Raw genomic sequence first — 70,805 nt, forward strand, 5'->3', positions numbered from 1 at the left:
CAGTAACCATTTAAAGGGAATCTGTCATCAGTGTCACCCACACTAACCTACTGATACAGGATGGTAGGGCAGGTAACACCAATGATAAGATACTAACCTATCCCCGATCTGAGGCTCCGGTGGCGGTGACATAAGCATGCTCCTAGAGCTCTTCCAGTGCACAAACCTGCTGCCCAAATGAGGCCACTGATCAGGGATAGGCAAGTATCATTAGTGTTACCCTCATCTGACACTGATGTCAGGTTCCCTTTGAGCCCAAAATTCATTGTACTATACACTGTATTATAAAGCCAGAAAAAAAAAAAAAAAAAAAAGGGGGGGGGGGGGGGGGGGGGGAATGCATATAAGATCAGCAAGTTAAATTTAATCCAAAGGACGTATAAGTTGAAAGGAAAAAAAACCTACCCATGACTCTTGGAAGGCATGTGCTGAAGAAATTAAGAGAAAATAATCAGTCTTATGAAGGCCAAAATGGTGACTGCGGCAGCAAGTGATTAAAGGGGTATTCCGGGCAAAAACATTTTATCCCCTATCCAAAAGGATAGGGGATAAGATGTCTGATCGCAGGATGCCCGCCACTGGGACCCCCCTGCGATCTCCCTGCAGCAGCCCGCATTCTATGCGGGAGCTGCATCTTTAGTTTCGGAAACTTCCGGGAATGGGGACATGACATCACACCACACCCCCTCCATTCATGTCTATGGGAGGGGGCGTAATGGAGGTTTCCGAAACTGGAGACGCAGCTCCTGCATAGAATCCGGGTGCTGCAGGGAGATTGTGGGGGGTCCCAGCGGCGTGCCCGCCCCGATCACGCATCTTATCCCCTATCCTTTGGATAGGGGATAAAAGGTTTTTGTCCAGAATACCCCTTTAATATGAAGAAAGAAAAACAAAAATAAACTTGCCACCCATTACTAAAGTAAGAATTTATTAACAACATTTACATAAATTTCCAAATGTTGTGTGCATAGAAATGCTTCACTTCTTTACATCAAGACTTTACTGTAAGCCTTGTTTATTTAAAAAAAATCCTAAGTAATTCTTTGACCATTAACATACAATAATCATAGTATAAATAGATCTCTACTCATTCACATGGAACATCAGTATTTTTGTTAATATTACAAGGAAAAGGTGCACTTGTATGCACCAAATGTTCCACAAAGAAACACCAAAAGCCTCCCAAAAACGTAGGCTTTTATATGAGTGGCTGCTGTCAATATCTTCTTAAGTTAGTTAACTTCTCCTCTAATAGACAATGTAAGATGTTCACTTTGGCTATTGCTCAATGTCTGCGATCAGTCTCTTAACCCAACCTTTATACTTTCAGACCTCATGATTAATGTTTGGAAATTTTCTAAGCAATTTGTTGACTTGCTGTGGTGGCATCCAGCCTGCAGGTTTTTCTTCTTTGGCACCTAATTTCCGAGCTTTCTGCAAGTAAAAAAAAAAAATTATAACATAGTTACTATATACATCCATTTATAAAAAGAAATGGAAAAGTAGGGAGACAATGCTCCCTACATTTATGCAAATGCCTAAGCAGGATCATTCACAAACTCAGTTCCGCTAGGCTGAGATGGCGTGTGCAACTCTCTAAACCACCCACTATCCCCTGCCTCCCCCATATCAAACAGAGAACCTGAGAAAAGGATGATTTTAGTTCGATTCAGTAATTTGTTGAAGAATTGTTTGACAACTTTCTGACAGATGTGCAGTTTATGTGATTTTGGTGTGGGGGGGGGGAACACACACACACACACACACTGCAACACTTAACTGAAATGTATGCTCATCAGTGTAATAGGATGGCAAACTGAGTCCCCTCCATCTTACCACTGAGATGCTGCAGCTGCTGCAATTCTCTCTGAGCCCAGCCATTCAGCAGGCGCATGGCTTTGTAATACTGATCTTCTACTGATCTCACATGCACAGCAGTCACAAAATCATCTTGACAAAAATATAAGTTATTGAGCAGAAACAGACCGTACATATTACGTACATATTCCTCATAGGGTGGTAAAGAACATAAGGATCTTTGACCTGTCGCCTGTGGATGAGCTGTATGTAAAGAATCAAAGCAAGGTCACTGTTCATCTCCCACACTCCAAAACAACAATACCTGTTCTCTGGCAATACACTCATAGAAAACCTTTACTGGCTCCGCACATGCTGTGTCACTGAAGGCATTCTCTTTCCAGCAGGCCATTAATATGGACATTTCACTTATGCAGGTTGCCTCTGAAAGAAAAGGAAAATAAATAAATAAAGTGTAAGAATAGACAGCAAATTTTAATTTTACAAGGTTTTATTAAATGAACGTGAAAAAAATTGTTCAGAATTTCAAATTTCCTAATATATCCAATATCAGTGAGAGCATTGTTGTTCTGATACCATGTATATAAACGAAAAAAACGGCACTGTGTATAGACTCCAGGTCCAACAGGGTGCTCTGTCACTCAACGCTTGACTCCGTATCACAAACCTCCAAAAAGGGAAGCAGCACTCCATGCGAACATGAAAAAGGTGATTCTATATTCACCCATCACGTTACAGAAAAAAAGCCAGGTTACTGTTTCAAAGTTTCTTGAGAAAAGTTTCATGGAGAAACCGAAACATATTCTTTATTTACCCATCAGGTTACAGAAAAAGCTATGTTTCGGTTTCTCCATGAACCGGTTTCTCCATGTCCAAAAAACAGGGAAGCAGCACTCAATGCAGACATGAAAAGAGTGATTCTTTATTTACCAATCAGGTTACAGAAAAAGCTCACTCTTTTCATGTCTGCATTGAGTGCTGCTTCCCTGTTTTTTGGACAGTTGCTCTGATACAATGCTTCATAATCTCCTCTGTAGAATATCCAGGCTGTTTGCAAGCAACCACTAGAGGGAGCTAACTGCATATACCGTATTTTTCGTCGTATAAGAAGCACTTTTTCTTCCCCAAAACTGGGGGGGAAAAGTCGGTGCGTCTTATACGGTGAATACACCCCTATCGCGGCGGTCCCTGCGGCCATCAACGGCCGGGACCCACGGCTAATACAGGACATCACCGATCGCGGTGATGCCCTGTATTAACCCTTCAGACGCGGCGATGAAAGCTGACCGCCGCGTCTGAAGGGAAAGTGACACTAACCCGGCTGTTTAGTCGGGCTGTTCGGGACCGCCGCGATTTCACCGCAGCGGTCCCGAACAGCTCGACTGAATAGCCGGGTTAGTGCTTACAGGACACCGGGAGGGACCTTACCTGCCTCCTCGGTGTCTTCTCCGTTCAGGGATCCCCTGTATGGCCGGCGCTCTCCTTCCTCGTCATCACGTCGTCGCGTACATGCGTCGGCGTGCGTAACGACGTGATGGCGGCGACGGAGAGCGAAGATACCCGGCCGGCAGCAGAGACGTTCCGGAGCGACGGGGGACACGGCGACAGCGATGGAGCGAAATCCAGGGCAGCATTGACGGGTCCGGAGCGGCGGGGACACGTGAGTATTACCTCCTCCTGCAGTGGTCTTCAATCTGCAGACCTCCAGATGTTGCAAAATTACAACTCCCAGCATGCCGCTGTCCGGGCATGCTGGGAGTTGTAGTTTTGCAACATCTGGAGGTCCGCAGATTGAAGACCACTATTGGGTTCAAAATCTTAATTTTTTTTAGATTTTGCACCTATAAATTGGGTGCGTCTTATACGCCGGTGCGTCCTATAGGGCGAAAAATACGGTAGTTACACACTGAACTCAACAGCATGTAGTAGGTGCCTTTTGCTGGTGGCTGCAGACAACCAAAATGCTGTTATAACAAGCGGGAGGTCCCCATCTGCTGAAAGATAATCAGATGTATCGGCCTCTGCAGCACTAGAGGGAACACTACGTTCTAGTAAGTGCTCAATGGTTAATGCCAAATACGGTCAGTCTAACAAATAAGCAAGACTAGCTATTAAGCTACCAATTAGTATTTTCTCTTCCTACAGAGGAAAGTGCTCACTGGTTAATATAGGTGCCCATAACCGTTGCAGGTATGTCGGCCTAACCAGCAAGACCTATCTCCAGTTGGAACATAAAGAGGGAGATTTATCAAAACCTGTGCCGAGGAAAAGTTGTCCAGTTGCCCATAGCAACCAGATTGACCATTTCATTTTTAACAAGAGAGATCTGATTGGTTGCTATGGGCAACTTTTCCTCTGGACAGGTTTTGATAAATCTCCCCCAAAGTGTTTACTGGTTAGAGTGGACTGTACAGAAAAGAGTGGACCTCCAGATGTCACAAAACTACAATTCCCAGCATGCCGTTGTGTGTCCAGGCATGCTAGGAGTTGTAGTTTTGCGACATCTGGAGGTCCACTCTTTTCTGTACAGTCCACTCTAACCAGTAAACACTTTGGGGGAGATTTATTTATTTAGAGTCCACTGGTATAAAGATCAGGGAGATAGTGAAGCTGCTGCATGTTTCTCTTCTGTACAAGCAGAAGCTTAGTAGTAGATTTTATTTTTTAACTGGGTCCTCCCAGGTCCTATGCTCAGCTCCTTAGCCCACATGTAGTTTATCATTAGTTTATCATCACCAAAATTATTATATTTAACATTGGCATCTTATCTCGGAATCAGAATGATAACTAAAAGCATTCCAGAGTCCTTAAGGTGAAAAAGGGCTCAGTCCTTAAGGGGTTAATAGGGAAGGGGCTACAACATGTAATCTTCTGATTGCATAGCCTGATCAGTGTAACCAGCGCTTTGCTGCTCCCGGTTTTAGGTCTGGTCAGAAAACCGTATACGGGGCAAAAATGAGACAACCAGAGCCAGCATTTGGACTCCGGACGGCTCATTGAAATGAATGGGGTTCAGTCCGGATCCGGCTGGGATGCGGGAGCGGCCTGTTTTCGCCCCTCCCAACCGGATCCAGCACCCGTACACTGTAAACGTAGTGAAAACCCACCCTAATAACAGAGGTTTTTACAGGATGATCCCTGTATTGTGAACGGGGCCTCACACTACACCAGCCCTGCTTCCTATGCCAACTGTCCATGTAACAGCTGTGAGCAGCCTTGGCATGAAGGGATGTCCATAGCAGAGATCATGGCAGGAATATGGGCATTGTCACCCAGACTTCTCAGCCTCCTGGTGTGAAGAGTTATGCAGTGAGGTATAGCTGCTATTCTATGGACTCCAGGAAAGCCACAGGTCACCCAGAGAGTGATAGGAAAGTGCAGACTAGGGGAGGCCCATACCCCCTGGGAGCTGTGACAGACGCCTCCATGGCTCCTTCACCTACCTCCAACCTTATACCTCCGGTTAGCCACCGTGTCAGCAAGTGCCAGCGGCTGCCGGGGCTTCAGCACAGGCTTCCCGTACCGCCGGCTCACCAGCTTGGCCACCCTCTCATTCAGTAAGTTACCCTGGGACGCCATGACAGTCAAGGGCACCGCAAAGGACTGTGGGAGGGGAAGTGGTAAAGACGCCGCACTGTGTCTCCGCCCACTCACGTGACGTCCGCCGCGTCATGTGATGTGCGGGTGTGACGAGGTTTGGCTTGTGTCAGTGCTTCCCTGCACGGTGATTACCGCTTGTCTAGTGCTGTAATAACCTGGTAATTTAACCCTCTGCACGCTGCGATCGATTGTAATCACAACATGCAGAGAATGATTTGTCAGGGGCCGGATCTGCACCCCCCCCATAGCAAACTCACACCGCAGCCTCTGAGCCTGGCATGGCAGATCTGTTAAAGGGGTACTCCGGTGGATAACTTTTTTTCAAAAAAAATCAACTGGTTCCAGAAAGTTAAACAGATTTGTAAATTAATTCTAATTTAAAAAAATCTTAATCCTTCCAGTACTTATTAGCAGCTGAATACTACTAAAATATTTTCTTTTTGGAACACAGAGCTGTCTGCTGACACCTGTCCATTTTAAGAACTGTCCAGAGCAGCATATGTTTGCTATGGGGATTTTCTCCAACTCTGGACAGTTCTTAAAATGGACAGAGATGTCAGCAGAGAGCACTGTATGTCAGCAGAGAGCTCTGTGTTCCAAAACGAAAACAATTTCCTCTGTAGTATTCAGCAGCTAATAAGTACTGGAAGGATTAAGATTTTTTAATAGTAATTTACAAATCTGTTTAACTTTCTTGCACCAGTTGATTTAAAATTAAAAAGTTTTCCTCCGGAGTACCCCTTTAATACAGCCTGCCTGTAGGGTTGCCACCCTGCCGGTATTTTTATATAAAAAATACCGGGAATGTTATGGCCGGTATTTATCAAACCAATCCTCCAATTCCCAGAATGTTGCACTATAACCTTTGTCAGTGTTTCCCAACCAGAGCATCTCCAGCTGTTGCAAAACTACAACTCCCAGCATGCCCGGACAGCCGTTGGCTGTCCGGGCATGCTGGGAGTTGTAGTTTTGAAACAGCTGGAGGCACCCCTGGTTGGGAAACAGTGACCTGTACCATATACTACTATATAGTCCAACATGCTGGGAGTTGTAGTTTTCATTTTGGGCAGCTGCTGAGCTACAGGCTGTATCAGGGCATGCTGGGAGTTGTAGTTAGTAACAAGCTGCAACTCCAGAATTTAATTTATAAAAAGTGATCAAAAAGTCACGTCCAAACCAAAATGGAGCCGTTACAAACTACAGATCGGGATGTAAAAGATTAGCCCCCATACAGGCCCGTATAAGGAGAAATAAAAAAGTGATAGGGGTCAAAATAGGACACAATTTTCCCAGCATATGTGTATCCTGTGATGTCACGCATATATAAATTATGCTAATTAGCATGGCCGGTATTTTTTGGCAAGAAAGGTGGTAACCCTAGCCACAGGCAAGCTCTGCTAGTAGATCACCGATTTACATTGGTAGACTAAAAAGTGTAAAAGAAAATGTAAGAAAAACAACAACCCAATAATAAATTTCTAAAACCTAGCCCCCCCCTTTCCCATTTTCCAAATAAGGGTGCGTTCCCACAGGGCGTATACGCAGCGCAAAATTTACGGCAGCAGTGGGAAATACACTGCGTATTCCTCACTCACTATACACACAGGGCTTTCCGGCGGCAGCCCTATGTGTGTAGTGAGATTTGGAGGCGGGGCAGCGTGCCGGCGTGTCTGTGACGCGCGGCTCCGCCTCCAATACTCACTGCACACATATGGCTGCCGCCGGAAAGCCCTGTGTGTATAGTGAGCAAGGAATATGCAGCGTATTTCCCGCTGCTGCCATAAATTTTGGGCAGCGTCAAATACGCTGCGTATACGCCCTGTGGGAACACACCCTAAGAGTATAAACTCAAATACACCTGGTATTGCCCTGTGTGAAATAACGGTTCATTCTGTACAGTAAATGTGAAAAATGCCAAATACAAGAATCACTCATTTTTTGACGCATCACATCCCAGAATAAAATGGGATAAAAAGTCATCAAAAAGTCCCATGAACTCCAGTATGTACCAATAAAAAATGTATCCATCAAGGCATCGGCCGACATTTATCATTGTCTTTAGACTGTTTTTTTGTGTCTAGAAAAGGCGCAAAAAAAAACGCAAGCAAGGTTTTTTTTTTTTTTACACTTTTTCTTTGTGTGCTGGTAATGTGTAGGAGTATTTGATAAGTTTTCTGCAGGTCACATTTTCGGAAATTTCTCTCTTCACATACACCAAAAAGCTGAGCTAAGTCTGGGCTGGTGTCGTTTTAGAGACTTTTCAGTGGCTTTGCGCTTTTTTTTGTGTCTTTTCACTAAAAGGCGCAGTTCATAAACCCCCTCCATATCATGTGTATTGCCAAAATCAGTGGATTGTAACTCAAAATCAGCAGAAACATGTAAACCAAAAGACAAAAAAAGGCGCAAATAAACCCTGCTTGTGCCTTTTTTGCACCTTTTGTAGACACAAAGAACAGTCTAAAGACAATGATGAATGTCGGCCAAAAAACTGTCTCAAGACAATGATAAATGTCGGTCATTCATTTTAGGTACAAATTACAATCTTTTTCCTGCATAAAATTTCTTGAGCACGAAATCTTTTCTCCCACAGTCAAACGCACAGCGCTTAGGGGCGTACGCCTTAATCATGCACTCCAATCATCAACTGGAGATGGCTAAAGGAGTTATCCAGGAAAGTTATCCAGAAAGTTAAACAGATTTTTAAATTACTTCTATAAAAAAATCTTAATCCTTTCAGTACTTATGAGCTGCTGAAGTTGAGTTGTTCTTTTCTGTCTAAGTGCTCTTTGATGACACCTGTCTCGGGAACGGTCTAGAGTAGAAGCAAATCCCCATAGCAAACCTCTTTTACTCTGTGCAGTTCCCGAGACGAGATGCCAGCAGCGAGCACTGTTGCCAGACAGAAAAGAACAACTCAACTTCAGCAGCTGATAATTATTGGAAGGATTAAGATTTTGTTAATAGAAGTAATTTACAAATCTGTTTAACTTTCTGGAGCCAGTTGATCTAAACTAAAAAAAAAAAAAGTTTTTTCCTGAATACCCCTTTAAATACCTTCTTGCTCAGGCATAGGTAACCTTCGCGACTGCAGATGTTTTGGACTACATCTCCCATGATGCTCTGACAGCTAAAATGCTGACAAAGCATCATGGGAGATGTAGTCCAAAACATCTGCAGTGCCAAAGGTTGCCTATTCTAGTGAATGCATTCATTTCAAACATATTGGTCATGTAATCACTAGTACTCGAAAGGAAAAAACAAAAATACAACAATAAAAAGTGCACATCATGGATCACAAAACAAGCCACCATGTAGCTATGTATACCATAATTTGAAAAGTTTTTTAGTTTTTTTTTAAAGTTAGTACAGTATGTTTGTTTGCATAATTTTATAAAATAATAAAACTTTTATTAGGGAAGGGCCTTATTCACATTATTAACTTTAATTTTTTTAAATTTTTATTTAGTCCCCATAGGGAACTTTTTCATGCAATCTTTAGATTGCCAACAATCAGAGGCGTACCTAGCTCCCCTTGTGCCCCTGGCAAGATGCTTTATCTGTGCCCCCAAACCCCGCCCCCAGCCCCGCCCATGCCCCCTGCCCCATATTTATAAAAAAAAAAAAAAGGCTCTGTTTTTAACATTTAGGTACAAGCTTTATAGCACATGGCCCCCGACTTCCATTCCAACCAAATTCTCTCTCCAAAAGCCCAATGGAACTCCTTCTCTTCTGAGCCCTGTAGTTCGCCCGCAGAGCACTTTACATCCACATATGGGGTATTTCCTTACTCAGAAGAAATGGGGTTACAGATTTTGGGGGGCTTTTTCTCCTATAACCCCTTGTGAAAAAGAAAAGTATGGGGAAACACTAGCAAACAAATAATTTTTTTTTACACACCAACATGCTGGTGTAGACCCCAACTTTTCCTTTTCATAAGTGGTAAAAGGAGAAAAAGACCCCCAAAATTTGCTAGGCAATTTTTCCTGAGTACGGAAATACCCCATATGTGAGACTAAACTGTTGCCCTAAAATATGACAGGGCTCCGAAGTAAGAGAGAGCCACTTGAGGCCTAAATTACGGATTTGCATAAGGGTGGACCCAAATGCAAGCATGGTGTTTGCCTCTGCCACCAAAAATACCCTATGGCAGTGTTTCCCAAACAGGGTGCCTCCAGCTGTTGCAAAACTCCCAGCATGCCTGGACAGTCAGTGGCTGTCCGGCAATACTGGGAGTTGTTGTTTTGCAAGAGCTGGGGTCTCCATTTTGGAAACAATGCCGTAAGAGATGATTTAAAGGGGTATTCCAGGCCAAAACTTTTTTTTATATATCAACTGGCTCCGGAAAGTTAAACAGATTTGTAAATTACTTCTATTAAAAAATCTTAATCCTTCCAATAGTTATTAGCTTCTGAAGTTGAGTTGCTGTTTTCTATCTAACTGCTTTCTGATGACTCACGTCCCAGGAGCTGTGCAGCTCCTATGGGGATATTTTCCCATCATGCACAGCTCCCGGGACGTGACATCATCATTGAGCAGTTAGACAGAAAACTTCAGAAGCTAATAACTATTGGAAGGATTAAGATTTTTTAATAGAAGTAATTTACAAATCTGTTTAACTTTCCGGAGCCAGTTGATATATATATAAAAAAAAAGTTTTTGCCTGGAATACCCCTTAAAATTTTTATGGTGGGGGGGAGGGGGTAACTGTAAGGGTGTGTATATGTAGTGTCTTACTCTTTAATTTGTGTAAGTGTAGTGTTTTTAGGGTACAGTCACATGGATGGGGGTTCATAGCAAGTTTCCCACTGGGAGTTTGGAAAATTTGCCACAGCTCAAACTTGAAGTGGGAAACTCTCTGTAAACCCTGTACATTCACATTGGGGGGGGGGGGGGGGGGGAGACCAAACCTTCAGCTGTTGAAAAACTACAACTCCCAGCATTCACTGACAGACCGTGCATGCTTGGAGTTGTAGTTATGCAACAGCTGAAGGCAAACTATTTGGGTAACACAAAGTTAGGTAACAGATTATCGCTGTGTTTCCTCACCAGTGTACCTCCAGCTGCAAAACTACAACTCCCAGCATGCATGGTCTGTCAAGGAATGCTGGGATTTGTAATCTTGCAACAGCTAAAGCTGTTAAAGGGGGTTTGCGACTTCTTTTTTGCTTACATACCACATTCGTACCTGATAAATTACCGACCATGGGGGGGGGGGGGGGCACTGTCAGTATATAATCCATACATAGGGGGGAAAATATCATAATGTGACCATCCTCTCCCATATACATTAGATACTGACAGTACCCCCTGTATGGATTAGATACTGATGATTGCAGCATGTGGGGGTGTCATCAGTATCTTATCCATACAGGGGGGCACTGTCAGTATCTAATCCATACATGTTGGGGGCAAGATATAATGTGACTGTCCCCCCCATTATAAAATAGATATTTACAGTACCCCCCTGAATGGATTAGATACTGATGATTGCAGCATGTGGATGGATAATCAGTATATAATTCATACAGTGGGGCACTGTCAGTATTTAATCCATATGGGGGTGGGCACATTATGATATTGATTAGGGATCGACCGATTATCGGTTTGGCCGATAATCACGATTTTGGGCATTATCGGTATCGGCAATTACCTTGCCGATAAGCCGATAATACCCCGCCCCACGCACTGCCCCCACCGCACCGTGACCGCCCCCCCCGACCCGCCGCACCGCACCATGTCACACCCCCCCACCACACCTCCCCGGCCCCATTGCCTCCCCCATCCCCGGTTTTATAATTACCTGTTCCCAGGGCCCACGCTACTTCTGGCTCCTGCTGCGTCCTGCGTTACGCTGTGCGCAATGACGAGTGACGTGCGCGACGTGACGTCACCGCGCAAAGTGACAGCTCAGGAGGACGGCACCAGAGCCAGATGTAGAGTGGACCCCGGGCCCCAGGAACAGGTAATTATAAAACCGGGGATGGGGGAGGCAATGGGGCCGGGGCGGTGCGGTGGGGGGGTGCGACACGGCACGGTGAGGCGGCAGGGGGCGCGGAGCGGCGGTGGGGGGAGCGGTGCGGCGGTGGGGGGGAGCGGTGGCGGTGATAGGACTCAGGACCCCCGGACAGGCAGGGGGAGAGAAGCGGGTGGTGGTGGCGGTCTATGGCACCGCAAAAGCCACTGCAGTTCATTGATTTAAAGAGCCCGCTTGATCTGCAGCGGTGTTGCGGGGGGATATATAGCCGATATCGGTACCGGAATATCGGTATAAATTATCGGCTATTGGCCCTAAAAAAAACATATCGGTCGATCCCTAATATAGATACTGACAGTGCTCCCTGTGTGGATTAGCTATTCATGATACCCCCTCATGCTTAAGCCAGCTATAATTACTGTGGAAAATGTAAATCATTTTTCAAGATATTTTTTACTTTTGTGGTGTCCCGGTACAGGACCTGGTCCTGTCCCTGTCTAAAGTCCCTTCAGCCAGAGTCCCTTCATTCCCATAGGGCTCTCCTGCAGGGCTTACCCCTCATTGTATATTGTTTACTATATAAAGGTAATATAAATGTATAGGATATATATGTATAGGACCTTTCCCGGGTCACGTGATGCACAGTTGTGATGTATAATGCTTAAGGACCTTCCAGGGTCATGTGATGTACCCAGAGTTCACTGGGTTCAGGACTTACAGGTTTGCTGACCAATGAGCTTAGCCCAGCCCCTTATTATATAAAGGGCTGTAGTCTGCTAAAAATGAAAGAAGCAATCTGATTGGTTGCTATGGGCAACTGCACCACTTTTCCTTTGCACGGGTTTTGCTAAATATGTTTTTGTTTATGTCAGCTCTCCTAATTTTTTTTCACACATCATTTTTCTGTTTCACAGTACATTTTGTGGTAAAATGAAAAGAGTCGTTATCAAGTACAAATGGCCCTACAAAAAGCAAGCCCTTGTGGCTCTGTAGATGGGAAAAATAAAGAGCTAGGCTCTTAGTCACCGACAACGCCAAAAAACCCTAAGGAATGGACTGTGGTGTCTTTACAGTCAGCTACAGGAACTGAAATGAGAGGAGAGATATAGGAATAACAAAGAGAGCGATATTATCATGGCTTCTAATGTACTCTGTCAGTGTAATAGGAAGGGCAGCTATTTCTATGTAGACAGGATCACCCTGACGTATCTGGCATAGAATCGGAGGAGTATAGGTGGGATCATACATGATACCAACCGCATAGGAATGTGCACATTTAGAGCAGTTTGGGTTGATCCATCATAGTCTCAGACCATAATTATCTCAGAATGTGCTGCCTGTGACCATTTACTTAGTATATTTATAAGACTGTCAGGAGGGAACAGGTTAAAATGTATCTAACAATGGACATTTGGCTTTGACTGTAAATATCATTTGCTAATGGAAAAGCTTCCAGACAGAGTCTCAATGATATACTGACATCATCCTTATCTCCGGGCATGAGTCAAGTGCTTGGAAGGAATTTTAATAAAACACTCAGACTATGGAGCACACAGCTCAGAATGGACATAGTAGAAAGTCTGACGGCAAGGAAACCGTTGTGGTGGGCATAATTCAGGGCCGGCCCAAGACATTGTGCTGCCTGGGTCCAGGAGTGAAATGCTGCCCCCCCCCCCCAAATAAAAAGTACTATGCCTTGGCAGATCAGGAAGACATTATCAAAAAAACACAATTCTGGGGTTTTGTATTTATTTATTTTTTTACTTTTACGCCATTTACCATACAGGATAAATAATGTTATATACTTTAATAGTTTGGACAATTATGCATGCGGCAATACTTAATATGTTTATCTTTATTATGTGTGGTGTCCCAGTACCGTATCCTATCCGGTACCTGTGTATATGGGTACCCTTAGCCAGTCCCTAGGACGTCGGGGTCCCCATTGTCTAGTTCACCCCTGGTCACCTCTCATCCAGATAGTTATTGCACTCATAGCTTACTTAGGAAGCATGTAAATATTGTATTCATGCCTATATAGATAGTTAATTACCTGTCCATGGCGTAGCAGGACCTGCTGGTCACGTGGTTAGGAGAACTCTATGGTATTTCTGCTTGAGGACCTTTGGAGGTCCTTGGGACGTAGTCAATCCCTTCACGCTGTGTAACAGTGAATGACAGATGTTCGGACCAATCAGATTCGCCCCGCCCCCTGCCCATATAAGGGAGCGGCGGCCATTGTTCTCTCTCTTGTTCCCGGGCTGTCAAATGAGCAGGATCTACGCAGCTGTCTATCGCACTGAGTTAGGCTTGAGCCTTGCGGCAATGGCTGATATATTCAGGATCGAGAGTGTATCAATCCCCAGACACTCTCAGGATCACCAGACCTTATCTATCCCCTAAATCTGGATGGATCTGCAATAATTACCCTAAATTCAGAGACTTTAATTTATTTCAAGGTCCGCAACAATTGTCAGTCATTGAGGTATATGGAGACTGTTTGATTGAGACTGTTGCTACTCTGTGGATGTACTGCAAGTTGTTAAGTAAAGTTTATGCAAGTTCAGATTCAACTACCTTGTGGACCTTCAGTCTTTATTCTTATACACCTATCGTTACTGGGAAGGGCGGCGATAGGCCGGAGAATCATCTCAGCATACTAGCCCTCAGCCTGGCATCATGAACTATAGGGTTTATAGTTATAGGGTTAATCAGCAGTCCTCATATATCCTGCTCCTCATCGGTCATCCAGGATTGTCTCCCACCTGACTGCCCCCAGATGAGCGGGGGGGGGGGGGGGGCTTGTGAAACGCGTTGGGACTATGCACTTGAGTGATTTGCCAGTCTGAATTGATAAGTATATGGGTTCAATACCCCCTCTTTTTTCTCTTTAACACATGACAGATATATAACATTGTAAGGTGATTGTGTGCCAGTTGACCCACAAAGAGTATCTATTACATGTGAATATCTAATAGTGATTTTTTTCTATAAATCAAGTGAACACATTTTGATCTAGCATCACTACCTAGTAGTATTTGAAATAACATCTTGTATGTAGGACATATATATGTCGATTTGCAGCTATATGCCATCTATGTTCTCTGTTTGAAAAAACGCATGTTGGATAGCCCATACTACTACTATCTGGGCTACCCGTCACTGGAACAACTCTGGTCACAATAACCTATCACAACAACTTATCTAGATAAGTGACCTTATATCCATGGTCCATTGTCTAGGTGTCTCTCACTGTAATACTATCTTAGGCTGTCCATCCCCATCCTATAGCTAGTTAGGGTTCCCCAGTGAGATAGAGAGCCCCTTTCCTTACTTGTCCTAGGCTAGTATTTATTAAGGACAACTTAGGCCTAGGTTCCGGAGCGGGGCCGCCCTTATAGGGGCGTAAACTCCGCCTAGCGGCAGGAGTAGTCTAAGGCTATTATAGGGTGAGCCGCAGGTAGTGGCCTCACACACCAATTGGCCTTATATCTATCCTGTAGGTCCCTACCCTCCTCCTCCCCTACCTTAACCCCACCTTTAGGTAGGAAACATATACTTTTTTCCGACTGGTATACACCTTGTGCTTTTGTATATACCATCTGTAAGACTGCATTGAGACCATTTATCAGGGTTGTTTTGCAGCAACTACTTAATTAATATATATAATAATTTTTCTTTTTGAGTTTGGTCAGTGGATCACAATAGGATCCTTTTTAAGTAAACTATGTATTAAAAGTTATATTTTAGTGTTTTTTCGGTGAATTTAACATTAACCCCTCAATTACGGAAACAATACTCCCACTACCAATACCCCCCAAGGGCTACCACATATGTTTACATATTTTTTATATGGCAAATGGGAAAAGGGGGATTATTTGAACTTTTAATATGAAAGGGGTTAATGTGCATTTTTTTTTTTACTTTATGAAACTTTTTTTTTTTTTTACACTTTATTGGTCCCTTAGGGGACTTTTAGGAGGAATCATTAGATTCCTCATACAGATCAATAGAGTTCCATAGAACTTCATTAATCTTTGTGATCTGTGATCATTTGGTAGAGCCTGGTGCATCCAGGCTCTATCAAATGAAGAGCCACAGACAGAAGAGGAAGAGAGGTAAGCCCTCCAGCTACCTCTACAGTGGATCATGCTGCAAGATTTACATCAGCGATCTAAAGGGTTAATAGCCGGCTGCGGTGATCCCTGTATGCCAGCTAATAGCGGTGGCCCCCAGCTACAGGAATCAACTGGGGGCCGCAGAGTTGGGCTCGAGTCAGGAGCCTGCTCCATAAACCCTGAGCGGCACCATGATGGACTAGGTCCATCATTAGTCACGAAGGGGTCAAAAATCTTCGTGGGACGGCAATTTGCACCTTGCCGGGGATCCATTGTAGGGCCTACCCTGGTGTAATTTACTAGGATAGAACTGTAAAAATACATTCTGACCAGAAAATATCTTTCATTAGAACCTCTTAATTAACTGTTATAACTATTGTTCTTGTGTTCTGTCAGCTGTATTTACTGAAGACACAATTGGATAGCTGTTATGATATAAAAGCAAACTGTACCTCTCCTGAAGTTAATGGTGGTTGCCAAATTTAGAAAAGGTTCATACTACATAAGTGCCCACGTTAGTCATATCTGTGGGCATCCTGCCAAAAACAGGATGCTGACGTATAAACAGGAGAAGCATTGCTTTCTATGGTTGAACTGAGTCATCTATGCGCCATTTTGAATCTGTTCTACCAAAGAAAGCAGTGGGGTCAGCTGCTTCTGTTTACATTATATGTCGGCATCCTGTTTTTAGCATACGAATAACAAGGGCTCTAGCATAGTATGAACAAAATCCTCTTTTTATTTCCTAGCCAAGTGCCAAATAGGCAGAGCTGAGCTTCTCAAGTGCCACATGCCAATGCTCACTCACCTCCCAGCTCATCCTTGACTGATGTACAAAGAGGTACTGGGAGGCAGGGCCAGATTAAGGCTGCCTGGAAGATGGAGCACTTCATTATGTTGCCCCTCCCCTGACAGTTCCCCCACATTAGGTGCAGTACAGTTCCCCCACATTAGGTGCAGTGCAGTTCCCCCACATTAGGTGCAGTGCAGTTCCCCCACATTAGGTGCAGCATAGCTCCCCCACATTAGGTTCAGAATAGTTCCCCAACATTAGGTGCAGTATAGTTCCCCCCACATTAGGTGCAGTATAGTTCCCCCACATTAGGTGCAGTATAGTTTCCCCGCATTAGGTGCAGTATAGTTCCCCCACATTAGGTGCAGTACAGTTTCCCCACATTAGGTGCTCTACAGTTCCCCCCACATTAGGTGCAGTATAGTTCCCCACATTAGGTGCAGTATAGCTCCCCACATTAAGTGTAGTATAGCTCCCCACATTAGGTGCAGTATAGTTCCCCCACATTAGGTGCAGTACAGTTCCCCCACATTAGGTGCAGTATAGTTTCCCCACATTAGGTGCTCTACAGTTCCCCCCACATTAGGTGCAGTATAGTTCCCCACATTAGGTGCAGTATAGCTCCCCACATTAAGTGCAGTATAGCTCCCCACATTAGGTGCAGTATAGTTCCCCACATTAGGTGCAGTATAGTTCCCCGTGCAGTACAGTTCCCCCACATTAGGTGCAGTATAGTTTCCCCACATTAGGTGCTCTACAGTTCCCCCCACATTAGGTGCAGTATAGTTCCCCACATTAGGTGCAGTATAGCTCCCCACATTAGGTGCGGTATAGTTCCCCACATTAGGTGCAGTATAGCTCCCCCACATTAGGTGCAGTACAGTTCCCCCACATTAGGTGCAGTATAGTTTCCCCACATTAGGTGCTCTACAGTTCCCCCCACATTAGGTGCAGTATAGTTCCCCACATTAAGTGCAGTATAGCTCCCCACATTAGGTGCAGTATAGTTCCCCACATTAGGTGCAGTACAGTTCACCAGAGGCGGCTCTAGACTTTGTGAGGCCTTAGGCGAAACTTGAGCATGAGGCCCCCCACGAACACAAGATAAGCACGCAATAATAAAATGAATTATATACAAAACTATTTGTACAGTATCCTTAGCACTGTGATGTCACTGTGCATATTACCCTTGTACTATGACATTACTGTGTATTATTCATGTACTGTGACATCCCTATGTGTATTATCCCTGTACTGTGACATCCCTGTGTGTATTATCCCTGTACTGTGACATCCCTGTGTGTATTATCCCTGTACTGTGACATCACTGTGCATATTACCCTTGTACTATGACATCACTGTGTGTATTATCCCTGTACTGTGACATCCCTGTGTGTATTATCCCTGTACTGTGACATCACTCTGTATTATTATTGTACTGTGACATCACTGTGTGTATTATCCCTGTACTGTGACATCACTGTGTGTATTATCTCTGTAAAGTGACATGACTGTATATTAACCAGTACTGTGACATCACTGTGTATATTATCCCTGTACTGTGACATGACTGTATATTATCCTCTACTGTGACATCACTGTGTGTATTATCCCTGTACTGTGACATCACTGTGTGTATTTTCCCTGTACTGTGACATCACTGTGTGTATTATCCCTGTACTGGGACATCACTGTGTGTATTATCCCTGTACTGGGACATCACTGTGTGTATTATCCCTGTACTGTGACATCACTGTGTGTATTATCCCTGTACTGTGACATCACTGTGTGTATTATCCCTGTATTGTGACATCACTGTGTATTATCCCTGTACAGTGACATCACTGTGTGTATTATCCTTGTACTGTGACATCCCTGTGTGTATTATCCCTGTACTGTGACATCACTGTGTATTATCCCTGTACTGTGACATCACTGTGTGTATTATCCCTGTACTGTGACATCCCTGTGTGTATTATCCCTGTACTGTGACATCACTGTGTATTATCCCTGTACTGTGACATCACTGTGTATTATCCCTGTACTGTGACATCACTGTGTATTATCCCTGTACTGTGACATCACTGTGTGTATTATCCCTGTACTGTGACATCCCTGTGTGTATTATCCCTGTACTGTGACATCACTGTGCAAATCAACCCTGTACTCACTCAAAGAACAGTGTTATTATGCACAGTGATGTCACAGTACAGGGTTGATATGCATATGAACAGTGATGTCACACCAGAGGGTTAATGTGCACACAGTGCCATCACGGTACAGTGATAATACACACAGTGATGTCACAGTACAGAGAAAATAGAGATAGTGATCTCACAGTACAGGGTTAATATACAGAGTGACCTCAAAGTACAGGGATAATACACACAGTGATTTCATAGTAGTGTTAATGTGCACAGTGACATCGTACAGGGATAATATACAGTGATGTCACAGAACAGGGATAATATACAGTGATGTCACAGAACAGAGATAATATACAGTCATGTCACAGTACAGGGATAACACACAGTGATGTCACAGAACAGGGATAATATACAGTGATGTCACAGAACAGAGATAATACACAGTGATGTCACAGTACAGGGGATAATACACAGTGATGTCACAGTACAGATATAATACACAGTGATGTCACAGAACAGGGATAATACACACAGTGATGTCACAGTACAGGGATAATACATACAGTGATGTCACAGTACAGAGATAATATACACAGTGATGTCACAGTACAGGGATAATACACACAGTGATGTCACAGTACAGGGATAATACACACAGTGATGTCACAGTACAGGGATAATACACAGGGATGTCACAGTACAGGGATAATACACACAGGGATGTCACAGTACAGGGATAATACACAGGGATGTCACAGTACAGGGATAATACACACAGTGATGTCACAGTACAGGGATAATACACACAGTGATGTCACAGTACAGGGATAATACACAGTGAAGTCACAGTACAGGGATAATAATACACACAATGATGTCACAGTACAGGGATAACGTGCAAAGTCATGTCACAGTACAGGGTGTACTAGTACTGTGATGCCACTGTGCATATGGGGGATAATAGGGCATAGCATTCACAAGCTTTTGTATTTTAGTTAAATCCAAATCCGAGGTGGCTTAAACATGAGGCCCTTGCTGATGAACTGTTATGGCGTTGCATGGGTGGGCAGCACCCAGTCCACCCCCACCCCCAAGGTGAATGTAAGACAGTGTAAAACAGTGATACGCACAGTGTATGTTTTGCCACTCTCAAGGATTTACTAGCAAATTAACACCTCCATATCAGGATGACATATTACTACATCAGTAAAAAAATAACAATAACCACTGTACACAGATTAGGATCACCAATATCACCACTATTACAAATATTTGAGCCACAATATGACCACTCCAATTACCACTATATAGTGACAGGATAATACTAAATACAGACCAATATCCCACATGTAGATCCCATATCAGTGTTTCCCAAGCAGGGTGCCTACAGCTGTTGCAAAACTACAACTCCCAGCATGCCCTGGCAGCAAGTTGTAGTTTTGCAACAGCTTGATGCACCCTGGTCGGAAAACACTGGTCCATATAATGGTGACCCCCCAGGTCTACACAGGCTCTGCAGGTTTCTGGCAAGGTGCCTGGAATATTACTAGACAAAATAGCCCTCTATGCAGTGATGGAGGCCCCAATGCAAGTGTAAACCCAGCCTGGCAATTACAGTACCATGGATGCCTAAAAAGACAAATACATACACACATCCATCCATCCATATGTATATAGATACACACACCTATACACAAGTGTACATACCCTAACTATAAATGTACACACCCTAACTATAAATGCACACACCCCAACTATAAATGCACACACCCCAACTATAAATGCACATACCCTAACTATAAATGCACATACCCCAACTATAAATGCACATACCCTAACTATAAATGCACATACCCTAACTATAAATGTACACACCCTAACTATAAATGCACACACCCTAACTATAAATGCACATACACTAACTATAAATGTACATGCACTAACTATAAATGCACATACCCCAACTATAAATGCACATACCCCAACTATAAATGCACATACCATAACTATAAATGCACATACCCCAACTATAAATGCACATACCCTAACTATAAATGCACATACCCTAACTATAAATGTACACACCCTAACTATAAATGCACACACCCTAACTATAAATGCACATACACTAACTATAAATGTACATGCACTAACTATAAATGCACATACCCCAACTATAAATGCACATACCCTAACAATAAATGCACATACCCTAACTATAAATGCACATACCCTAACTATAAATGTAAATACCCTAACTATAAATGCACATACCCTAACTATAAATGCACATACACTAACTATAAATGTACATGCACTAACAATAAATGCACATACCCTAACTATAAATGTACATACCCTAACTATAAATGTACATACCCTAACTATAAATGCACATACCCCAACTATAAATGCACACACCCTAACTATAAATGTACATGCACTAACTATAAATGCACATACCCTAACTATAAATGTACATACCCTAACTATAAATGCACATACACTAACTATAAATGCACACACCCTAACTATAAATGCACATACCCTAACTATAAATGCACACACCCTAACTATAAATGCACATACGCTAACTATAAATGCACATACACTAACTATAAATGCACATACCATAACTATAAATGCACATACCCCAACTATAAATGCACATACCCTAACTATAAATGCACATACCCTAACTATAAATGCACATACGCTAACTATAAATGCACATACCCTAACTATAAATGTACATACCCTAACTATAAATGTACATACCCTAACTATAAATGCACACACCCCAACTATAAATGCACATACCATAACTATAAATGCACATACCCCAACTATAAATGTACATACCCTAACTATAAATGCACATACCCCAACTATAAATGCACATACCCTAACTATAAATGCACATACCCTAACTATAAATGTACACACCCTAACTATAAATGCACACACCCTAACTATAAATGCACATACACTAACTATAAATGTACATGCACTAACTATAAATGCACATACACTAACTATAAATGTACATGCATTAACTATAAATGCACATACCCCAACTATAAATGCACATACCCTAACTATAAATGTACATACCCTAACTATAAATGTACATACCCTAACTATAAATGCACATACACTAACTATAAATGTACACACCCTAACTATAAATGCACATACACTAACTATAAATGTACATGCACTAACAATAAATGCACATACCCTAACTATAAATGTACATACCCTAACTATAAATGTACATACCCTAACTATAAATGCACATACACTAACTATAAATGTACACACCCTAACTATAAATGCACATACCCTAACTATAAATGCACATACACTAACTATAAATGTACATGCACTAACAATAAATGCACATACCCTAACTATAAATGTACATACCCTAACTATAAATGTACATACCCTAACTATAAATGCACATACCCTAACTATAATTGCACATACCCTAACTATAAATGCACATACACTAACTATAAATGTACATGCACTAACAATAAATGCACATACCCTAACTATAAATGTACATACCCTAACTATAAATGTACATACCCTAACTATAAATGCACATACACTAACTATAAATGTACATGCACTAACAATAAATGCACATACCCTAACTATAAATGTACATACCCTAACTATAAATGTACATACCCTAACTATAAATGCACATACCCTAACTATAATTGCACATACCCTAACTATAAATGCACATACACTAACTATAAATGTACATGCACTAACAATAAATGCACATACCCTAACTATAAATGTACATACCCTAACTATAAATGTACATACCCTAACTATAAATGCACATACACTAACTATAAATGTACATGCACTAACAATAAATGCACATACCCTAACTATAAATGTACATACCCTAACTATAAATGTACATACCCTAACTATAAATGCACATACCCCAACTATAAATGCACACACCCTAACTATAAATGTACATACCCTAACTATAAATGCACATACACTAACTATAAATGTACATGCACTAACAATAAATGCACATACCCTAACTATAAATGTACATACCCTAACTATAAATGTACATACCCTAACTATAAATGCACATACCCCAACTATAAATGCACACACCCTAACTATAAATGTACATACCCTAACTATAAATGTACATACCCTAACTATAAATGCACATATCCTAACTATAAATGCACATACCCCAACTATAAATGCACATACCCTAACTATAAATGCACATACCCTAACTATAAATGCACATACCCTAACTATAAATGCACATACCCCAACTATAAATGCACATACCCTAACTATAAATGTACATACCCTAACTATAAATGTACATACCCTAACTATAAATGCACATATCCTAACTATAAATGCACATACCCCAACTATAAATGCACATACCCTAACTATAAATGCACATACCCTAACTATAAATGCACATACCCTAACTATAAATGCACATACCCCAACTATAAATGCACATACCCTAACTATAAATGCACATACCCTAACTATAAATGCACATACACTTTCTGAGATGCTGACAGGATCCTCATATGGCTTCCAGTGCTGGGGGTCAGGAGTCAAGACCTCTGACCTCAGGATGAAGTCATGTGGAGGAGGGGGCACAGACAGTTCTCCTCCTACTTTGCTCTCATGTTTCATGCTAGCAGGCTGCTGTGCTCTGAGGATCCTTCCCCTGCTTTAGGACCTGACAGCAGGATGGCGCTTGTAGAGCATGTGCAGCATAACAAGGTGTCACGATGCCGGCTGGCAGGTAGTGGATCCTCTGTGCCAGAGAGGGATTGGCGTGGACCGTGCTAGTGGACCGGTTCTAAGCCACTACTGGTTTTCACCAGAGCCCGCCGCAAAGCGGGATGGTCTTGCTGCGGCGGTAGTGACCAGGTCGTATCCACTAGCAACGGCTCACCTCTCTGGCTGCTGAAGATAGGCGCGGTACAAGGGAGTAGGCAAAAGCAAGGTCGGACGTAGCAGAAGGTCGGGGCAGGCAGCAAGGGTCGTAGTCAGGGGCAACGGCAGAAGGTCTGGAAACACAGGCAAGGAATACACAAGGAACGCTTTCACTGGCACTAAGGCAACAAGATCCGGCAAGGGAGTGCAGGGGAAGTGAGGTGATATAGGGAAGTGCACAGGAACACACTAATTGGAACCACTGCGCCAATCAGCGGCGCAGTGGCCCTTTAAATCGCAGAGACCCGGCGCGCGCGCGCCCTAGGGAGCGGGGCCGCGCGCGCCGGGACAGAACAGACGGAGAGCGAGTCAGGTAGGGGAGCCGGGGTGCGCATCGCGAGCGGGCGCTACCCGCATCGCGAATCGCATCCCGGCTGGCAGCGGAATCGCAGCGCCCCGGGTCAGAGGACGTGACCGGAGCGCTGCCGCGGGGAGAGTGAAGCGAGCGCTCCGGGGAGGAGCGGGGACCCGGAGCGCTCGGCGTAACAGTACCCCCCCCCTTGGGTCTCCCCCTCTTCTTAGAGCCTGAGAACCTGAGGAGCAGACTTTTGTCTAGGATGTTGTCCTCAGGTTCCCAGGATCTCTCTTCAGGACCACAACCCTCCCAGTCCACTAAAAAAAATTTTTTCCCTCTGACCTTTTTGGCAGCTAAAATTTCTTTGACCGAGAAGATGTCCGAGGAGCCGGAAACAGGAGTGGGAGGAACAGATTTGGGAGAAAAACGGTTGAGGATGAGTGGTTTGAGAAGAGAGACGTGAAAGGCATTAGGGATACGAAGAGAGGGAGGAAGAAGAAGTTTATAAGAGACAGGATTAATTTGACACAAAATTTTGAAAGGACCAAGATAGCGTGGTCCCAACTTGTAGCTAGGGACACGGAAGCGGACATATTTAGCGGAGAGCCATACCTTGTCTCCAGGGGAAAAAACGGGGGGGGCTCTTCTTTTCTTATCCGCGAACTTCTTCATGCGTGATGAAGCCTGTAAGAGAGATTTTTGGGTCTCTCTCCATATGATGGAAAGGTCACGAGAAATTTCATCCACAGCGGGCAGACCAGAGGGCAAGGGAGTAGGGAGGGGGGGAAGAGGGTGACGGCCGTACACCACGAAAAATGGGGATTTGGAGGAAGACTCAGAGACCCTGAAGTTATACGAGAATTCGGCCCAAATGTTCTTATCGGCAGGACGAAAGTGAATCTCAAAATTAAATCGGGCAAAGAACAGAGACCACCGGGCCTGGCGAGGATTCAGCCGTTGGGCAGACTGGAGGTAGGAGAGGTTCTTGTGGTCGGTGTAGATAATAACAGGAGAACTTGATCCCTCCAGCAGATGCCTCCATTCCTCAAGTGCTAATTTAATGGCTAGAAGCTCTCGATCCCCGATGGAGTAGTTCCTCTCCGCTGGAGAGAAGGTCCTAGAGAAAAAACCACAAGTGACAGCATGCCCGGAAGAATTTTTTTGTAGAAGAACAGCTCCAGCTCCCACTGAGGAGGCATCAACCTCCAATAGGAAGGGTTTGGAAGGGTCAGGTCTGGAGAGGACGGGAGCCGAAGAAAAGGCAGACTTGAGTCGTTTAAAGGCGTCTTCTGCTTGAGGAGGCCAGGACTTGGGATCAGCATTTTTTTTGGTTAAAGCCACGATAGGAGCCACAATGGTAGAAAAATGTGGAATAAATTGCCTGTAATAATTGGCGAACCCCAAAAAGCGTTGGATAGCACGGAGTCCGGAGGGGCGTGGCCAATCTAAGACGGCAGAGAGTTTGTCTGGATCCATCTGTAGTCCCTGGCCAGAGACCAAATATCCTAGAAAAGGAAGAGATTGGCATTCAAACAGACATTTCTCAATTTTGGCATAGAGTTGGTTGTCACGAAGTCTCTGAAGAACCATACGGACATGCTGGCGGTGTTCTTCTAGATTGGCAGAAAAAATTAGGATATCGTCCAGATATACAACAACACAGGAGTATAACAGATCACGAAAAATTTCATTGACAAAGTCTTGGAAGACGGCAGGGGCGTTGCACAGTCCAAAGGGCATGACCAGATACTCAAAGTGTCCATCTCTGGTGTTAAATGCCGTTTTCCACTCGTCCCCCTCTCTGATGCGGATGAGGTTATAGGCGCCTCTTAAGTCCAATTTAGTGAAGATGTGGGCACCTTGGAGGCGATCAAAGAGTTCAGAGATGAGGGGTAAGGGGTAGCGGTTCTTAACCGTGATTTTATTAAGACCGCGGTAGTCAATGCAAGGACGTAGGGAGCCATCTTTTTTGGACACAAAGAAAAATCCGGCTCCGGCAGGGGAGGAGGATTTACGGATAAAGCCCTTTTTTAGATTCTCCTGGACGTATTCGGACATGGCAAGAGTCTCTGGGGCAGAGAGAGGATAAATTCTGCCCCGGGGTGGAGTAGTGCCCGGGAGGAGGTCGATAGGGCAATCATAAGGCCTGTGAGGAGGTAGAGTCTCAGCTTGTTTTTTGCAGAAAACATCCGCGAAGTCCATATAGGCCTTAGGGAGACCGGTTACTGGAGGAACCACAGAGTTACGGCAAGGGTTACTGGGAACTGGTTTTAGACAGTTCTTGGAACAAGAGGACCCCCAACTCTTGATCTCCCCAGTGGACCAATCCAGGGTAGGGGAATGAAGTTGAAGCCAGGGAAGTCCAAGGAGAATTTCCGAGGTGCAATTGGGGAGGACCAAAAGTTCAATCCTCTCATGATGAGATCCGATGCTCATAAGAAGGGGCTCCGTGCGGAAACGTATGGTACAGTCCAATCTTTCATTATTTACACAATTGATGTAGAGGGGTCTGGCGAGACTGGTCACCGGGATGTTGAACCTGTTGACGAGAGAGGCCAAAATAAAATTTCCTGCAGATCCAGAGTCCAAGAAGGCCACTGTAGAGAAGGAGAAGGCAGAGGCAGACATCCGCACAGGCACAGTAAGACGTGGAGAAGCAGAGTAGACATCAAGGACTGTCTCACCTTTGTGCGGAGTCAGCGTACGTCTTTCCAGACGGGGAGGACGGATAGGACAATCTCTCAGGAAGTGTTCGGTACTAGCACAGTACAGGCAGAGGTTCTCCATACGGCGTCGTGTCCTCTCTTGAGGTGTCAGGCGAGACCGGTCGACCTGCATAGCCTCCACGGCGGGAGGCACAGGAACAGATTGCAGGGGACCAGAGGAGAGAGGAGCCGAGGAGAAGAAACGCCTCGTGCGAACAGAGTCCATATCTTGGCGGAGTTCCTGACGCCTTTCGGAAAAACGCATGTCAATGCGAGTGGCTAGGTGAATAAGTTCATGTAGATTAGCAGGAATTTCTCGTGCGGCCAGAACATCTTTAATGTTGCTGGATAGGCCTTTTTTGAAGGTCGCGCAGAGGGCCTCATTATTCCAGGACAATTCTGAAGCAAGAGTACGGAATTGTACAGCATACTCGCCAACGGAAGAATTACCCTGGACCAGGTTCAACAGGGCAGTCTCAGCAGAAGAGGCTCGGGCAGGTTCCTCAAAGACACTTCGGATTTCCGAGAAGAAGGAGTGTACAGAGGCAGTGACGGGGTCATTGCGGTCCCAGAGCGGTGTGGCCCATGACAAGGCTTTTCCGGACAGAAGGCTGACTACGAAAGCCACCTTAGACCTTTCAGTGGGAAACAAGTCCGACATCATCTCCAGATGCAGGGAACATTGGGAAAGAAAGCCACGGCAAAACTTAGAGTCCCCATCAAATTTATCCGGCAAGGATAAGCGTATCCCAGGAGCGGCCACTCGCTGCGGAGGAGGTGCAGGAGCTGGCGGAGGAGATGACTGCTGAAGCTGTGGTAGTAACTGTCACGATGCCGGCTGGCAGGTAGTGGATCCTCTGTGCCAGAGAGGGATTGGCGTGGACCGTGCTAGAGGATCGGTTCTAAGTCACTACTGGTTTTCACCAGAGCCCGCCGCAAAGCGGGATGGTCTTGCTGCGGCGGTAGTGACCAGGTCGTATCCCCTAGCAACGGCTCAACCTCTCTGGCTGCTGAAGATAGGCGCGGTACAAGGGAGTAGACAGAAGCAAGGTCGGACGTAGCAGAAGGTCGGGGCAGGCAGCAAGGATCGTAGTCAGGGGCAACGGCAGGAGGTCTGGAACACAGGCTAGGAACACACAAGGAAACGCTTTCACTGGCACTAAGGCAACAAGATCCGGCGAGGGAGTGAAGGGGAAGTGAGGTGATATAGGGAAGTGCACAGGTGTAAACACTAATTGGAACCACTGCGCCAATCAGCGGCGCAGTGGCCCTTTAAATCGCAAAGACCCGGCGCGCGCGCGCCCTAGGGAGCGGGGCCGCGCGCGCCGGGACAGAACTGACGGAGAGCGAGTCAGGTACGGGAGCCGGGGTGCGCATCGCGAGCGGGCGCTACCCGCATCGCGAATCGCATCCCGGCCAGAGGCGGTATCGCAGCGCCCCGGGTCCGTGGAACCGACCGGAGCGCTGCAGTGAGAGGAGTGTAGCGAGCGCTCCGGGGAGGAGCGGGGACCCGGAGCGCTCGGCGTAACAGTACCCCCCCCCTTGGGTCTCCCCCTCTTCTTGGAGCCTGAGAACCTGAGGACCAGACTTTTGTCCAGGATATTGTCCTCAGGTTCCCAGGACCTCTCTTCAGGACCACAACCCTCCCAATCCACTAAAAAGAAGGTTTTCCCTCTGACCTTTTTAGATGCTAAAATTTCTTTGACGGAGAAGATGTCCGAGGAGCCGGAGACAGGAGTGGGGGGAACAGATTTGGGAGAGAAACGGTTAATGATAAGTGGTTTAAGAAGAGAAACATGAAAGGCATTAGGAATACGAAGAGAAGGAGGAAGAAGAAGTTTGTAAGAGACAGGATTAATCTGGCGCAAAATCTTGAAAGGACCAAGATAGCGTGGTCCCAACTTATAGCTAGGGACACGGAAGCGGACATATTTGGCGGAGAGCCATACCTTGTCTCCAGGGGAAAAAATGGGAGGAGCTCTTCTTTTCTTATCCGCGAATCTCTTCATGCGTGAAGAAGCCTGTAAGAGAGAATTTTGGGTCTCTCTCCATATGATGGAAAGATCACGAGAAATTTCATCCACAGCGGGCAGACCAGAGGGCAAGGGGGTAGGGAGGGGGGGAAGAGGGTGACGGCCGTACACCACGAAAAACGGGGATTTGGAGGAAGATTCAGAGATTCTGAAATTATACGAGAATTCGGCCCAAGGTAGAAGATCTGCCCAGTCATCCTGGCGGGAGGAAACAAAATGTCGTAAATAGTCACCCAAGATCTGGTTAATTCTTTCTACTTGTCCATTGGATTGAGGATGGTATGCAGAAGAAAAATTTAATTTAATCTTGAGTTGTTTACAGAGAGCCCTCCAGAATTTAGACACAAATTGGACGCCTCTATCCGAGACGATCTGCGTAGGCAACCCGTGAAGACGAAAAATGTGTACAAAAAATTGTTTAGCCAACTGAGGCGCTGAAGGAAGACCAGGAAGAGGGATGAAATGTGCCATTTTGGAGAATCGATCAACGACCACCCAAATAACAGTGTTGCCATGGGATGGGGGTAAGTCAGTAATAAAATCCATACCAATCAGAGACCAAGGTTGTTCGGGAACAGGCAGAGGAAGAAGAAAACCAGCGGGCTTCTGGCGAGGAGTCTTATCCCGGGCACAGATAGTGCAGGCTCGCACAAAGTCCACCACATCAGTCTCTAGAGTCGGCCACCAATAGAAGCGAGAGATGAGTTGCACAGATTTCTTGATGCCCGCATGACCTGCGAGATGGGAGGAGTGACCCCATTTGAGGATTCCGAGGCGTTGGCGTGGAGAAACAAAGGTCTTTCCTGGAGGAGTTTGCCTGATGGAGGCTGGAGAAGTGGAAATCAGGCAGTCAGGAGGAATGATGTGTTGAGGAGAGAGTTCAATTTCAGAAGCATCTGAGGAACGAGAGAGAGCATCGGCCCTAATGTTCTTATCAGCAGGCCGAAAGTGAATTTCAAAATTAAATCGGGCAAAGAACAGAGACCACCTGGCCTGACGAGGATTCAGCCGTTGGGCAGACTCGAGGTATGAGAGGTTCTTGTGATCGGTGTAAATAATAACTGGAAATCTTGATCCCTCCAGCAGATGCCTCCATTCCTCAAGTGCTAATTTAATGGCTAGAAGCTCTCGATCCCCGATGGAGTAGTTCCTCTCCGCCGGAGAGAAGGTCCTAGAAAAAAACCCACAAGTAACAGCATGCCCGGAAGAGTTTTTTTGTAGAAGGACAGCTCCAGCTCCCACTGAGGAGGCATCAACCTCCAATAGGAAGGGTTTAGATGGGTCAGGTCTGGAGAGCACGGGAGCCGAAGAGAAGGCAGACTTGAGTCGTTTAAAGGCGTCTTCCGCTTGAGGAGGCCAAGACTTGGGATCGGCATTTTTTTTGGTTAAAGCCACAATAGGAGCCACAATGGTAGAAAAATGTGGAATAAATTGCCTGTAATAATTGGCGAACCCCAAAAAACGTTGGATGGCACGGAGTCCGGAGGGGCGTGGCCAATCTAAGACGGCAGAGAGTTTATCTGGATCCATTTGTAGTCCCTGGCCAGAGACCAAGTATCCTAGAAAAGGAAGAGATTGGCATTCAAACAGACATTTCTCAATTTTAGCATAGAGTTGATTGTCACGAAGTCTCTGAAGAACCATACGGACATGCTGGCGGTGTTCTTCTAGATTGGCCGAAAAAATTAGGATATCATCAAGATATACAACAACACAGGAGTATAACAGATCACGAAAAATTTCATTAACAAAGTCTTGGAAGACAGCAGGGGCGTTGCACAGGCCAAAGGGCATGACCAGATACTCAAAGTGTCCATCTCTGGTGTTAAATGCTGTTTTCCACTCATCCCCCTCTCTGATGCGGATGAGGTTATAGGCGCCTCTTAAGTCCAATTTAGTAAAGATGTGGGCACCTTGGAGGCGATCAAAGAGTTCAGAGATGAGGGGTAAGGGGTAGCGGTTCTTAACCGTGATTTTATTAAGTCCGCGGTAGTCAATGCAAGGACGTAGAGAGCCATCTTTTTTGGACACAAAGAAAAATCCGGCTCCGGCAGGAGAGGAGGATTTACGGATAAAGCCCTTTTTTAGATTCTCCTGGACGTATTCAGACATGGCAAGAGTCTCTGGGGCAGAGAGAGGATAAATTCTGCCCCGGGGTGGAGTAGTGCCCGGGAGGAGGTCGATAGGACAATCATAAGGCCTGTGAGGAGGTAGAGTCTCCGCTTGTTTTTTGCAGAAAACATCCGCGAAGTCCATATAGGCCTTAGGGAGACCGGTTACTGGAGGAAGCAGAGAGTTACGGCAAGGGTTACTGGGAACCGGTTTTAGACAGTCCTTGGAACAAGAGGGCCCCCAACTCTTGATCTCCCCAGTGGACCAATCCAGGGTTGGGGAATGAAGTTGAAGCCAGGGAAGTCCAAGGAGAATTTCCGAGGTGCAATTGGGGAGGACCAAAAGTTCAATCCTCTCGTGATGAGATCCGATGCTCATTAGAAGGGGCTCCGTGCGGAAACGTATGGAACAGTCCAATCTTTCATTGTTTATACAATTGATGTAAAGGGGTCTGGTGAGACTGGTCACTGGGATGTTGAACCTGTTGACGAGAGAGGCCAAAATAAAATTTCCTGCAGATCCAGAGTCCAAGAAGGCCACAGAAGAGAAGGAGAAGGCAGAGGCAGACATCCGCACAGGCACAGTAAGACGTGGAGAAGCAGAGTGGACATCAAGGATTGTCTCACCTTTGTGCGGAGTCAGGGTACGTCTTTCCAGGCGGGGAGGGCGGATAGGACAATCCCTCAGGAAGTGTTCGGTACTAGCACAGTACAGGCAGAGGTTCTCCATGCGGCGTCGTGTCCTCTCTTGAGATGTCAGGCGAGACCGGTCGACCTGCATAGCCTCCACGGCGGGAGGCACAGGAACAGATTGCAGGGAACCAGAGGAGAGAGGAGCCGAGGAGAAGAAACGCCTCGTGCGAACAGAGTCCATATCTTGGCGGAGCTCCTGACGCCTTTCGGAAAAACGCATGTCAATGCGAGTGGCTAGGTGAATAAGTTCATGAAGATTAGCAGGCATTTCTCGTGCGGCCAGAACATCTTTAATGTTGCTGGATAGGCCTTTTTTAAAGGTCGCGCAGAGGGCCTCATTGTTCCAGGATAATTCAGAAGCAAGAGTACGGAATTGTACGGCATACTCGCCAACGGAAGAATTACCCTGGACCAGGTTCAACAGGGCAGTCTCAGCAGAAGAGGCTCGGGCAGGTTCCTCAAAGACACTTCGAATTTCCGAGAAGAAGGAGTGTACAGAGGCAGTGACGGGGTCATTGCGGTCCCAGAGCGGTGTGGCCCAAGCCAGGGCTTTTCCAGACAGCAGGCTGACTACGAAAGCCACCTTAGACCTTTCAGTGGGGAACTGGTCCGACATCATCTCCAAGTGTAATGAACATTGGGAAAGGAAGCCACGGCAAAACTTAGAGTCCCCATCAAATTTATCCGGCAAGGATAGTCGTAGTCCAGAAGCGGCCACTCGCTGCGGGGGAGGTACAGGAGCTGGCGGAGGAGATGGTTGCTGGAGCTGTGGTAGTAACTGTTGTAGCATAACAGTCAGTTGAGACAGCTGTTGGCCTTGTTGCGCAATCTGTTGTGACTGCTGGGCGACCACCGTGGTGAGGTCAGCGACAACTGGCAGAGGAACTTCAGCGGGATCCATGGCCGGATCTACTGTCACGATGCCGGCTGGCAGGTAGTGGATCCTCTGTGCCAGAGAGGGATTGGCGTGGACCGTGCTAGAGGATCGGTTCTAAGTCACTACTGGTTTTCACCAGAGCCCGCCGCAAAGCGGGATGGTCTTGCTGCGGCGGTAGTGACCAGGTCGTATCCCCTAGCAACGGCTCAACCTCTCTGGCTGCTGAAGATAGGCGCGGTACAAGGGAGTAGACAGAAGCAAGGTCGGACGTAGCAGAAGGTCGGGGCAGGCAGCAAGGATCGTAGTCAGGGGCAACGGCAGGAGGTCTGGAACACAGGCTAGGAACACACAAGGAAACGCTTTCACTGGCACTAAGGCAACAAGATCCGGCGAGGGAGTGAAGGGGAAGTGAGGTGATATAGGGAAGTGCACAGGTGTAAACACTAATTGGAACCACTGCGCCAATCAGCGGCGCAGTGGCCCTTTAAATCGCAAAGACCCGGCGCGCGCGCGCCCTAGGGAGCGGGGCCGCGCGCGCCGGGACAGAACTGACGGAGAGCGAGTCAGGTACGGGAGCCGGGGTGCGCATCGCGAGCGGGCGCTACCCGCATCGCGAATCGCATCCCGGCCAGAGGCGGTATCGCAGCGCCCCGGGTCCGTGGAACCGACCGGAGCGCTGCAGTGAGAGGAGTGTAGCGAGCGCTCCGGGGAGGAGCGGGGACCCGGAGCGCTCGGCGTAACAGTAACTGTTGTAGCATAATGGTCAGTTGAGACAGCTGTTGGCCTTGTTGCGCTATCTGTTGTGACTGCTGGGCGACCACCGTGGTGAGGTCAGCGACAACTGGCAGAGGAACTTCAGCGGGATCCAGGGCCGGATCTACTGTCACGATGCCGGCTGGCAGGTAGTGGATCCTCTGTGCCAGAGAGGGATTGGCGTGGACCGTGCTAGTGGACCGGTTCTAAGCCACTACTGGTTTTCACCAGAGCCCGCCGCAAAGCGGGATGGTCTTGCTGCGGCGGTAGTGACCAGGTCGTATCCACTAGCAACGGCTCACCTCTCTGGCTGCTGAAGATAGGCGCGGTACAAGGGAGTAGGCAAAAGCAAGGTCGGACGTAGCAGAAGGTCGGGGCAGGCAGCAAGGGTCGTAGTCAGGGGCAACGGCAGAAGGTCTGGAAACACAGGCAAGGAATACACAAGGAACGCTTTCACTGGCACTAAGGCAACAAGATCCGGCAAGGGAGTGCAGGGGAAGTGAGGTGATATAGGGAAGTGCACAGGAACACACTAATTGGAACCACTGCGCCAATCAGCGGCGCAGTGGCCCTTTAAATCGCAGAGACCCGGCGCGCGCGCGCCCTAGGGAGCGGGGCCGCGCGCGCCGGGACAGAACAGACGGAGAGCGAGTCAGGTAGGGGAGCCGGGGTGCGCATCGCGAGCGGGCGCTACCCGCATCGCGAATCGCATCCCGGCTGGCAGCGGAATCGCAGCGCCCCGGGTCAGAGGACGTGACCGGAGCGCTGCCGCGGGGAGAGTGAAGCGAGCGCTCCGGGGAGGAGCGGGGACCCGGAGCGCTCGGCGTAACACAAGGTATGTAATGCTGTGATTCCTACAATCTATGTGCCAGGCTGGGCAGCCAAAAAGCATTGACAATGTAGGCAGTGCCACTACATGCCCCCCATTCACTCTCTTAGTTACCTTACACAGAGGCCATCTACTCCCCCAGTTCTTCTTCCTCCTTACTCCTGCTGCCGATCACCACCAATGAAAGGGTGGGGGCCAGAGCGAGGCCCCCACCAGTGCGAGGCCTTAGGTGGCCTAATGGAAGGGCCGCCTCTGCAGTTCCCCCACAGACATACAGCCTCCAGCCATATACAGTGTATGGCTGGAGGCTGTATGCCTATTTACTGCCCCAGTGTTCCGACCACCCCTCCTCCAGTCCAGGGACCAGGGTCACGATCTCAGTAGGTCCCGGGAGCGGAGGTCGGAACACTCAAGATGACCGCAGGTCACTTACCATACTCGCACGTCCTCCTCGATGCTCCGCTCTGCTTTTCATCTATGGGTGCACGCCCAGTGACGTCCCTGCGTGCGCTACCTCCCGACGGCCCCTGCGTTATGTGGGGCCACCGCAGAGAGGTAACCGCCGGACATCCTTGAGTCCTGAAAAGATTTTTCAGGACACAGGGATGTCCCGAGTGTGACGGGGCCCGGAACAGGTGCTCCATAGCGCCAATGATGATCCAGCCCTGGTGTGTGTGTGTGTATATATGTATGTTCCAGCATCACTTCCGAACCGCTAAAGATATTAACATGAAACTTGGCACACATGTTACTTATATGTCAACAAGAAACATAGGATAGGTAATTTAACCCTTACTCACCCCCATTTGCCAGGGTCAGGGTTTTTATTTAAAGTCCCTTACAAGTTTATGGGAAATTTATGTTACTGCATAATTTCCAAACAGCTTGAGATATTTTGATAATACTTGGTCACATGTTACTTATATGTCAAATAAAAATATATAAAAGTTACATTAACCCCTAACCTGCCCCCATATGTGAAGGATGTTTTTTTTTTTCAAGTCTCATGCAAGTATATAGGACTTTTGGTGCCTTACTCCACAAGTTCCGCTCTGCATCTCCTGGTGAATGTGTCAGTCCGGCTGGTAAGCCACACCCTATCTCACAAAGACATGACCACCTTTTAAGCCACACCCCTTTTATTTTCAGCTAACAATATCTTTACCATAACGCAGCCCCACCTGAGGACGGGATATGAGGATTAGAAATGAGGATTAGCTATGAGGACGGGATATGGGGACGAGAGATATGGGGACAGGATACGAGGAGGGAATTTGGGGTCGGGATATTGGGACGGGATATGATGACAAAAGCTTCCTCCTTTGTTGCTTTTCCCCCACAAGGATAAGGTAGGAAAAACCGGGCAGCGCCGGGTACTCAGCTAGTGTAATGATAAAACAGGTGAGCATAAATGTTTGTTATGTTATCACCCTAGCAGGATGTGAATTTATTTTAAATAGCTTTGACAACCCCTTTACACACATGTAACATGAATCACTTAGGGGTGCATTTTCTTTTAACACTATCCACATAGCAATCTATTGGTCACTTTTTTTTTTAAGTTACACTCATCTCTTATCTCATACATACAGACTGTGACAACTTCAATATTATCACTAAATTTGGTTATTTTTACACTTTCAAGTTTTTCTTTTGCCAGCTGAAATGCTTTTAGATGTTAGAAGTGTGGAGAGTAACAATCAAGAATAAAGTCATCCAGGAAATATCCATTAATGTCCAGGATTTGTGAATAAAAATGCTTTGGCACATAAAAATAAAAAACCATGGCCAGTACAGCTAATTCTTCCTTAGAAGAACTGAAAAGGGTCATGGTGAAAGTCTTTCAAGATTTGTTTTATTTTTGGTATTCAAAAATATTAGGCAACTGTCATAAAAATGTATAAAAATAGCTATCAATGGTTCATGTTTCTCTTTATATACATTTCATGCATGAAATCCCAAAATTTATCCTGACTTGTTTCATTTCGTAGAATCATAGCAGTAAGTGCCTCCCCTTGATCAAAACTTTGCCAGTAATCTTGCAGCCACATCTGTTTCCAGCTAAAAAAGAAAGACAGATTGATTTTAGTATTAAATGCATAGATGGATTTCTGGTATAAATTTTATAAACTAAACCACAATACTGATGGCTAGTATGAGACAACTCACACTTATACAATAGCATACCATAGCAGTCCATATGTTTTTGTAAGCATACAAAGGCAGACATTGCCCATCCTATGATCCTATGTTCAAATCCTATGTTAAAAAGTTGTTTCTTTCTTTTTTTTTTTGTGGGATATCAGTGGAGGCTTAAAGGGGTACTCCAGTGGAAAACTTTTTTTTTTTTTAAATGAACTGGTGCCAGAAAGTTAAACAGATTTGTGAATTACTTCTATAAAAAAATCTTAATCCTTTTAGTACTTTTTAGCAGCTGTATGCAACTGAGAAAATGTTTTACTTTTTGAATTTCTTTTTTGTCTTGTCCACAGTGCTCTCTGCTGACACCTCTGTCCGTGTCAGGAACTGTCCAGAGTAGCATGGGATTGCTATGGGGATTTTCTCCTGCTCTGGACAATTCCTGACACGGACAGTGGTGTCAGCAGAGAGCACTGTGGACAACACACTGGACAGCACTGTGGACAATTCAAAAAATTAAAGATTTTCCTCTGTAGCAAACAGCTGCTAAAAAGTACTGAAAGGATTAAGAGTTTTTAATAGAAGTAATTTACAAATCTGTTTAACTTTCTGGCACCAGTTCATTTAAAAAAAAAAAAGTTTTCCACCGGGGTACCCCTTTAATGGGGTACTCCACTGGAAAACTATTTTTTTAAAGCACAACTGGTGACAGAAAGTTAAACCAATTTATAAATTACTTCTGTTTAAAAATCTTAATCCTTCCAGTACATTTTAGCAGCTACAGCTGCTATATGCTACATAGTATAGCTACAGCTGCTATATGCTCAGCTGCTATATGCTCAACAGGAAGTTGTATTTCTTTTTGGAGTTCTTTTCAGTCTGACCACAGTGCTCTCTGCTGACACCTCTGTCCATGTCAGGAACTGCACAGAGTACAAGAAAATCCCCATAGCAAATCCCTTCTGCTCTGGACAGTTCCTGATATGGACAGAGGTGTTAGCAGAGAGCACTGTGGTCAGACAGAAAAGAACTCCAGAAAGAAATACAACTTCCTGTGGAGCATAAAGCAGCTGATAAGTAAATAGAAGTCATTTACAAATCTGTTTGGCACCAGTTCTGGCACCAGTTGATTTAAAAAATAGTTTTTCACCGGAGTACCCCTTTAAAGGGGTACTCCGCTGCTCAGCGTTTGGAACAAACTGTTCCAAACGCTGGAGCCGGCATCGGGCGCTCGTCATGTCATAGCCCAGCCCCCTCATGATGTCACGCCCAGCCCCCTCAATGCAAGTCTATGGGAGGGGGCGTGTCACAGCTGTCACGACTGTCACACCCCTCCCATAGACTTGCATTGTGGGGGCGGGGTGTGATGTCATGAGGGGCGGGGCTATAACATCATGAGCTCCCGGTGCCACGTTTGGAACACATTGTTCCAAACGCTGAGCAGCGGAGTACCCCTTTAAAGGACTCTATAGAAACATATGACTTGTTTTACCAATCAGTTTGCAGTGTGAATTAAACCCCCAAAGAAGGACTTCCACAAAAATGTTATTCTCTTGCCTATTAATTCCTATGAGACTCACATCAAGGCATTCATAAGAATAAATAGAGACAAATAAACTTTCCGTCCACACATTACAATGTTGTATGGATACATTTACACTATGGATGTTCTGCGCTCAATTTCCAAAATTTTTTTCTTTCAAAGACCTCTCCCTGTTTGTCTCCAGTTTGGGTGTGGTTCTGCAGCTCAGTTCCAATGAAGTCAATGGAGCCAAGTTGTAATACCAAATCCAAAGTGGAGACAAGGAGGGCGTTGTCTTTGAAAGAAGAAAGGTATTTTGATTCCTGGAATACCCCTTTAACATTTGATTCTGGCACAGATAGCTGAACATGAAATCAGTGCTGAATTTCTACAGCAAAACTTACGTAGTGTGAACATACTTTTAAGAGTCAGCGAGTCTAAAAGGTTATGTCGTACAGTGGAGGACCGAAACAGAGAGAATGGCTCAAGAAAAAATTAATCAGTAACAAAATAAACTGCATTGCTATACAAACCATAGAGCTTACTAAAGGGCAAGAGGATGACATTTTTTGTGGGACTGCTTCTTTAAAAGTGGACCTGTCAGCAGGCAAGCAGGAGTCTAAATAAGGATGTGGCTAGATAGGGCTAGTCATCATGAGTCAGGGCATACTATTTTCATTTCAATAGTCCTCTCACTTGGTAATATAAAAGATAAACCTTTTTTTTAATATGCGAGGCAACAGTCTAGGCAAGTCCAGTCTATCTCCTCTTTATCTAGTGGCTGTCAGTCAAACGGGTAGGTGGATGCAAGCAGGCACAGAGGCAATGATAAAAAGGAGATTGGCTGGACTTGCCTGGGGTCTTGCATGCTGGGGAAAACCCCATGGGTGCTTGAGCCTTATTTGCTCTGATGGAAAGAACTACAGTGGGGATCAAACGTTTGGGCACTCCAGGTAAAAATTTGTATTAATGTGCATAAAGAAGCCAAGGAAAGATGGAAAAATCTCCAAAAGACATCAAATTACAGATTAGACATTCTTATGATATGTCAACAAAAGTTAGATTTTATTTCCATCATTTACACTTTCAAAATAACAGAAAACAAAAAAATGGCATCTGCAAAAGTTTGGGCACCCTGCAGAATTTATAGCATGCACTGCCCCCTTTGCAAAGCTGAAACCTGCCAGTGTCATGGATTGTTCTCAATCATCATCTGGGAAGACCAGGTGATGTCAATCTCAAAGGTTTTAAATGCCCAGACTCATCTGACCTTGCCCCAACAATCAGCACCATGGGTTCTTCTAAGCAGTTGTCTAGAAATCTGAAACTGAAAATGTTGACGCTCACAAAGCTGGAGAAGTGTCACGATGCCGGCTGGCAGGTAGCGGATCCTCTGTGCCAGAGAGGGATGGCGAGGACCGCGCTAGTGGACCGGTTCTAAGCCACTACAGGTTTTCACCAGAGCCCGCCGCAAAGCGGGATGGTCTTGCTGCGGCGGTAGTGACCAGGTCGTATCCACTAGCAACGGCTCACCTCTCTGGCTGCTGAAGATAGGCGAGGTACAAGGGAGTAGGCAGAAGCAAAGTCGGACGTAGCAGAAGGTCGGGGGCAGGCGGCAAGATTCGTAGTCAGGGGAGATAGCAGGAGTACTGGTACACTGGCTTTTAAACACACAAAACGCTTTCACAAGGCACGATGGCAACAAGATCCGGCAAGGAAGTGCAAGGGAGGAGGTTAGATATAGTCAGGGACCAGGTGGGAGCCAATTAAGCTAATTGGGCCAGGCACCAATCATTGGTGCACTGGCCCTTTAAGTCTCAGGGAGCTGGCGCGCGCGCGCCCTAGAGAGCGGAGCCGCGCGCGCCAGCACATGACCGCAGGAGACGGGAACGGGTAAGTGACCTGGGATGCGATTCGCGAGCGGGCGCGTCCCGCTGTGCGAATCGCATCCCCAACGGCCGAGACAGAGCAGCGCTCCCGGTCAGCGGGACTGACCGGGAAGCTGCAGGGAGAAAGACGCCGTGAGCGCTCCGGGGAGGAGCGGGGACCCGGAGCGCTAGGCGTAACAGTACCCCCCCCCTTAGGTCTCCCCTTTTTTTTGTCCGGTGACTGCCTCCCCTGGGATGAGGACACCGGGAAGGAATGTATGGTTTCCTCAATGGCAGGCAGTACAGCAGGAGTAGGAATGGGGAGGGATGGCAGAGGGCGAGACCTGGCACGGGGCAGTGTGACACCAGGACGAGGGTCATGAGGGGATACAGAGGTTTGCCTGATGGGACTGGGAGGGGGGGAGAGGCATTTCCTGTGGCAGGCAGAGTCCTTAATGACCTTAGGGGGAGCGGATACAGGAGGAACCACAGGGTCACGGCAGGGATTACTGGGAACCGGTTGAAGGCAGTCCTTGGAACAAGAGGGACCCCAACTCTTGATCTCCCCAGTGGACCAATCCAGGGTTGGGGAATGGTGTTGAAGCCAGGGTAGTCCAAGGAGAATTTCGGAAGTGCAATTAGGAAGGACAAAAAATTTAATTTCCTCGTGATGAGGTCCGATGCACATTAGGAGGGGCTCCGTGCGGTAACGCACGGTGCAATCCAACCTGGCTCCGTTGACCGCGGAAATGTGGAGTGGTTTGACAAGACGGGTCACCGGAATGCGGAATTTATTCACTAAGGACTCCCGAATAAAATTCCCAGAAGCTCCAGAGTCCAGGCAGGCCACGGCTGAGAGGGGAGAGCTGGCTGAAGTAGAGATCCGAACAGGCACCGTGAGACGTGGAGAAGCCGACTTAGCATCAAGAGACGCCACACCCACGAGAGCTGAGTGCGAGCGTGCGTTTCCCAGGCGTGGAGGACGGATTGGGCAATCCACCAAAAAATGTTCAGTACTGGCACAGTACAGACAAAGATTCTCCTCCTTACGGCGATTCCTCTCTTCCAGGGTCAGGCGAGACCGATCCACTTGCATGGCCTCCTCGGCGGGAGGCCTAGGCGCAGATTGCAGTGGAGACTGTGGGAGAGGTGTCCAGAGATCTAAGTCTTTTTCCTGGCGGAGCTCTTGATGCCTCTCAGAAAAACGCATGTCAATGCGAGTGGCTAGATGAATGAGTTCATGAAGGCTAGCAGGAGTCTCTCGTGCGGCCAGAACATCTTTAATGTTGCTGGATAGGCCTTTTTTAAAGGTCGCGCAGAGAGCCTCATTATTCCAGGATAGTTCAGAAGCAAGAGTACGGAATTGTATGGCGTACTCGCCAACGGAGGAATTACCCTGGACCAGGTTCAGCAGGGCAGTCTCAGCAGAAGAGGCTCGGGCAGGTTCCTCAAAGACACTTCGAATTTCCGAGAAGAAGGAGTGTACAGAGGCAGTGACGGGGTCATTGCGGTCCCAGAGCGGTGTGGCCCATGACAGGGCTTTTCCAGACAGAAGGCTGACTACGAAAGCCACCTTAGACCTTTCAGTAGGAAACTGGTCCGACATCATCTCCAAGTGCAGAGAACATTGCGAAAGGAAGCCACGGCAAAACTTAGAGTCCCCATTAAATTTGTCCGGCAAAGACAGGCGGAGGCTAGGAGTGGCCACTCGCTGCGGAAGGGGTGCAGGAGCTGGCGGAGGAGATGGTTGTTGCTGCTGAAGCTGAGACTGAACTTGCTGTAGCTGTGACTGTTGCTGCTGTTGCTGTGACTGGAGCTGCTGTAGCTGCGACTGGAGTTGCTGTGTCATGGTGGTCAAGTACGACAGCTGGTGCTCTTGTCGGGCGACCAATGTAGGGAGGTCGGCGGCAGCTGGCAGAGGAACTTCAGCGGGATCCATGGCCGGATCTACTGTCACGATGCCGGCTGGCAGGTAGCGGATCCTCTGTGCCAGAGAGGGATGGCGAGGACCGCGCTAGTGGACCGGTTCTAAGCCACTACAGGTTTTCACCAGAGCCCGCCGCAAAGCGGGATGGTCTTGCTGCGGCGGTAGTGACCAGGTCGTATCCACTAGCAACGGCTCACCTCTCTGGCTGCTGAAGATAGGCGAGGTACAAGGGAGTAGGCAGAAGCAAAGTCGGACGTAGCAGAAGGTCGGGGGCAGGCGGCAAGATTCGTAGTCAGGGGAGATAGCAGGAGTACTGGTACACTGGCTTTTAAACACACAAAACGCTTTCACAAGGCACGATGGCAACAAGATCCGGCAAGGAAGTGCAAGGGAGGAGGTTAGATATAGTCAGGGACCAGGTGGGAGCCAATTAAGCTAATTGGGCCAGGCACCAATCATTGGTGCACTGGCCCTTTAAGTCTCAGGGAGCTGGCGCGCGCGCGCCCTAGAGAGCGGAGCCGCGCGCGCCAGCACATGACCGCAGGAGACGGGAACGGGTAAGTGACCTGGGATGCGATTCGCGAGCGGGCGCGTCCCGCTGTGCGAATCGCATCCCCAACGGCCGAGACAGAGCAGCGCTCCCGGTCAGCGGGACTGACCGGGAAGCTGCAGGGAGAAAGACGCCGTGAGCGCTCCGGGGAGGAGCGGGGACCCGGAGCGCTAGGCGTAACAAGAAGGCTATAAGAAGATAGCAAAACGTTTTCAGATGTCAATATCCTCTGTTCGGAATGTAATTAAGAAATGGCAGTCATCAGGAACAGTGGAAGTTAAAGCAAGATCTGGAAGATCTAGAAAAATATCAGACAGAATAGCTCGCAGGATTGTGAGAAAAACTATTCAAAACCCACGTTTGACTGCACATTCCCTCCAGAAAGATTTGGCAGACACTGGAGGTGTGGTACACTATTCCACTATAAAGAGATACTTGTACAAATATGGTCTTCATGGAAGAGTCATCAGAAGAAAACCTCTTCTACGTCCTCACCACAAAAATCAGCGTTTGATCTTTGCAAATGAACATATAGACAAGCCTGATGCATTTGGACACAAGTTCTGTGGACCGATGAGGTTAAAATTGAACTTTTTGGCCGGAATGAGCAAAGGTACGTTTGGAGAAGAAGGGGAACAGAATTTAATGAAAAGAACCTCTGTCCAACTGTTAAGCATTGGGGGTGGATCAATCATGCATTGGGGTTGTATTGCAGCCAGTGGCACAGGGAACATCTCACGAGTAGAAAAATGGATTCAATAAAATTTCAGCAAATTTTGGATGCTAACTTGATGCCATCTGTGAAAAAGCTGAAGTTAAAGAGAGGATGGCTTCTACAAATGGATAATAATCCTAAACACACCTCGAAATCCACGGGGATTACATCAAGAGGCGTAAACTGAAGGTTTTGCCATGGCCTTCACAATCTCCTGACCTCAACATAATTGAAAATCTATGGATAGACCTTAAAAGAGCAGTGTGTGACAGACAGCCCAGAAATCTCAAAGAACTGGAAGACTTTTGTGAGGAAGAATGGGCAAAGATACCTCAAACATGAATTGAAAGACTCTTGGTTGGCTACAAAAAGCGTTTACAAGCTGTGATACTTGCCAAAGGGGGCAGTACAAGATATTAATTCTGCAGGGTGCCCAAACTTTTGCAGATGCCATTTTTTTGTTTTCTGTTATTTTGAAAGTGTAAATGATGGAAATAAAATCTAACTTTTGTTGACATATTATAAGAATGTCTAATCTGTAATTTGATGCCTTTTGGAGATTTTTCCATCTTTCCTTGGCTTCTTTATGCACATTAATACAAATTTTTACCTGGGGTGCCCAAACTTTTGATCCCCACTGTATTGATATAAAACAAAGTATGCCTGGATTCTGGATGACTCTTTCTTTCTTTCCTCATTCTTATTAAGCATTGCAGAGTTCATCATAAAGGAGTCAGCTTTAGGACTGCAGGAATAAAAGAATATTTCATGCTTGACAAAACATAATCTGGCGCACATGAACGTGTTTTCTGTTACATGTCAAGAGAAATACAAGGTACAGTGCACTCACGTACTATATGTGTATCTGCAAATATTTGTACAACCCTAGAAGTACACACATATGCAGGAACCTGGTGATGTTCCCAGATGATTCGTCTTAAAAGAAAATTTTCCACATTGGCAGGTGGAGATTCTATAGTAATATAATAACTGCGCTTTAGCTTCTTAAAGAGAATGTATTGCTTAGATTCTATTTCACTGTTCTTTTGTTTAGTCTAATATTCTGATTTATTTTTTTATAATATTCTGATTTTTATTTATTTAAATTTTCTATGCATTATTAACCAGTTAAAGACCCAGGGCGTATGGGTACGTCCTGACACAATGGTACTTAAGAACCCAGGACTTACCTGTACGCCTGTGGAAATTTTGGGTGACTGCTGATATCGATTTGCGGCAATTCCGGGTCATACGGGGCTCCGGTGACCCGGAAAATAAGGGGGATCGGGGTTTTCCAAGACACTCCCGATCCCCTTGAAGGGATAGGAGTGAGGTGGCAGGGGTGCCACCCCTCCTATTGGTCATCTAGAAGCGACGACCAACAGCAGATCAGGGGCAGGGGGTTAACTTTCGGTTTCCCCGTTCTGCCCACCCACAGTAGGCTGGGCAGAACGGGGAAACCGACGAGGACCGGCGCCGAAGGTCCACTTACCCATCGTCAGCGATCGGTGGCGGTGATCGGCGGCAGAAGAGGACCCTACGGAAGCCGGTGAGTTGCCTAGCAACATCTGGAGGGCTACAGTTTGAGACCACTATACAGTGGTCTCTAAACTTTAGCCCTACAGATGTTGCAAAACTGCAAATCCCTAGTTGCGTACCTCCAGCTGTTGCATAACTACATCTCCCATCATGCCGTTCGGCAATCAGTACAGTAGTTGTAGTTTTGCAACAGCTGGGGGCACGCTGGTTGGAAAATACTGAGTTAGGTAACAGAACCTAACTGAAGGTTTTCCAACCAGTGTGCCTCCAGCTGTTTCAAAAGTACAACTCCCAGCATGCACGGTCTGTCAGTACATGCTGGGAGTTGTAGTTCTGAAACAGCTGGACGGTTGCTCCCCCATGTGAATGTACAGGGTACATTCACACGGGTGGGTTTACAGTAAGTTTCCTGCTTACCCTAAAAACACTACACTACACTAACACAAAATAAAGGGTAAAACACTACATATACACCCCCTTACACTGTATTGTACGGCAGTGTTTCCAAAATGGAGCCTCCAGCTGTTGTAACAACAACTCCCAGCATTTCCGGACAGCCATTGACTGTCCAGGCATGCTGGGAGTTTAGCAACAGCTGGAGGCACCCTGTTTGGGAATCACTGGCATAGAATACCCCTATGTCCACCCCTATGCAATCCCTAATTTAGTCCTCAAATGCACATGGCGCTCTCTCACTTCGGAGCCCTGTCGTATTTCAAGGAAACATTTTAGTGCCACATATGGGGTATTTCCGTACTCGGGAGAAATTGCACTACAAATGTTGGGGGCTTTTTCTCCTTTTACCCCTTAAGAAAAGGAAAAGTTGGGGGCTACACCAGCCTGTAAGTGTAAAAAAATTTACACTAACATGCTGGTGTTGCCCCATACTTTTTATTTTCACAAGCAGTAAAAGGAAAAAAAGACCCCCAAAATTTGTAACGCAATTTCTCCTGAGTACGGAAATACCCCATATGTGGGCGTAAAATGCTCTGCGGACGCACAACAAGGCTCAGGAGTGAGAGCATGTACATTTGAGGCCTAAATTGGTGATTTGCACAGGGGTGGCTGATTTTACAGCGGTTCTGACATAAACGCAAAAAAAATGAAATACCCACATGTGACCCCATTTTGGAAACTACACCCCACATGGAACGTAACAAGGGGTATAGTGAGCCTTAACACCCCACAGGTAAGTTGGATGGGAAAATGAAAAAAAAAATTTTTTCACTAAAATGCTGGTGTTACCCTAAATTTTTCATTTTCACAAGGGAAAATAGGAAGAAAGCCCCCCAAAATTTGTAACCCCATTTCTTCTGAGTAAGAACATAACTCATATGGGGATGTAAAGTGCTCTACGGGCGAACTAAAATGCTCAGAAGAGAAGGAGCGCCATTGGGCTTTTGAAGAGAAAATTTGTTCGGAATTGAAGGCCATGTGTGTTTACAAAGCCCCCATAGTCCCAGAACAATGGACCCCCCACATCTGACCACAGTTTGGAAACTACACCCCTCACGTAATGTAATAAGGGGTACAGTGAGCATTTACACCCCACAGGTGTCTGACAGATTTTTGGAACAGTGGTCCGTGAAAACAAAAAATGTAATGTAAATACTCACTGCACCCCTTATTAAATTCTATGAGAGGTGCAGTTTCCAAAATGGGGTCACCCGTCCACTGTTCTGGCACCACGGGGGGCTTTGTAAATGCACATGGCCCCTGACTTCCATTCCAAACAAATTATTTTTCCAAAAGCTCAACGGCACTCTTCCTCTTCTGGACATTGTAGTGCGCCAGCAGAGCACTTGACGTCCACAAATGGGGTATTTCCATACTCAGAAGAGATGGGGTTGCAAATTTTGGAGGGCATTTTCTCCTATTACTCCTTGTAAAAATGTAAAATTTGGGGGAAATTTTAGTGAAAAAAATTAATAAATCATTTACACATCCAACTTTAACGAAAAGTCGTCAAACACCTGTGGGGTGTTAAGGCTCACTGTACCCCTTGTTATGTTCCCTAAGGGGTGTATTTTCCAAAATAGTATTCCATGTGGTTTTTTTTCTTGCTGTTCTGGCACCATAGGGGCTTCCTAAATGTGACATGCCCCTCAAAAACCATTTCAGAAAAACTCTCCAAAATCCCACTGTCGCTCCTTCCCTTCTGAGCCCTCTAGTGCACCCACAGAGCACTTGACATAAACATATAAGGTATTTCCTTACTCGAGAGAAATTGGGTTACACATTTTAGGAAGATTTATCTCCTTGAACCCCTTGTAAAAATTCAAAAACTGGGTCTACAAGAACATGCCTGTGAAAAAAATGAAGATTTTGAATTTTGTCCTTCAATTTGCTGCTATTCCTGTGAAACACCTAAAGGGTTAACAAACCTTTTGAATGTCATTTTGAATACTTTGAGTGGTGCAATTTTTAGAATGGGGTCATCAAATCCACTTCAAAACTGAACTGGTCCCTGAAAAATTTCGATTTTGAAAATTTTGTGAAAAATTGCAAAATTGCTGCTATACTTTGAAGCCCTCTGATGTCTTCCAAAAGTAAAAACATGTAAACTTTATGATGCAAACATAACGTAGACATATTGTATATGTGAACCAATATATAATTTATTTGGAATATTCATTTTCCTTATAATCAGAGAGCTTCAAAGTAAAAAAAAAAAATGCTAAACTTTCAATTTTTTCATCACATTTTTGGAATTTTTCACCAAGAAATGGATCGACAAAATATTACCACTAACATAAAGTAGAATATGTCACGAAAAAACGGTCTCGGAATCAGAATGAAAGGTAAAAGCATCCCAGAGTTATTAATGCTTAAAGTGACAGTGGTCAGATGTGCAAAAAATGGCCGGGTCCTACACTGAAAATTGGCTGGGTCCTTAAGGGGTTAAAGGGGCACCTATCTTGCCTGGGTTGTTTTTAACAGCATTTAGAGTTATATTTAAAGCGGTACTCCGGTGGAAAAACTTTTTTTTATTAACTGGTGGCAGAAAGTTAAACAGATTTGTAAATTACTTCTATTAAAAAATCTTAATCCTTCCTTATTAGCTGCTGAATACTACAGAGGAAATTATTTTCTTTTTTGAACACAGAGCTCTCTGCTGACATCACGAGCACAGTGCTCTCTGCTGACATCTCTGTCCAGCATATGTTTGTTATGGGGATTTTCTCCTACTCTGGACAGTTCTTAAAATGGACAGAGATGTCAGCAGAGAGCACTGTGCTCGTGATGTCAGCAGAGAGCTCTCTGTAAATAATAATTTCCTCTGTAGTATTCAGCAACCAATCAGTACTAGAAGGATTAAGATTTTTTAATAGAAGAATTTACAAATCTGTTTAACTTTCTGGCACCAGATGATTTAAAAAAAAAAAAAGTTTTCCACCGGAGTACCCCTTTAACAGCAGGACCCATGGACATGAGCAACAATAGACAGGACCTGTCTCTTTCACTTCTTTAAAAATGGAAATGTTACTGGACATGCTCTGTGACCTGTTTAGAGGTCATTCCACAGGATAGAGGATGCTGAGCTCTGTTGTGAAGGGTGGTGGATCCATGATGGTGGTGTTATGATGTCACCTTTCTCTATACTCCTGTTATAAGGAGATCACTATGGGGGAGAGATGTTATATACATGGACTGTTAATTGGGCCGAGGGAAAGGGAGAGATTTTTTTTTGTTTTATATCGGGACTATGTGTTGGAGGGAGTAATGTACATAGGACTTTGTGCTAGAGGAACTAAAGGACTCACTGCGGAATCTGCAGGCGCTATATAAATAAATAAAATAAAAATAAATAAGGGCATAGATTTTTCTTTTACATGGGACTGTATGTTGGAGGAGGCTGAGGGAAGGGCAGTGATGTTATTTACATGTGACTGTACATTAAAGGGGCAGGAGGGAGTCATGTTATTTACATGGGATTCTATGTTGGAAGGACTAAAGTTAATTTGCCCAGAACTCCCACACGTGGCATACTACAATTCCATTAAGAGGGAGGGGGCAAAGTTAATCTTTTTCACAAATTCAGGAAAACGCCTCTGTTGTAACTCCAGAGGTCTGCTCCCGCCATTGTACTACTGCTCCCAGCATGTGCAGCTGCCAGATTACCTTTCATTCAATTCCTTTTAGTCTATGCTTCTCTCTGCTGCTGTGAATCTGCTTCTGTCAGTGCTACTATTGGCTCTACCCATAGGGTGCACACGTGACCAGCACACATCCGAATCCTACAATTTCTAATTATATGCCATCACCTGTTATGTCATTTAATGACTATGTACCTGCATATTTGTTTGTACTATATTGCCTCTAGTGTGTAATTCTGTCTGTTTACTTTAAACCTGTGCTGCCTGCTCTGATCCGTTTGCCTGTTCCTGACTATGCATCCCCACTGCCGGACCCAGCCCTCTGCCTGCACCCATGTGTGCTCCGCACTGGTGTATCATGTCCCACTAGGCCAACATTTACCGATGCCAAGACCACACTCTCTGAGGTAGTGACTTGGTATGGTGAAAACCAGGTTGACTACTTGGACCCTAGTAAATGGCCCAAAGCCAAACCGATAGCATGGTACAGTGGGTCCATAACAATTGCCAATTACAGTCATTCTCCCTCCTGACACTTACTGGAGATGAGAACTGAAAAAAGGGTTTACATGGTAGTTATTAAATGGATTACCTGTCATTTTCAGGGAGTTCATGAGCACTTCCTATACCAGGCACAGGCATTGGACACCCCATGTGATTATACCCGGCGATATGTGGCACTGGAGCTGGACTTCTTCCCTGGGTCTTCCTATATTTCTTCTCAGCTTTGACTCTAGCATTCTCCTGATCACACACAAAGCATTCAAAACCATTGAGGTAGTTGGGTGCCGACATATCGTTCACTCCCCATTCTCTCTTTTCTATACTGTTTAGAAGAAGCTTGTTTGTTATCCCACTAGGTTTCTTGTATTCCAAGTATTTGAGATATGATTCATCATCCTTGTCCAAAGAAATGATGAATTTGGCCAGTTCCTCTGGCGTTGCAAAGTCATCAATTAATATAATAGAGTGGTTGTTGGGCATCCAGTCCTGAACAGAAGGGGATCCCCGGTAAACTGGGATTGCTCCTATGTGCATAGGCCGCCATAGCTTTTCTGTCATATAATCAGGACACATGGCATTTTCCATTGCCAAATGAAACTTGTATCTTGCTGTAAATGCCATAAACTCTTGATCTTCTGTGGTGGCCGTTGAAGTGTCCTCAAGTCTCTTGCTGGGGAATTGGCGGTTCTTCAAACACTGACCATATGAGTCGATCTATCACAAAAAAATTGGTTGAAAAAATTAACATAATTCTTAAGCATAATTCCCACAGCAGACCTGTCAAGTGCCATATGTATAGAACTACTCTCAGATTTTTAAAGGGGTATTCCGAGCAAAAACATTTTATCAAAGGATAGGGGATAAGATGTCTGATCGCGGAGGGCCCACTGCTGAGACCCCCCCCCCCCCCCCCCCGCAATCTCCCTGCAGCTCCCGCATGCTGAATCTCATGTTTCGGAAACCTCTGGGTTTCCGGGACTGGGGATGTGATGTCACAACATGCCCCCTCCATTCATGTCTATGGGAGGGGGCGTGACTGCAGTCACGCCCCCTCCCATAGACATGAATGGAGGGGGTGTGGCGTGACGTCACATCCCCAGTCCCGGAAACCCAGAGGTTTCCGTAACTAGAGATGCAGTCCCTGCATAGAAGGCGGGTGCTGCAGGGAGATCGCGGGGGGTCTCAGCAGCGGGCCCCCCCGCGATCAGACATCTTATCCCCTTTCCTTTGGACAGGGGATAAAATGTTTTTGCCTGGAGTACCCCTTTAATGTAGAATCTCTCTAAACATTTGACAGATGAGATAACATTTTTTTCTCTTGCATTTTTAGGGAATTGGATACAAATTTTCCATGCCTCTATATAAAATTGGAGGCATACAGATACAAAGTAAAGCTTTATGCACAAAGGTGGGAGCCCTATTATGGATCTGTACAAAAACAGATTCTTACTACTGTGTCTATAAGGCCTTAGAGGAATATGGAGGCATGCAAAGGTTTATTGTCAGATTCCATATAAATTCATATAAATTCAAGTGAATTGTGGCATGCTCTATCGGCTGTCATATACACAAAGATTCCCCTCCACTTGTACTGTAGTTGTGGATGAGCTCTTATGTGTTAGGCTACATTCACACTACCGGTGCGCCTTGTCAAAAACGGCCATCAAACTCTAATTTTATAGTCAATGGGGTCCATCGGGCGCGGCTGATTTTCAGCGAGAGTAGCAGTAGAGAAAGACGGCACAAGCAGTATTATGAGCACATAAAGTGTAAAGCTACATTGTCGGGGTATCTTCACACACACTGTATATGATGCAGATTTTATGCTACATATGTAGATTTTATGTGTCAAACCATTTATTTATCTTGGTTTCAGCTTCGTTCTCAGGCAGCACAGAGGGAAATATTCTGTCGCCCCAGACTTCACCCTAGGACTGCCCACCTAGCATGATAAATCAAGTAATTAGCATAGTTAATTGATGACTTCATAAGAACCCTCCCCCAGAGCTCACATGTGTGTTTCATTTTGTCCTTATTCTACCAGCAGATGACTATTGCTCCCCTGAACAGCCCACCTTGGATTTTGTTTTCTTTAGCAACTCCGTTTGTTTAGCTGCTGCTATTTCTGATACTTGTTTTTCCCCCCCAGATTTGGGCCATGTAGGAAACCCAGCAATCTGCTGACGTATGCCAAGCTTTTATCCAATAAGGAAAACACTGGCTCTAAGCATGTCCAAGTGTGGCATAAAGTCTGAACCATGTTTGTTATGGTGAGTTTTTTCCTTAAAAAGTACCTGTCACCAAATAAACTGTTCTAAACAACCTCAGCCTATGTTCCTTAACTACTCATAACAACCCTACTCAAAACTATTTCAGAGCTTTAAAAAGCTGTGTATCTTACCTTTCTTATTGCTCAAATAGTGCAATTTCCCAGCAGGAGAAAGTGGGTGTTTCCCAGCAGGCATGACACCACTATAGCCTGCTGGGGGACCACTTCCGCCCTCACATGGTTGCAGATTTTTGTTAGGCTCTCCTGCAGCTGTCAGTCTGTGTGACTTTCTGTGAGAATTTGTGGAGCTCTCACTTTCTGTGCAGCTGTCAATCAAGCTCAGTGCAGAGAAACACTTCCTGAATTCGGACTCCTGCCAGGCCAGGAGGAGACCGAACTCACTGTATTAATTGTGGCAGGGAACAGAACAGAGCCACATAGTGGCCATTTTTTAATTACATTTTAAACATATTTATGTTGATAATTTTAACCCCTTAAAGACTCAGCCCATTTGGGCCCTAAGGACTATTTTATTTTTACGTTTACGGCCGTCACGCCCCCTCCCATAGACATGGGCGTGACGTCACGTCCCCAGTCCCGGAAACCCGGAGGTTTCCAAAACTGGAGACGCAGTCCCCGCATAGAATGCGGGTGCTGCAGGGAGATCGCGGGGGGGTCTCAGCAGCGGGCCCCCCGCGATCAGACATCTTATCCCCTATCCTTTGGATAGGGTATAAAATATTTTTGCCCGGAATACCCCTTTAACCTGTAAAGTGTTACGTGCTAAACACAGACTTCTAAAGCCATGTTCACAGGTCGGAATTTCCTATGCCGAATTCCACATTGGAATTGGGCATAGAGATTTTACTGCAGCAGAGTCCTGTTATATTGAACGGGATTCTGCTGTGCACATGGCGAAATTCCAGTGCCAGATGTTTCCAGCATGGAAAATCTGATTCCAGTGCCAGATGTTTTCACTCTTTTTGCCTATTCCGCACGAAATGCATAGCCATCTATGAGCTGTGGGGACATTCCAGCGTGTGAACATAGCCTGAGGCCGCGTTCACACGGCTGAATGTTCACACAGAAATCGGGGCGCTGGCAGAATCCGTGTCAGACTGTTATGCATTCCGTGCAGAATCTGCACAAAGAATGAATGCGGACATGGAAAAAGGAATTCCCGTGCCAGAAACATCTGGCAGGGAAATTCCGCTGTGTGCACAGAGCAGCAGAATCCCGTTGAATTCAATGGGACTCTGCTGCAGCGTAAATTCTGTGCGGACATTCCAAGCGGAAGTCAGCACGGAATTTCCGCCGTGTGAACGAGGCCTTAGAGTTCAGCCTGTGACAATGGTGTCCTCTACCTGTTACACAAATTCAATTTCCCCTTTGTTTTTACTATAAAGTCCCTTCTGCGCTTCCTGGGGACAAAGAAAAATTACAAAATTTGTCTTTCCTCAAGTAATTTAGCTTTCTTCTTGTCCGAAGGCAGCATACATATATGCTACCAATAAACTATTTTTACCGTGATTCATCTTAGTATAATAGTTGTTTTCTAGTGACAGTAACTCTTTAAAGGGGTATTCCAGGAAAAAACTTATATATATATATATATATATATATATATATATATCTCAACTGGCTCCAGAAAGTTAAACAGATTTGTAAATTACTTCTATTAAAAAATCTTAATCCTTTCAGTATTTATGAGCTGCTGAAGTTGAGTTGTTCTTTTATGTCTAAGTGCTCTCTGATGACACCTGTCTCGGGAACTATCCAGATTAGAAGCAAATGTTTCCAGACAGATAAGAACAACTCAACTTTAGCAGCTGATAATTATTGGAAGGATTAAGAATTTTTATTGGAAGTAATTTACAAATCTGTTTAACTTTCTGGAGCCAGTTGATCTAAAAAAAAAAAAGGTTTTTCCTGGAATACCCCTTTAAGTAACAAAAGCTTGAACTGTGATTGGTTTCCATCTGTCTGGGATGAAAATCATGCACATTTTTGTCTCAGATTGATAAATGTGTGAACTCAGGCAACGATTGACAATCATTCATGTTTAAACACCATGGGGGAGATTTATCAAAATTTGTGCAGAGGAAAAGTCGACCAGTTGCCAATAGCAACCAATCAGATCGCTTCTTTAATTTTTGAAACTGCCTCTGAAAAATAAAAGAAACAATCTGATTGGTTGCTATGGGCAACTTCGTCAACTTTTCCTCAGCACAGGTTTTGATAAGTCTCCCCCCATGTTTTCCATTGCTTACCTGAATGTATTTCATTAACTCTCTTACGTAACGGTCTCTATCCGACGGAACATCACAGTGGGACTGCATGTACAATATGGGGGCATAACCTTTTTCCCGCCATCTGTTTTTTTCTGCTACAGGCACTGCTAGGTTTTGCAAGTAACCAATAGTGGGCAGCCACTGCAAAGTGAGGGGGTAATCAGATTCTCGCCTGAAGGTGGCAGTGTAGTTAAAAAGACGAATTCCTGGCAAATGGGACAGAACATAGTTATTCATCGGAGATTCCTCGTGAAACAGTGCCCATGTCTGGTGAGGTAATCTGGGCAGTGGAGCTTCATATGCTCTGAAGTCTGTGCCATAGAAAATAATGGATTTAGTCCTTTTGTGAAGTTTCACTCTTTTATCTTTTGTTACCATGCATGAACTTAGGGGACAATCTATGCGCTCTTTGTCCCCCGGAAAATGAGGAAACAAGTTCTCACTCCACCACAGAAGGATGGGCAACTCTTTGTTGCTCCTGGTATCACTATTACCTGGACCACGGTATGAGTCTACCATGGCGGCACCTAGTTCCACTGTGGAAAACACACTGGACGGCTGAAAGAAGGACTCTTCCCAGTGTTCGGACATTGAATCCTCTGGAAATTGGTCACTATACACAGGATGTCCATGTTTAAGGTCTGGAGATGTTTCGTCCATTGCTGAATCCATCCAAACTCTTTCCCCCTCTGTGATATCCAAATATTCCGGACTGTCCCATTGCTCAGCATTCGTAAGATCCCGGTTACAAGTCAGTAAAATACTTCCTGCAATAAAGTACCAGATGATCCGCCATGAAGCAGAATGGGTATTCGTAGTCCTGAGGCTATAGTGCTGCACAGTGCAGAAAACACAGAAACATCCCATGTTAGCTGTAATTCGAGGACCTTTCACGTCTTCATGCACAAATATGCTGTAAGCACAAGAGTTGGCACTGGTGAGACGGAATATAGAGTATATATCTGCTCCTACCAGCAGTCCACGTGCACAGCGGTCCCATGTCCACAGCCTCAGCTTTCCTTTGTTGCATCATGTAGCCTGTGTGTATTTCACTGTGTTACATATGGTAACAGACCCAGCAGGAAGTTACATGCTAATGGCACTGCTGCCTCTTGTCTATGTGGCTGAATAGAGTTGCTGCTTGAAGGAATGACATCATAGTCACATGACTTGTGAAGGGGGAAGGGGAGTGTGCTGTACATGGAGACTAACCCAAATGTGACTCCCAGCCTATAACCCAGCGGAGGTCATCACAGCCAGGAAACATCCGCCGCAGCATTGTTTAACCCTCTCGCTGCCAGACCATTATTTAGCATATCTGTCTTCAATTCATCATATCATCTATAAATAGAATAAATATTCCTATTACTGTAATTATCTCATGAATGGAAAATTAGGTTTTCAAGTGAAATAATTCTCAATAGTTCCCCTTAATGTATCCCCTCCCTTCAATAAAAAATTATTAACACTCATACTCGCCTCCGCTTTAGATGTTTATTTTATGAAGTGTCGGTCTATACCAGTGGTCTCCAAACTGCGGCCCTCCAGATGTTGCAAAACTACAACTCCCAGCATGCCCGGACAGCCGTTGGCTGTCCGGGCATGCTGGGAGTTGTAGTTTTGCAACATCTGGAGGGCCGCAGTTTGGAGACCACTGGTCTATGTTATTATATATTTTCCTTTTGGTTGGACAATCTGATAGCTTTTTATTTTTTTTTTATTTCTGCATTTCAAGTGAGTAATTAAGATACCATAATTAAGAGACTGTAAAATATCCTTTTAAGTTATTTTTTCTCCTTGAGGAGGTGTTCAAATGCTCAGGTTTTAAAGGGGTACTCCGGTGAAAACCTTTTTTCTTTTAAATCAACTGGTGCCAGAAAGTCAAACAGATTTGTAAATTACTTCTATTAAAAAATCTTAATCCTTCCTGTACTTATTAGCTGCTGAATACTACAGAGTAAATTCTTTTCTTTTTGGAATTCTCTCTGATGACATCACGAGCACAGTGCTCTCTGCTGACGTTATAATAATAATAATAACACTTTATTTATTGTTGTCCTTAGTGGGATTTTAACCCAAGGCCCCAGCACTGCAAGGCAGCAGTGCTAACCACTGAGCCACCATGCTGCCCTTAGCATACATCTGCTATGCACGGTTGCTAAAATGGACAGAGATGTCAGCAGAGAGCACTGTGCTCGTGATGTCATCAGTGTTCCAAAAAGAAAGGAATTTCCTCTGTAGCATTCAGCAGCTAATAAGTACTGGAAGGATTCAGATTTTTTAATAGAAGTAATTTACAAATATGTTTAACTTTCTGGCACCAGTTGATTTAAATGAAAAAAGGTTTTCACCGGAGTACCCCTTTAAAATTGCAATTCTTGAATACAAAGCCAGGAAAGAACTTGAAAAGTGGAAAAGTCTTGTTCTTTTAGGGCAGTGTTTCTGAATCAGGGTGCCTCCAGCTGTTTCAAAATTACAACTCCCAGCATGTCTGGACAGCCAAAGGCTGTCTGGGCATACTGAGAGTTGAAGATGCAACAGCTGGAGACACTCCGATTCAGAAACACTATCTAAGCGTACGGGTTTCCTGCTGTGAGTTTAATTACCATTCACTTCAATGGGTCCGCCGAATATCTGCCACTATCGCAGATTTTCGCTACTTTATCAAAGCAGATTTTTTTTCTGGAATGTCAGGCCAGAAATTTTTTTCCAGTAGACATTCCACAGAAGTTGGCGCCGACAGATCAGGTCAGCGATGGGACCGTTTGGAAATGCACTGTCCCCGTAAACATGTCAATTCTTTCTAGGAAGGCTGGAATCAAATTTCCACTGCAAAATACCACTGATGAAATTCAGCAGTGTGAATGGGCCCTTAAAGAGGTTATCCATCATAAGGTGATGTTAGTACATACCTGGCAAGCTATCTGGGTAATTCCTGTAGGAGTTTGGTCTTAAACTACACATCCCATAGTTCCATGCTTGTAAGTGTGAAGTTACATTTCATCCTCCCACACATCAGCCACCCCACCCATTGCAGCACAAATAAGCTAAAAAGATCAGTGTTTTTTTAATCAGGGTGCCTACAGCTGTTGCAAAATGATCTCTCTGTCGCTCCACTCATTGAAGCAGGACTGGCTCCCTTTGCACAACTGACTTGTGATGTCAGGTCTTGACGCACTGCAACCTGGGAAATCCCGCGAAATGAGTAATTTTGTACGCTGTTAAAAATACATTTTGGGGCGAAAAAATCACACACAGGTACAGACACTATATTATGAACGACACTAACTTTAAAGCCGCTGTTGCATAGTCAAATAAATAAAAATCCTGGAATATCCTTTTAAGGTCCGGTTATACGGGTGGTTTTGTGCAGATTTTCCAAAGGATATTTGCTACAGAAAATCTGACTGAAATGGGTCAGCAGAGAATCCACAATAGTGGCATATTTGTGGGTTTTTCACAGATCCATTAAAGTCCACTGCGGATTTTCAGCAGCAAATACTAAAGAAATCCGCCTATGTGGACAGACCCTAAGGCTAAGTTTCCACTTGTTTTTTTCCCACCAGCAAAAACACCACAACTTTTTCCTACGTTTTGGAAGTTTTCTTCTAGCTAAGTTTCCACTTTTTTTTCTGCAGTTTTTGAGCCAAAGCCAGAAGTGAATTCAAAAGGAATAGGACATATAAATGAGGGACTTACACTTCTCTTCCTTTATGGATCCATTTCTGACTTTGGCTCAAAAACTGCAGTGGCAGTATTCCAAAAACTGCCAGAAAAAAAAAAACTATTGGAAATTTGGTGGAAACAGCCAATTTTGTACCCTGTGGCAGTTTTTCACTGCCATCAGGGTACCACTCAGATGGGTAAGATGCAGAGCGCTTGGCCCACAGTGTAAATAGTTAAGGAGTGATTCATAGCATCATTACTCATCTTCGACAGGTCCATAGTGCACCCATGTATACTTTAAAGGAGCCGTGAATGTCTGCTCCTAGCGGGGCCCAGCTGATACTGAACAGAAGATATACATAGTATATGCAGTGGGGATCAAAAGTTTGGGCACCCCAGGTAAAAATGTGTATTAATGTGCATAAAGAAGCCAAGGAAAGATGGAAAAATCTCCAAAAGGCATCAAATTGCAGATTAGACATTCTTATAATATGTCAACAAAAGTTAGATTTTATTTCCATCATTTACACTTTCAAAATAACAGAAAACAAAAAAATGGGCTCTGCAAAAGTTTGGGCACCCTGCAGAATTTATAGCATGCTGAGACCTGCCAGTGTCATGGATTGTTCTCAATCATCATCTGGGAAGACCAGGTGATGTCAATCTCAAAGATTTTAAATGCCCAGACTCTTGACTCTTGACCTTGCCCCAACAATCAGCACTATGGGTTCTTCTAAGCAGTTGTCTAGAAATCTGAAATTGAAAATAGTCGACCCTCACAAAGCTGGAGAAGGCTATAAGAAGTTAGCAAAACGTTTTCAGATGTCAGTATCCTCTGTTCCGCATGTAATTAAGAAATGGCAGTCATCAGGAACAGTGAAGTTAAAGCAAGATCTGGAAGACCAAGAAAAATATCAGACAGGACAGCTCGCAGGATTGTGAGAAAAACAATTCAAAACCCATGTTTGACTGCACAATCCCTCCAGAAAGATCTGGCAGACACTGGAGTTGTGGTACACTATTCCACTATAAAGAGATACTTGTACAAATATGGTCTTCATGGAAGAGTCATCAGAAGAAAACCTCTTCTACGTCCTCACCACAAAAATCAGCGTTTGAACTTTGCAAATGAACATATAGACAAGCCTGATGCATTTTGGAAACAAGTTCTGTGGACCGATGAGGTTAGAATTGAACTTTTTGGCCGGAATGAGCAAAGGTACGTTTGGAGAAGAAGGGGAACAGAATTTAATGAAAAGAACCTCTGTCCAACTGTTAAGCATGGGGGTGGATCAATCATGCTTTGGGGTTGTATTTCAGCCAGTGGCACAGGGAACATCTCACGAGTAGAAGGAAAAATTGATTTATTAAAGGAATAATGGGCAAAGATACCTCAAACAAGAATTGAAAGACTCTTGGCTGGATACCAAAAGCGTTTACAAGCTGTGATACTTGCCAAAGGGGTCAGTACAAGATATTAACTCTGCACGGTGCCCAAACTTTTGCAGATGCCATTTTTTAGTTTTCTGTTATTTTGAAAGTGTAAATGATGGAAATAAAATCTAACTTTTGTTGACATATTATAAGAATGTCTGATCTGTAATTTGATGCCTTTTGGAGATTTTTCCATCTTTCCTTGGCTTCTTTATGCACATTAATACAAATTTTTACCTGGGGTGCCCAAACTTTTGATCCCCACTGTATCTTGCCCAGCATGAATTTACAGTAAAACAGCAATGTGTATACAGTGCTGGTTTTCTGTAACACTTTGCTGGGCTGAGCACTATGCACTAAGCCAGCAAGGGAAGAGTTATCCAGCACTGCAGAGATTTATAGATGGCTGACCTGTGAATTCCAATAGTAAACAGAGTGGAATCATACTACATATAATTATAGACGATATAGGTATATTTCAGCTCACCCCAGGGTTGGTACACTGACCAGACGTGGACTACGTCCCATAAGTATGAAGAAAAGAAAGGATGTCCAGCGCCAAACTCGAAGACGGAACTTTATTTAGATTGCCATAGGAAACATCAAACGGACTCAGGTGACGTCACATGAGTCCGTTTGATGTTTCCTATGGCAATCTAAATAAAGTTCCGTCTTCAAGTTTGGCGCTGGACATACATTCTTATATATATATGTATATATATATATATATATATATATATATATATATATATATATATCATTATAATCTTCTTTGAGAAAACCACCACTATGGAAACTGTCATCAGTTACACCCTCAGTAAACTGTTGGTGCAGGTGTGTAGTGCAGATGACACTGAAGATAACAACACTTACCTACCCCCGATCTGTTGCTCCGTTCGCCCCTTATCTTCCTCGTTGTGGCGGCTTGGTGTGCGGACAGAGCTTCCGGAGCACCCTCACATCACCGCTGCTGCCTCCCCAAGCTTGATCGTAGTTGAACCCAGCAGAGAAGCAGCAAAGGTGAAGTCAACGTGCTCTTGAAGCTCTGCCTGCGCACCAAGCCTTCTGCCAGAACGAGGAAGTTTGTGACCAAACGGAGCGATGGATTGTGGACAGATAAGTATTGTTATTATCAGTGTCACACACACTACATACCTGTACCAACAGGTTAGTGCAGGTGCAAATTATGTTTCCCTTTAAGTACCAGGACGCAAGGGCATACTTGTATGTCCTTCGTCCTTAACAGGTTAATAGCCCTTGTCCATATGTCAAGAAAAACACAACAGATTTTAACTCTGTGAAACGCTTTTTACTCCAAATTCTATATTGTACAAAAACAGATTGCCAACACACACATTATTGGAAAATAACTGAACTGAAAATAAACTGAACTCAACTAAAGATATAGTTTACACTCTAAAGTCTTGTACAGCAACAATGAAAATCAATTGCCAAAAATATTTTTGTAGATTTTGAAAAGACTCTTTAATCTGGTTTAGACAGGAGCAATGTTTTCAGGTCCATGGATCATCTGGAGGGCCATTCAATAGTGTAATTTCCTGATGCACGCTCAACAACCTCTGAGATTAACTCCATTATAAAGTCCTGACTAGTGAGTTCATAAATGGCCCTTAAATACCACTCCTTTCTGGCCTTAATACATACCTTTTTATATTGGTCTGAACCAACAATAGCATTGGATTTTAACGCTTGTTTGACAATAGCCTGAATTCTTTCAAAGTTATGATTATAATCAAGTGCTGCTAGTTGAGTACGTGCCTGCATTTCATCCATACTGAAGTGTTGACTCTTTTCTATGTATTTCTGTAAGGCACTATGATAAACCTCCCAATCAACTGTAGTTAAAAAGTGGCAAATTTGTTTGATATCCCGTTGTAGTCTTTTGTTTAAAACTATATTTTTTAAAGCCTGGAAAGCTGCACCTTCTTTGTGAAGCCATTTCCTTTTTTCCTGAATATCATCTGTAAGTGTGTCGTGGAGACAGGAGACATACTCACAATCACTGTCTTCCCATTGATGAATGTTTTGGACATGATAAAGAACTGAATTCCACTTACTTATTAATAAGGTGTCATCATGATGACAGGTGTTTGAGCACCACCAAAGGTGTCTTTTTATGGGGTCAACCCACTGGGCTAAGTCATAATCTTTTTTTCTTGCTGGCAGTAAGTATTCTTTTACCAACTGTTTTGGCTATATGCCATAGGTCAATTTCATGTGTTATTGTGCCATATTTCTCACTTATCATTTTGTGTATGGCCACATGTTGGTCCGTGCACAGAAGTTTTATATTTATATCTTGTTTCACAAAAAAGTCAAGTGCATTTTTGCATGCAGTCTTCTCATGCTCAGTGGAAGAAGTTCCCATTCCGACTTGTTGGGTATCAAATGAAATAATTTTTTTGGTCTCGATATCCAACAGATTATAGATACAATATTTGGCATTGTGTCCTGGGGGCTCACAATGCCTATCACCTGCGATACAAACAGCATGGTTCTGAATTCTTCTTAAATTTTCTCTTTGATTTGTTTTCCAAAAATAGTCAATAGTTGGGAAAATTAAATCATGCTGATAACTGTGGTACGTGGTAGGTGCTATCGATAGAATATTGCAGAGCTTGAAGAACTGCAGCATTTTTATATATGTATTTCCACTGGACACAATGCCTGCAGCAATTACCACAGCACCAAAGATTGAAGAATTCTGGATATGTGCAAAAAGGCTGTAGTTTATTGGTTCCACAAATGCAACTTTTGCTGTTTAACTGGATTAACATGAGATGGAATTTGGTTGTTAAATTCTTGATCAGAAAAGATGTGCTCATCCAGCAGTTCTTTATTCATGTAGTCTTCTGAATCACCCTGGGATGATAATTTAGGGTTTGATATTTGTGAAACATGAAAAGTGGAATTGGGCTTCTTCAATGCACTTGGTTCGCTGAAGAACATCGATTTGTCTTTTTCAAATATATCTTTGGTCACAAATGGAATAGTAGATAGTGGATTTTTAGGTAATCTTGCATGATGTGATAGATGTTCTTCTTGCAACTTATATTGTGGAGTATCTGTGGAATTTCTTGGTGGGGGGGGGATGTAAGCACTTGAAAGGAACCAGCGATTTTCATTGTTGGCAAGGCAGACTCTGGAAGCTTGTAAACAATGGCTTCTGACTTTCTTGGTTCAATTTGGCCAATCTTAGGATCTTGTTTGAAAGTGCTGGTACTTTGGCTAGTTGTTCCAATATTGGTACCTAGAACTTTAATATTAAAAGTTCCCAGATCTACCTGAAATGATTCATTTGTGGTTCCATGAGTTTGATCAGATTTTTTTTCTTTCCCGTCTTGTTCCACTGACTTTTCTGAAATGCCTTTTGCAGATAGCATAGATGATACATGTGGAATCACTTGTGAGCAGGTTGGGCAGCGCTGACCAGGTAAAGAGAATGAACCCATGCCATCTGTTCTCTTTCTTTTTCGAGCTGGAGGAAGAGTTGCTTCAGTGAGAGTTGAGACACTTGTACCAATACTCCTTGTAAAGATACTGGGAACTGCATTCGGGGTTCATTTTTTTTTTCTGTATTCACGGTTATAGATATATGCCTGTTTTGAACACATTCTGTATGTGTTACTTTTTTTACCCTCATATATTTTATCTACAAAATCTTCAAGATTTTCATACTGTTGTCCAGTCACCAGTAACCTAAAGTTCTTATCATATCTTTATCATTGGGAAACACATGTAGAATAACACCTGAATCTGCACTTCTTGTAGCTGGTGAACATCCATTTACTACACAAGCCGGCATTCTGTATTAAAAAAACAAAAAACACAAAAGTAAAAAAAAATTAAACTATTTTCCTAAATCATGCTGATATTAAGAGATTGGGATATATAAAGTAAAATGATAAAGCATTATGTTAGAAAATAGGTCGCATTTGAAAATGATGAAAAACAGAACAATATTTTATGGCCTGTAGCCTATGTGTATTCTTTGGGAATAATTAATTATAAAAACAGGTAAATATATTTTGGTACATAAAACCATATAGATACTTCAAAATTAACCTCTTAAGGACGCAGGGCGTACCTGTACGCCCTGCGCCGGGTCCCGGTATATAACGCGGGGTCACGCCATGACCCCACATCATACCGGGTCGGTGCCAGCAGCTAATGACAGCTGGGATCCTGGGCTAAAAGTGTCTGACACCGATTGTGGTGCCGCGTGCTATTAACCCTTTAGACACAGGGTTCAAAGTCGATCACCGCGTCTAAAACTAAAGTGAAAGCTTTCCGGCAGCTCAGTCGGGCTGATCGGGACAATCGCGGTGAAATCGCGATGACCCAATCAGCTAGAACGCGAGTGGAGGTCCCCTTACCTGCCTCCGTCATGTCCGATCGGCGATTGATTGCTCAGTGCCTGAAATCCAGGCTTGAGCAATTGATCACCAATAACACTGATCTTTGCCTCTTTGCCGTGTCAATGCACAGCAATTATCTGTGTATGACATCGGTTTGTGCAGTGTAATAGCCACTGGGGGGCTATTACAATGCAAAAAAAAAAGTGCGAAAAAAAAGTTAATAAAGATCATTTAACCCCTTCCCTAATAAAAGTAAGAATCACCACCCTTTTCCCATTTTGAAAAAAACCTTGTAAATAAAAATAAACATATGTGGTATCTCCGCGTGCAAAAATAAGCCATAATATGGAATTTTAGGTGCAAAATTGAAAGCGTTATGATTTTTAGAAGGTGATGAGGAAAAAATTAAAATGCAAAAATGGAAAAACCCTGCATCCTTAAGGGGTTAAAAAGTAATAAATCCTGTAGTTCACACAAAATGCAAATCAGAAAAAAAAGACGTCCACCTCGTTTCTGATCTGGCCTGGTCCGATGTGGCCCCATCTCTAGTGAGGACGCCAGGAACAGGGTTGGTAAGTTAGATTCTGTGACACTGTTTCCCAAACAACAAGAAGCCTCAAGTTGTTGCTAAAGTACAACTCCAAGCATTCCTAGGTGGCCTTGGACCTCGGGGACTACGTTGATGCCCATTTTTTTTATAAAATAGTTACAGAGGGCTGTGGGGGAGCATTTCTTTAAATCCTTTTTTTAAATTTATTTAATTCTGAAAAAAAAACAAAAAAAAAAAACGGCCAGATGGCCAATCCGGAAACCAAACATGCAACAAATTGCAAGACCACAGCACCAAAGATGGAAGAATTCTGGATATGTGCAAAAAGGCTGTAGTTTATTGGTTCCACAAATGCAACATTTTGGCTAAGTGTTCGCCTGTATCAAGCATACATCTTGATAAAGGCTAAGTGCAAACATAGAAAAAACCCTGGGGGGGTTAATGTTGTGTCCCCTGAAATAACTGAACACGCAGACATTAATGTCTAAACCTTGGCAACAAAAGTGAGTACACGACCAAGTGAAAATGTTCAAATTGGGTATAAAGTGTCAATATTTTGTGTGGCCACCATTATTTTTCAGCACTGCCTTAAGGGGTTATCCACCATAAGGGGATTTTAGTACGTACCTGCCAGACAGGATCCTTAGAAAGGATTCATGCTTGTCTTGGGGCTAATGGCTATGTTGTGAGATTACCATAATACTGTGGCTATCTTTTTGTGAACTGGCTATTTTATGTTGTAGTTAGTTACCTGAAACTACATGTCCCATAATTCCTTGTTTGTAAGTATGAGGTCACTTTTCTTCCTCTCACACATCAGCCACCTACCCCACTTCTGTAATCCTCTCCATGAAACAGACCAGTGTTTTCTGACCAGGGTGCCTCCAGTTGTTGCAAAATGATCTCCCTCCCACCCAAAGGTCGCAGTTTCGGGCAGGTAACTTTTTCAGGCAGGCAGAGCCAGACCTCTAGTTTTAAGATGGTGGTGCTCACATTGTATGGAGTGGGCTCCTGACCGCTCCATACCCAGTGGACCCCAGCTGTTGCTGTACCTCGGGGCTGCCGCTAATAGCCGGCATGTGGCGATGGCCGTGGTAGGCTATTTATCCCATTGTCTCATTAACCCTTATCCCTCATCCCATTGCCGCCGTGGATCTGCATTTGACTGAACCTGTCTGAAGCAGGCTCAACCAAATGAGCACAGATCACACAGATCAATGGAGTTCTACAGAATCTAATGATTCTTTCTTAAAGTCCCCTAAGGGACTAATAAAGTGTTAAAAAAATTAAAAGTTTAATAAAAGTAAAAAAAACACAAGTACATTAACCCCTTCCATATTAAAAGTTCACATCACTCCCCTTTCCCATTTTTCATATAAAAAACATGTAAACATGATAAAAAAAAATCTATTTGGTATTTGGCGTAATTGCTCGGACTATTAAAATATAACATTAAGTATCCTGTACAGTCAATGGCATTCACGTTAAAAATATCAAACTTAGAATTGCGTTTTTCATAACCATCTCCCAGAAAAAATGAAGTAAAAAGCGATAAAAAAGGCTGATCAATATCAAAATGGTACTGATACAAAGAGCAGATTTCGGTGCAAAAAATTTACCCTTATACAGCTCAGTATAAGAAAAATTCTTAATGTTATAGGTGTCAGAATATGGCAATTAAAAAACAAACAAATATGGTATTGCTTTAATCAGGCTGACCTAAAGTATCAAAATACCATGTAAGTTTGAATACAAGGTGAATGGCGTAAAAAAGAAAAACCCCAAATTTGCTAAATTGCATTTTTTTTTTTAATTTTATGTCAATTTTATTTTATATTTTTGGAGCATATTTTATGGAAAAATGAAAAGTGTCATTACAAAGTACAATTGGTCCTGCAAAAAACAAGCTCTGATATGGGTCTGTAGATGGAAAAATAGGAGTTATGGCTATTATGGGGCGAGGAGGAAAAAATGAAAGTGCAAAAACTAAAAAAATAAACTAATAAAGACCTTTTTTACATGCTATTTTGGTAAAAATAATTCTGTGTACCAGGACAAGTGGATTGTTATGAGGGACAAGTGGATTGTGCTCCATTTTAGTCCCTTGGACAAGTAGTTTTTTTTTACATTTCCACACCCATGGGGTGCACTCACTTTTGTTGCCAAGGTTTAGACATTAAAGTAAATTAAACTTATCTCCTATCCACAGGATAGGGGATAAATGTCTGATCGCGAGGGGTCCGACCGCTGGGACTCCCCGTGATGTCTTGTACGGGGCCTCCGGCATTGCCGTGCGTCGGCTAATGCATGTGAGATCTCACCTCAGTGAGATCGACGAACATGCCCCATCCCATACAGCTCTATGGTAGAGGCGGGGATGCACAAACGCTGCATAACCGCCTCTCCCATAGAGATACATGGAGGCGGTGCGTCAGCTGCGGCATCATGCTGCGGCAGGCATGCCTCCTGAACAGGAGAGTTGTGGCAGAGCCGAGACCCCATGCAGGCGATCACAGGGGGTCCCACTGTTCAGACCCCCCCCACCGAGCAAACACTTATTCCCCATCTTGTGGATAGGGGATAAGTTTCTTTTATTGCAGATTTCCTTTAATGGCTGTATTTGAGTTATTTTGAGGGGACACAACACTAAACACTGCTATACAGGCTGTGCACTCACTACTTTACATAGTGGTGTATGATATCTTCAGTGTTGTCACATAAAAAGAAAGCTACTATATGAAACTAATTGGGAAGATTTATCAAATTCTGTGCAGAGCAAAATGTGGATAGTTGCCCATACCAACCAATCAGATTGCTTCTTTTATTTTTAGAGGCCGTTTTAAATATGAAAGAAGCTATCAGATTGGTTGCTATGGGCAACTGGTCAACTTTTTCTCAGCACAGGTTTTGATAAATATTCCCAACTGAGTGTGTATGTTCCAGCATAACTTCTAAATGACTGGAAGTATTTTAATGAAACTTAGTACACGTAACTTATATGTCAACTAGAAATGTCGTAGTGTTAAATTATTCCTGACCCACCCCTTATGCAAAAATATGGGTTTTCTCTGAAGTCTCATGCCAGTCTATGGGACTTCCAGTACACCTCTTGATGGCATTACTCTAGAGTTGCAGAGATTGCCCTGGACCGGGACTTTTAGGGTAGGTTCACACGGAGAACAGTGGATGCGCCGACTGCAGTCACGAGGGCAAGCTCCCTGCTGCGGCCAGGTAGCTCTGCGTGTCTGCTCATAGCAGCAGATTTCCCACTGTAAACACAGTGCCTGCTCAGAGCAGATACGCAGCGGGAAATCTGCCAGTACCAGCAGGCACTGTGTCTACAGCGGGAAATTTGCTGATGCGAACTGACACACAGAGCTAGCTGGCCACAGCAAGGAGCTCACTTTGTGACTGCCGTCAGTACTTCCGCAGCGTGAAATACTTTGCGGATGCGCTCTGTGTGACCCTACCCTAAAAATCCTTGGCAATTTTTGCAGCCCAAGAGTAACGCCATCAGATGTACTGGGACTTACAAGAAAATGCAATCCGTGTGACTCTACCCTTATCCCCTTAATGACCACGGACATAAGTGTACGTCCTTGTGCGGAGGTACTTCGCACACCAGGACCTACATTTACATCCTGTACATGACCGCGAACATCAAATCAATGCTCGCGTCATGCACTGCAGGTCCCGGCTGCTATCAGCAGCCGTGGACCCTCCAGTAACGGCGGACATCAGCGATCCCTCAGATGCCGTGATTAATACAGATCATGGCATCTGGGGTAATGCTCACATTTAAATAGATGATCAGATCGCCTGCAGCGCTGCTGCAGGGATCCAATCATCTAAAATGGCAGCCATAGGTCCCCTCACCTGCCTCTGCTGCTCTCCCAGGGTCTTTTGCCCTGGTCTGAGATCGAGCAGACCAGAGCAGAAGATTGACGATAATACTGATCAATGCTATGCCCTATGCATAGCACTGAACAGTATTAGCAAACAAGTGATTGGGGACATAAAAAGTGTCAAAATATATATATTTTTTAAATGTAAAAAGAAAAAGAAATATTTGAAAAATCCCCTCCCCCCAATAAAAATGGAAATTGTCTCCCATTTTACCCCCAAAAAGCATAATATTTTTTTTAGAAACATATTTGGTATCATTGCATGCATAAATGTCAGAACTATCAAAATATAATGTTAATGATCACGTACTGTGAATGGCGTAAAGTCCAAAATTGCTGCTTTTTTGTCACGTTTTATTCCCCCCCAAAAAAGTGATTTATAAGTTTCATATACGCAAATGTGGTATCGATAACAAGAACAGTTCACAGCACAAAAAATTAGCCTTCATAACGCCCCGTATATGGAAAAATGAAGAAGTTATAGGTGGTCAAAATAGGGCGATTTTAAACATACTGATCTTGTACAAAAAGTTTAAAACATTTTTTATAAGCAGTACAATAATAGAAAAGTATGTAGCTATGGGTATCATTTTAATCATATTGACCCACAGAATAAAGAAAACATGTAATTTACCATAAAGTGTACAGTGTTAAAACAAAACCCTCAGAAATTTGCTAAATTGTGGTTTCCACCCTAAAAAAATAATTTTTTTGGTTTGCCGTACATTTAATGGTAAAATGAGAGGTGTCATTACAAAGTAAAATTGGTTAAGCAAAAAACAAGCCCTTATATGGGTCTGTAGATGGAAATATATTTTAGTAAGTAAATAGGCAATGCTTTCAGATGATGGGGTGGGGGAGATGACTGTTTAGTGTTGAGCAGCATAGGCCATATTCGTATTCGCGATATTTCGCGAATATATGGACGAATATTCGTCATATATTCGCTAAATTCGCATATTCGTAATATTCGCGTTTTATTTTCGCATATGTGAAAATTCGCGTATGCGAAAATTAGCATAAACCAAAATTAGCATAAGCTAAAATTCGCAAATGCGAAAATGAGCAAATGCTAATGTTCGCATATGCGAAAATTCGCACACCAGTCTCACACAGTAGTATTAGAGCCTTCTTTACACCACACAAGCTGGAAGCAGAGAGGGATGATCACTGTGAAAAAAAAAATTACAAAAATAAAAAAACGAATATTCATAATATATAGTGCTATATTCGCGAATATGCGATATTCGCGAATAAAATTCACATTGCGAATATTCAAGAGCAACACTACTGTTGTTTAGAGTAAGGATATAGCACATAGATCAGAGCCATAATGTCTTATAGCTGCTTACATGTGTGTGTGGGTGATAGATAACAGGAAAGCTTTGAATTACCTGTCTGGCACAATGTCCACAGGCTGGAGAAGACAGACCCACTCACGTTTTATGAACAGGAGCTGGGCTCGGCCCTGCCCTCACTTCCTGTGTTCAGTCTCAGTGTCTATAGCCAGTGCATGCAACATTACAGGGAGCTGAGACATCTAGTGGCCATTAATCTCATTACTTTTTTTTCCTGCAAAATGAAGTAATTTTCACATATGCTAGAGTATAACAAAAGTTGTATTACATGATAGTGCAGTGACCATTTAAAAACAAAGTACTCACCTCTTACAGCTCGTTCACACCACCATTGTGCTCCGGGTAAAGGGTGCTCCGTCGCTCATTCCATCAGTAGGACAGGAGTTATGCACATGGCACGGCGTCGTCTATGTATTCCCCCACATCCTTACAGACGGAGAAAAAAATACTGCATGGCCGCTTAAAGAGTACCCGTCATGATTTTGTTACATTTTATAATCCTCCCCGTTCACTGCCCTCATCATGATAAGCCACCCCCTGCCTTTATTTATTATTTAGTTTTCTACTTTGATATTGCTCTGAATTTTCTGCTCAGTCAGATTCACAGACTGGGAAGGGGCATTACTCAGCAGGTGTGATATCATCTGAAGCCATACAGGGGAGAACTCTGCTACACACAGCCCAGAACAGTTCAGTGTGTGAGATGAGCTATGATTGGCTAAGGCTGCACCCCCCCCCCCAGCACTCCAGACTGCATTTCCTGATTTTGGACTTCTGCCAGGCCAGCAGGAGTCCAAAGTCTGTGCAAGAAATTGGGGGAAATGTGTTCTGGACAAGTAGGGAGACACCTAATGGCAGCTTTTTTTTTTTTTTTTTAAACACAAATAAAACATATAAACCTTATTTTTTTTTTAAGCAAAGTACATTAGCAAGATTTTTTTTCTTTACTATAAGGAGTGCAGTAGCAAAACTTAATTTTAATGACAGTGACCATTTATATACATAAGTACTCATCTCTTAGAGCTCGTTCACACCACCATTCTGCTCTAGTGAAGGGAGCTTTAACAGGAGTTAAGCGGAGAAATCCTGTAGAAAACTTGACACCCAACGCACCCCATTCAAATCAATGGGATCCATAGGGAACTTTTGCTAAGATCTGTTTAGGGTAAGTTTGGCACAAAAAAATAAATAAATAAATAAAAAAAAAGAGAAAACTGACCATGAACAGGTTGGAGCACAATGGCAGTGTGAACTTAGCCTTACTATGAGAACTTGTATTTGTATATTCTCACTCATGTACCTGGACACTGTATTTTGCTCTATCAGCTTATGTGTTGTTTGTACCTGCAATTTGTTTGTTTGTTATTGGATTTTACCATTTGTTCATATCTTGTTTGTGGAGGACACACAATGGTGTTCTTCACTGTTCCATTGAATGGTTTCCTTTACAGTCAAGGTTTTCTTTACATTCAATACCAGTTATATCTTTAAATGGTTAACAAAAAATAAATTATGTTACATGGCGAGCTTTCAAACCTGCTTGTAGTGTAATTTTTTAATCCATCTTGCACTTTGGACACAGCCAATTATCCTTTCTTGCATTTCCATTTTTCCTCCTTACGCCTTTTAAGAACCATACCTCTAATTTTTTCCATCCACAAAAGGCTTGTTTTTTGTGCAACCAATTGTAATTATACAATGACACCTATCATTTCACAATACAAAGGCAAAACCATAAAATTATTATTTGTGTGTGTGTGTGTATGTATGTGTGTGGGGGTGATATATAAAAAAAATAAAAAATTATATATATAATCAGTAAGTTATCTTGGGATGATAGTTTTATTCAAAGGGAACCAAGCATTAGATGTTACCATATATAACACTTGGCAATGCATTATATAACGTAAAATCATTATCCTCACCATCCCCGAGGGATGTTTTTGCCTGCAGGGATGGTGAAGATATGAAGTTATTAAGTCACCAGCCACCCATTAAAGGGGTACTCCCGTGGAAAACTTTTTTTTTTTTTTTTTTTTTTAATCAACTGGTGCCAGAAAGTTAAACAGATTTGTAAATCACTTCTATTAAAAAATCTTAATCCTTCCAGTACTTTTTAGGGCCTGTATACTAAAGAGAAATCCAAAAAAGAAATGCATTTCCTCTGATGTCATGACCACAGTGGTCTCTGCTGACCTCTGCAGTCCATTTTAGGAATTGTCCAGAGCAGGAGAAAATCCCCATAGCAAACCTATGCTGCTCTGGACAGTTCCTAAAATGGACAGCAGAGGTCAGCAGAGAGCACTGTGGTCATGACA

The 70,805-nt window shown here is 44.1% G+C and overlaps 2 protein-coding genes and 1 long non-coding RNA gene across 5 annotated transcripts; 1 reads left to right on the top strand and 2 right to left on the bottom strand.

The window, feature by feature from the left end:
- Positions 1-324: 324 nt before the first annotated feature.
- CHCHD1 (coiled-coil-helix-coiled-coil-helix domain containing 1) lies at positions 325-5,445 on the bottom strand. Its single transcript, XM_056529339.1, has 3 exons — positions 5,262-5,445; positions 2,123-2,241; positions 325-1,434 (listed from the first exon to the last, which is right to left on the bottom strand). Exons 1-3 carry the CDS (start codon positions 5,395-5,397, stop codon positions 1,327-1,329), a joined length of 363 nt encoding a protein of 120 aa, XP_056385314.1. The 5' UTR covers positions 5,398-5,445; the 3' UTR covers positions 325-1,326.
- A 63-nt stretch (positions 5,446-5,508) lies between these two features.
- LOC130282423 (uncharacterized) lies at positions 5,509-53,406 on the top strand. Of its 2 annotated transcripts, none has more exons than XR_008846374.1 (3): positions 5,509-5,576; positions 50,785-50,905; positions 53,297-53,406. It is a non-coding gene; the product is annotated as an uncharacterized LOC130282423 (long non-coding RNA). The 2 variants fall into 2 exon arrangements; XR_008846375.1 differs by having other exon boundaries at positions 5,509-5,542.
- Positions 34,656-54,649, bottom strand: FUT11 (fucosyltransferase 11). Of its 2 annotated transcripts, XM_056530649.1 has the most exons (4): positions 54,168-54,649; positions 53,175-54,029; positions 48,724-49,349; positions 34,656-35,835 (listed from the first exon to the last, which is right to left on the bottom strand). In XM_056530649.1, the coding sequence occupies exons 2-4, from the start codon at positions 53,865-53,867 to the stop codon at positions 35,688-35,690; spliced, it is 1,467 nt and encodes a 488-aa protein (XP_056386624.1). In that variant the 5' UTR covers positions 53,868-54,029; positions 54,168-54,649; the 3' UTR covers positions 34,656-35,687. The 2 variants fall into 2 exon arrangements, with proteins under 2 accessions (XP_056386624.1, XP_056386625.1); XM_056530650.1 differs by having other exon boundaries at positions 53,175-54,219.
- Positions 54,650-70,805: the final 16,156 nt, after the last annotated feature.

The sequence above is a fragment of the Hyla sarda genome, chromosome 7 (genome assembly GCF_029499605.1).
Source record: "Hyla sarda isolate aHylSar1 chromosome 7, aHylSar1.hap1, whole genome shotgun sequence".
In the NCBI taxonomy this organism is placed as follows: domain Eukaryota; kingdom Metazoa; phylum Chordata; class Amphibia; order Anura; family Hylidae; genus Hyla; species Hyla sarda.

What these genes read in the sequence shown, in the direction of transcription:
- CHCHD1 (XM_056529339.1), bottom strand. Translation starts at nt 5,397, where the DNA reads ATGGCGTCCCAGGGTAACTTACTGAATGAGAGGGTGGCCAAGCTGGTG. An exon ending in CCGGAGGTATAAGGTTGGAG is followed by an intron (nt 2,242 to 5,261) that starts GTAGGTGAAGGA and finishes CTTTTCTTTCAG; the next exon opens with AGGCAACCTGCATAAGTGAA. An exon ending in AGTGTATTGCCAGAGAACAG is followed by an intron (nt 1,435 to 2,122) that starts GTATTGTTGTTT and finishes TTTTACTTGCAG; the next exon opens with AAAGCTCGGAAATTAGGTGC.
- FUT11 (XM_056530650.1), bottom strand. Translation starts at nt 54,062, where the DNA reads ATGGGATGTTTCTGTGTTTTCTGCACTGTGCAGCACTATAGCCTCAGG. An exon ending in AGTTAATGAAATACATTCAG is followed by an intron (nt 49,350 to 53,174) that starts GTAAGCAATGGA and finishes TTTTTGTGATAG; the next exon opens with ATCGACTCATATGGTCAGTG. An exon ending in GAACTCCCTGAAAATGACAG is followed by an intron (nt 35,836 to 48,723) that starts GTAATCCATTTA and finishes TTTCTTTTTTAG; the next exon opens with CTGGAAACAGATGTGGCTGC.